This window comes from Pseudopipra pipra, chromosome Z (genome assembly GCF_036250125.1).
Source record: "Pseudopipra pipra isolate bDixPip1 chromosome Z, bDixPip1.hap1, whole genome shotgun sequence".
Taxonomy (NCBI): Eukaryota; Metazoa; Chordata; class Aves; order Passeriformes; family Pipridae; genus Pseudopipra; species Pseudopipra pipra.
Window position 1 is genome coordinate 29395344 of NC_087581.1, and position 60948 is coordinate 29456291.

General features: G+C 38.5%; 2 protein-coding genes across 7 annotated transcripts; both read right to left on the reverse strand.

Annotated features, from left to right (window-relative positions):
- Nucleotides 1-7028: 7028 nt before the first annotated feature.
- ZDHHC21 (zinc finger DHHC-type palmitoyltransferase 21) lies at nucleotides 7029-46286 on the reverse strand. Of its 6 annotated transcripts, XR_010426950.1 has the most exons (10): nucleotides 45902-46096; nucleotides 43157-43270; nucleotides 39566-39761; nucleotides 38677-38775; nucleotides 36803-36914; nucleotides 35835-35973; nucleotides 22431-22547; nucleotides 11454-11506; nucleotides 8577-8620; nucleotides 7984-8063 (listed from the first exon to the last, which is right to left on the reverse strand). XR_010426950.1 is itself a non-coding variant. In XM_064642832.1 (9 exons), the coding sequence occupies exons 2-9, from the start codon at nucleotides 43166-43168 to the stop codon at nucleotides 7931-7933; spliced, it is 852 nt and encodes a 283-aa protein (XP_064498902.1). In that variant the 5' UTR covers nucleotides 43169-43270; nucleotides 45902-46097; the 3' UTR covers nucleotides 7029-7930. The 6 variants fall into 6 exon arrangements, 5 of the variants coding, with proteins under 5 accessions (XP_064498902.1, XP_064498904.1, XP_064498905.1 ...); XM_064642832.1 differs by lacking the exon at nucleotides 11454-11506 and having other exon boundaries at nucleotides 7029-8063; nucleotides 45902-46097; XM_064642834.1 differs by lacking the exons at nucleotides 11454-11506; nucleotides 43157-43270; nucleotides 45902-46096 and adding an exon at nucleotides 46198-46286 and having other exon boundaries at nucleotides 7029-8063.
- Nucleotides 46287-53922: 7636 nt separating this feature from the next.
- On the reverse strand, nucleotides 53923-56123 carry CER1 (cerberus 1, DAN family BMP antagonist). Its single transcript, XM_064641494.1, has 2 exons — nucleotides 55229-56123; nucleotides 53923-54367 (listed from the first exon to the last, which is right to left on the reverse strand). The coding sequence occupies exons 1-2, from the start codon at nucleotides 55751-55753 to the stop codon at nucleotides 54074-54076; spliced, it is 819 nt and encodes a 272-aa protein (XP_064497564.1). The 5' UTR covers nucleotides 55754-56123; the 3' UTR covers nucleotides 53923-54073.
- Nucleotides 56124-60948: the final 4825 nt, after the last annotated feature.

Sequence of the window (60948 nt, forward strand, 5' to 3'; positions counted from 1 at the left end):
CCTGTTTTTTTTTTTATCAGTTTAGCTTAGCTGTATTTTACTCAGACTAACATGTCTGCCATCCTTCCTCAAGCCTGTTTACTCAGCTGGATGTCTACAGGGTTCAATTTTCCCTCTAACTGCCCTTCCACACTAGTATAATTGCAGCTCATATGGGTAATTGGTCTGCCTACAGGAGTGTCTGCATGCATTTGTTTATCTGTACTATCTAGCTGCCTCTTAAAATGTATTTGTAGACTCAAAGTACTGTTTCATTCAGTTTATATAATGATAAAACACATCAAGAAACACTTCCAGGAGCTTTAGGCACTAAAAATACTGGAGTGTACATATTAAAATTACTTTCATGGGCAAGTGGGAATACATCTCTGTTTCCACACATCAGAAAGATGGCATGCACTCTCACAAGTCAGTTGTGTCTAATTACTAAGTATCTAAATACTAAACTAAATAAATGTCATAGCAGAGATAACCAGATTTGAAATAGTTATATGGGAAAAAGAGGCCCATTGAAATTTCAGACATGAGAAACTGAAGTCATTGCAGAAGGTAAGAACAGCCTTTTCTGGAATACACACAGAACAAAGAATTTTAAAGGCTCATTTTATGCTATTGCGGAAGGATCAGTATGGAAGTGATTTTTATTATTGTTATTTGAAGAATCTGGTTCTTGGGTTGGAACAGAAGACACAACGTCTGTGGCCACAAACCATCATCATTTAGTTTTCGTGACCTTACTCATGAAGTGACAGAGTTCAGGTATTTTAATCATTTCCTTGCAGGCATAATCACTGTTTTTTCTTTGGTTCACTAGTCTTGCAGTGAATCTTCCTAGGCGTCTAGGATCTTCCCCTTAGTTCTTCTAAAGCTGAGATTACTGCTCACACCATACTGAGCAGCTTTTATTTCTCTCTAATACTTTTTTCTGTGGCCACTATTGCACTTCTTTTTGCATGTTTAAAGCCAGTATCCCATTTGAAATACACAAAATGTTTGAAACTTCTCTGCATGAAAATCTGACATAAATTCACATGTACACAAACAGGAGACCTGCTGGTTCAGATTCACTTAGCTCTCTCAAAAGCTGTTCCAAAAATGAATTATCTAATATATTGTATAAAAATTTTTTTAAAAAGGCAAAGATTAAAAAACCCAAACAATTCTGCTTTTGTAATTTGAAAAATGGCAATTTATAAATCTTTTAGTTTATACCTACATCAGAGGTTCCTACTCTGGTTGGAGTTACAGACAACTGTGATTAGGTAGACTGTAACAGTAACTAATACTATAACTAGTGTTGTTACACCAACACTATTTGGTATACTAATCTCAGTGGAGAAAGTTTCCAATGCTTCCACCAACATTCAGCTCTTTTCTTAAAAGCAAACAACAGAGCTCAGATAATAAGTACTTCATTAACTATTCAGTAATTTTTCCCAGTTCAGTTTTTCAAAACAATCATTTGGGATTATAGCCTATTCTCTTATAACAAAAACAAATATTCAGCAATGAGAGTAATTTATACCAGAATTAGGAAAATGTAAAAACAGACTGGAAAAATATTAGCCAACTAGTTACACAACTTTAAACCAATATAAATGAAATCCAGAGGAGAAAAAGAAACTTTTATTTTTTTTATTTAAAAATAAGATTTCCAAAAAATACGAGATGAAAGAATTCTCAATAGGAATGAAAAAATAATCTATAACTTAAATCAATTTTTAAAAGCCCACAGAAATATTACATTAATGTAAATTGTAAACAAAGATGAATAAAAAACAATACACTGCTTATCAGCTGGATATACTGTTACACTTTCAGATTTAATGAAAAGAATACCAGAGTAAGCTTCCCTGTTTTGATATTATTCAATCATTCATCTCATACATTACCCACTCAGATATAAGCAGTGTTAGACCTTGTAATTTTCAACAACTCCAGTATGAACATTATTCAGCAGTATTTGAAAACAGTCAACATCAAACTAACAACAAATTAGTAAAACTCAATCACATGCCCATGTGAGAGCTACAAAATTCAGAATACTAATTTACAAAAATCAGTATTATTTTGCTATTTGTTAAGTAGATAGAGTGATAATTTTCTATCTATAGGCTACACTGTGATCTACAGATATCAGTCTTGGGAATGTGAATAGAAATACTTACCCAGAAATGCACATAAATTGTAAGTTTCCTATTTTCTAACTTGAAAAGCACATGTTCTACTGTAAATATAAGCTCCTACATCAAAAGAAGTGTGGCCAACAAGCTGAGGGAGGTGATTTTACCCTGCTAATAATTTGAATCTAATTCTAAATTAGGCAAAGTATTAGGACCTCAAAACTGTCTGTGTGATGGATAATGACAACTCGAATTTTACACAAAATAATGCTGAAGGTTACCAAAAGCTCAAGCTGTGCTTTATTACAGAAAAAAAAAAGGCAGTACTTTTTCAAAACCAATTAAAAGGTGTGACAACTTCCTTCCGCATCTTTTAGTGTAAACAATCTATAAAAATTATCAGATCTCTTAGCAACTGATGATTTGCTCTCAACCCAAACCCAAATGGGACCAGGGATTTGGAATATCAATTTTATTTTTTTTTTATTAAATCAAACCAATACTACATATCTCAACACCTTCCTAGGCTACTTTATCTCACTGTCAATTCTGGCCAAGATGATACAAACATAACGGCAGGTAGGACTATGCTGTGCTGCTGTACGCTCAGTGAAAAGAGAGGAAAAGAGCCATCAAAATAGGAAGTGAGTAGAGAAATGAAGAGAAGTCATTTTAGGTAGTAACTTTTAGGTAGAAAATGAATAACAACAAGAGTGATTTTGTCTGGGTAAATGGGACTCAAATACAACCAAGAAAGCTCTGATGTCTTACAGAAGTTGTAACTGTAAATTGCTCAAAAGTAGAATTTCTTCCCAGGACAAAGAAATGCTTCTTGAAAACATTCTAATTTGCACTGTCTTGAACCTTCCTACCACATATACATGTTATGGAAACACTGAGTGTCAAATAGCAAATACTTTGGACAAATGGTCTGGAACTGAATGAGAAGTGACTATCACCTGATTTGTTGTGAGACACTACCAACAGGTTCGGCCTCTGAGCCACTGACAGAAGTTATTTTTAAACCTAATTCCTTCCCCGTGAAACACAAAAATGCATGATGTCATTAATGGCAAGCATCAACTACTTAGCAGGAAAATTAAGCCAAACTTGAGCCTTAAGTCATCTGGTTAAAACAAAGTGCAAAGTTTCTGGAGGTCTGGGACCTCTAATTTCAAAGGCCCTTCAAGGATTCACACTAGTTAGCACAGCAAAAAATCTAAGCACGAGATCTATGGGCCATCAAGGAATAATCTCAAGTAAGTATCTACCTCTTACCTGACGACTAACCTGATGCAGCTGGAAGGCAGTAAGCTGAGGTCTACCAGGACTTCAAGAAGCACACCAGCACACCATGTGCCCACTACTCATTCAGCCTAGGTAAGAGCTAACAGACAGCTACACAATGGCTATCAAGTATGACTAATGGTGATTTATACTGGGGGCAATAAAGAAAAATCCTTTCAGAGGGAAATGGTCTGACTGAGAAGGGACAGGCCCTGAGAAATGCGTACACCGGGCTTGCACTATGTATATACAAACTTGTTTAGGATTATTTTTATCAGCAGTAGTGGGCAGGTAAAATGCTCAGTCGGATCACTTAATTAGATTCAAACTTTCCTCTAGAGACTTTAATGCCAGATATGAGATTTTCCAGTTAAACTAAAGCTAGCTGTTTCCTGAAGTGCAAAAACCAGAACAGTACCCTTGTCTTCTGACAGTTAACTTTCAGTCAGTTACAAGACTATGAATAAAAGTGATTTTTTATACACAATGCTAAAAAAATAATTTTTGTGCTTGTACTTTAGAAGTACGAGAGAGAATGAGAAGTACTAGGTGGCACTAGTTAAGATCTGCATTGTTTTATGCAGCTCTTATTCAGAAAGGGCACTTAGATTTTATTTTAGGAATAGTTTGGAAGTGCTAATCCAGTATTATTGATGGGAATATATGTAGAATAAGCACCAATCTTTGTCCAGAAAGATCAAGACCACACCCTACAAATAAAACAAACAACAACAACAACAACAAAAGGAATGCAGTGATATTTCCAGTTGGGATATTGAGAAAATTGCCAACAGTCAATTGTATTTGTGTTGCTCCAATGAAGCTATGTTGGCCTCCTACCAGTGAACTGCAGTGAAACTGGGTGCATACTGAAGACAAAAGTGGAAATAGCCAAGTTAAGTAACCCATATAATTGATAGCATCCTCAAATGTATGACAGAAACTCCTGCTCTTTGCAATGACTTCAACTGGTAAACTTTGATATCAAATCAAAACAACACTTTTGGCCCATCTCCATTTTCTCTGTGCTTTTATGAATCTTCTGGTCATGTCTGCCCCCTCTAGATGCATAACAAGGAGTAAGCCACCTAGTTTAAACTCCATCCTAAAAACTGGTTCTTAGTTCCTTCTCCTCAAGACTGAAAATGACTGTGTATCTGAACTACTCTAGCAGCTGTGAGATGGAACCTCTACTTCAAAGCAGTACATCTGAGGACAGGTTCATAGACATTATTTAATGCATTATCTTTTATTACAGACATGGGGATTTTTCAAATGGAATCTCAAATCCCCGATATTACGAGAAGATAGGTAGGTAGCATTTTTTGGTCCTACCAGGAGCTACCCCACACAGCAAATAAAACTAGCTGCTCTCAAATGTTTCCAGAGGCTTTTTAATTCGTTCTTTAACTTCTCTTTGTGCCTCTCAGGAAATCAAACATTGCCAAATCTGAAGCCAATATCCACTGTGCTCAATGAAGCATGTGTCGTTCTGATATTATATTAGGATGAAATTCAGTAACATTGTCCGTAAGTTTTTTTAAATGCCTAACAATGACAAACACTAATCAGTACTAAAAATGCAGTTTCTACTGAAACAAAAAATCATAAAGGAGACCTGAAGGGAAAGAAGTGGGATTTCAAAGGAAAGGTTCAATGGATTCAAGAATTTCAAATTAGATCATAAAAGCCCGCCTGATCTTTTTCTGATGGAACAACTCTTTCTGAGAATCAGTTTCAGAAACATTACTCTGATAAACTAATAACATGATATGGTCATTCAGTTAAATGTAAAAAAAAAAAAAAAATTATTCATTTTACCCTCTTAGAGGCCTCTCATTCAAAGAATACAGTTCAGTACCTCCTAAAACATGGAAGATTCTCCAAACTCTCCCTTCTGTTCTCTAAATACCTAGAAAAGGGGTAGAAATGACCTAGCAGCCTTAACCATATTATATATTGATTCCTAATGTTGTGATGGATGGGAGGCTAAGAAAAAGCAGATTAAAAAAAAAAAAAAAAAAAAGAAAGAAAAAAAAGAAAACTTCCAATACAGAAACATTTGAGACGTCGCGAATCTGCGAAAACAACACTTTCGTTCGAGAATTTCGTTTGGGAAATCGGGCAAGGTTTTCATGGCCGGGGCTCGGCTCGGCTCCCGGGGAGCGGCCCCTCGCGGGCCGCGCATCGCCGCTGTCGCGACGGGCAACTGGCGACAGGGGGCGCGTGCTCGTGCCCGGCCCCTGGAACACGGGCTGCTCCCGGATCCTCCATCCCCACGGAGCCCGCGGAACCGCACTGCCCCGCGGCTCGGCTGCGCACCGGGCACGCAAACGAAGCGCTCTGTTTGCCACCGAGGCTCCCGCCGTCGGGCGCGCCCCGCGCGGCAGGTTTGGTGCTCCAGGCGCTGTTTCGGTAATACAGTAACACCAGGAAACAATTATATGCCCCCCACGGTAAATGTAAAAAAAAAAATAGTTAAATTCGTGATCCTCTTTCAGAATAAGGTTCAGAACAGTAAAATCTCCTAACTACGATAACTGATTAGCACGAAAAATCTTCTAAAAAGCTTCTGTGTTTCACTCATGGAACATTTAAATATTGGCATGGAAAATGAAACTGCTATTATTCCCTTGTATATGCCAGAGACTATAACAGTGGCATTCCTTTAAAAAAGAGAAAAAAGGGGGGGGGGGGGGGGGAGAGAGAGGGAAGAGAATACATCCATTACTTTATTATGAGTATCCACATTCTTTTTCATTTCCAGCACTGTCCCAGTCTTTTGTTTAAATATCGCGGCCAACACCACCTCAAGGAAAGTCCAGGCTTGCTAAAACTGGCATGAAAAAATTGGTTGAATATTAGGCTTGAAATTTAAAACAATAAAACAATCCTCTATTTTTAAAAAGAGAGGAAAAGTAAAGTTGGATCAAATGTTAGAAGTTTACAAAAGTTTAAAATTCAAGTGATTCCCTTTGGAACTGTCAGTGGATCATCAAAATCTGGTAATTCAATAAAGGGACCTCTAACATTGAGAGAAACTGCATTACAAACGAATCTTTTAAAATTTGTTACAAACACCACTCATGACAAGTCTTGCCCTTCATTTTTAGATGATCTGTTCCAAATAAAGTATTACTTCCTACACAACCTATATATATTAAATCCTGATTTTGCATCTTTTATTGTGTCCAGTTGCATGGCTGCCATTTAAGGTGGAACCTAGTCCTGTTAGACTACGCAAAAAACATCATAAGCAGCATAACTAAACCCACTGAATTTCTAGAAGAAATTCACAGTACTTTCCACAATCATCTCATGCTGATATTTGTACAGATACAGAGGGCTAAAATAAGTACATAATTTTTCCAGATACAGAAAGGCCAAACCAGTACTTTGGCAATTGTTGTCATTTTACCAGATATGAAGGATGCTTTCTTTGGTTAACTACTTCCATACTTAAAGGAACAACAAGTTATCTACATCAACACAATACCCTATTAAATGAGTTAATATATTTCACTGAACACGTTAGTAACAAATCTATATTTATGTATAAATATTTTAAATATTTGTATTTCCAATATACAAACACTCAGACTTCCAGCTAATCATGACTAAAGAAAATATAAAATTTATAACTTTATTGACAATATACTCTTTTTTATGGCACATTATGCTAACTAACTACATCTGCATTTTTAAAAAGTAAGCATTCCAGTATTTGCACCATGCAACTTCTTTGTTGAATTATTGCAAGGAAATCCTCGGGATACAGGGAAAACACACTTCCCATTTGGACAGTTTACCCTGGAATATTTAATCCTGCTTGTTGACATAGAGACATGAATAATTTTCACTAAGATCATATCTAGGCCGAAAGATAACTGTAAGATGTACGACTTCTCTCTATAAACATACACATTTATGTGTATTTATAAAAAACCTCTCTGAGAAAGGTTTAGGAAGTAGTCTGCCTCAGTTTTAAATGTTGCCTTTTATAGTGCGGTGCTGCAGGATTACTATTGCATATCATAAATAACTGGAAGTATCAGTTCAACACACGCAGAAAAAAAAAGACATTATCTAGACAGACCTGCTGATAAAAACACTAAAAAAAATTCAAGGCAGAATAAGACACTTGGAGAGAAATCTAACCATAAATGTAAACTTCAGTGCTTCCTACAAAAAAAAAAAAAAAGGTAAAAAAAAAAAAAAGAGCCAGTATCAAACAAATAGAGGAAGAGTGCATTTCAGTCATTTGCTTTTGGTATTAATCTCAAAACCAAAAGAAATCTCTTTGGAAAGCTAATCTGAAATTAAATATGCATAAAGTTAAACAATCAATTTGCATTAATCTCAGAGCAGAATCAACACCACAACTAAAATAATGCCTGGGGCACATTGTGATGCCTACAACTGGATTTTAATTGACTTGAAGACTGTCATAGTCCTATTATCATAAAACCTGTAACGCACTTCCAGCATGGAGGACCCATCTGTGCCCACTATCCATCTGTTTAGACATGATTGGCAAAGTGGTAGGGAACTCGCAGTGGTTGCCTCTGCCTGAAAGGAATAAACCACAGGATCTTCCAGTGAGTGCCAAAAACTTCTGAGAAGGTCTGCTGCCATGGCTTTCGGGGCCTCGATCTACAGAAGACAGCATTATTAGTGAAAGACAGCATGCCCACGGTGCACTTCAGTCAGCTAGAACAATGTAGGTTGGCTGGGGATCCATTTCTGGACTCTGATGAATTGTGTCTCAGCGTCACAAATACAGCTTTCCTTTCATTACAGCACGCAGCTGAGACTTAACTTTGGAGAACAGAAACTATCTGGGTCATCAATGAAACAAAAGCAACTTTTGAAGCAGAGGAGACCTCAGAATCAATGAATTGTATGTCAAAACACAGCAGAAAGTATATTTTGATCTGTACTTTTGAAAGAAAATATAGTTCCACTGGGTTTGGGTAGGGAGGTTACTTTGTGTACAACCAATACTAATAGATTAGTGAGCTGCTGCTAAAGATAGGAAGTACAAGGCACAGTACCATGAAAAATCACCTTATCAAAGTGCCTTCAGTTCCTTTACTCTCTCACCCAGTTTAAAAAAACAGCAACTCCTTTAGCATTTCATCAATGTAAAAATTTTACAGAACTTACATGTCTTCACAACAGTTTGACATTTTTTCTATACCTGTAGTATCCTGTTGAAGAAAAGAAAACACAATGAAAAAGTATTTATTTACATTTCTAACTGGTAAAATGTCATTATGAAAGCAAATAAATAAAGTAGGGGATCAATTATTAGTGTACACTGCTTTGACATTAGTTCAGTAGGTTGCGTATTACTTAAATGGCATATTAATTTTAAGTGAATCTGAGATTACCTACACAAATTTTATTCAGTCTGTTACATGATTTTTACACACATGACATGAAACTGTACTGTGTAGTTTGATTACAATACCAAAGAATGTCAACAAAAACTTATGAATTCAGATACTACAATTAATTCATGGGACATTTAGAAGGAATGTGTACAAGGTACAGTCTTGCCATACTTTTCACAAGCACCCATTCCAGACTTGAAGTAGTCCACTCAGATAACCAAAGGAAAATTTAGTAAAATACAACTGTTAACACAGATGTAGTATTTTGAAAAGCAGGAACTAGTAAGAGGTTTTAAAATCATTATCTTCATGAGTATTATAATGCAAACAGTACCACTGGAAATATACCATGACTTTTCATAGTTGCTACAGTTAAATAACAAATATACAAATTATTCTCATAAACTGTAGCAGAGGCTAAATAACGTGCAGAGTGAAGGCAACCCTACAGCTAAGAGCAACTTAAATTCATATTTTTCTTTACTTAACATGATTTAATAAGTCATCAAGTTTTATAATTAACAAATCAATTTTAGCTTAGATCATCCTCAAATAAAACTTTTAAAACTACCACATTTTTTTTCCTTACTTTTCACTATATATTTCACAAAAAAAATTATTTTGGAAATGAGCATTATTTAGGGTTTTGATACATATTCATAGTTCTTTATGCTCTTTAAATCACTCACAAACTCCAAAATACAATAATTGAAATACTTCTCGTGGTTTCAACTCCTGTTCATTGGTAGTTTGATATTTTCCTTTACTATTCTTTGATGGACATAATGCACCTGTCAGATTATACTAGCATTTGAATAACACCAAGAGCTAGTCTCAGTTGTCCCAATCATATAGAGACACAAGGACTGTGGTTTAATTAGGCTGCAACTTCACTGTCACCTGGAAACACGACCTAGCAATAGAAACCATACTGTGTTCCTTGACTGTTCCTGCCATCAGTGCATGCAATTCAGTGCAGGCTCTGCTGGGATTCTGCCCCTCTTTAAAGTTTTAAGGGGGAAGGATGAGTGTGAGTGGGAAATAACATACAGGAAGCTGCTTCCCTGCTCCATCAGAGTTGGGTGACTTCAACTCCCCTTGCCAGATTTTGTCCTTCTAAATTCACTTCCCAGCTCAGATGAAGTTTCGGAACATGAACCCTTACAACACGCCAAATAGCAAAAATCTTAATTTTGCCCACAGCCTACCTAGCTGAATTCCAGACACATTATGGCAAAGGAGAGAAGTCCCCACTTCTCACTCCAATCCACCAGGATGCAGAAGATCTTCTCTGTTTGCAGAGAAGGTATGCCCACAGCAAACTACATAAATCATTCTGACCCCATCGTTAGGTGGGTTTTAACTCCCACTTAACAGTGAGGGAGGAAAGACTGGTGCCAGCAGACACTAAACACTGTCTGTTGTTTTGATTTCCACAGATAAACTGCTGCTCCTTTCACCTTATGGGCCTGTCTAGCATATCTCCCCTCACCTGCCACAAGCAGCAGGAAAGCATCACAAGACACAAGCCATTCTCCTTGTTAGGGCAGGACCTGGCTGCACAGCACAGGGATATTCTGCTTCCTTGGGCTGGCTTTTTGTCCAGCTCTTGTCAGAACAAACACCACCTTTGCTGACCACAGAAATTCACACAAAGCTTTCCAAATAAAAAGGACTAAGTAAACACAGAGATTACTTCCATGGCACTTCAGCAAGGTAGTAACAGCATTTTCGTGAGATTCTATAGCTCCTTCTGTAACTGCAAAAATATCTCAGCTCCAGGAATTATTCTCTCGTCAACTCAAAGCTGTCTACCCAATAGTACAAAACAATATTGGTATGTTTGAAAGCAACAATGAAAAATAATTTTTTTAATAAAACAGTAGCATCCTAGTCAAGACTCTAAATTGATTTGTAGCTATGAAAGATTTATGCTATCATTTCACAAAAGGAGTCCTAAACCAGTTTTGTGTGCAGAAGTAACATGACCAAATACCTTAAATATGGCTTTTTGGTACATTTCTGCGTATTGCTTATTTATTAATACACTTATACTCTTCACTAAAATACTGTGTTTGAGATTTTTGGAGGAATTTCCTGGTTTGGAACTGAAGGGTATATTTTGTTTTAATTGTTGTCATGGCATGTTATCAAGACCTGAAAGATTCTCATTAGGTAACTGCAGAAAATAACTGTAAGAAAAGACTGTCAAGCTTTCACACCTTTAAAAGATACTAAGGATTTCCCTTCCCTTCCTCCCTCCCCATCTTCCTTTCTTTACTTCTCTTCCTTCCTTTCCACCTCCCTCCCTCCCTTCCTTCCCTTCCCTCATTCCCTGCCTTCTTCCTTCCCGCTCTTCCTTAAAATGCCAACACATACTTCAGTTTACTTTTGCTTTACTGGGCAGTGAGTCCTTTGCTTCTGAGATACTTTTTCAGAATTAAAAAAACTTTACAGCCACATTTTAAAAGCTGCAGACTAGGGCTGGAGGGAATGGGAAGAAACATTGCTCTGAAGCTTAGCCACTCCTCAAATGCTGGTGACTGAACTTAAGGAACAAAATGCCCCTCATAACTTCCCTCCCCCAACACTGCTGCCAAGCAGGCTCATTTGAAATGTACTTTCATTTGAGAGTGAACCAAATTACCTTTTCACATGAAAGTGAAACTTCACAGCACCCCAGGAAAGTCAGTAGCCCCTCTGGAGATAGGAGATGAAGGAAAAGGAGAGGACCATAGTTGAGTTTTGACTTGTTATTTAAGGTTTTCTTCTCATACATGAATTTTTCTTCTTTTGGCAACAGAGATCAGAATAACCACTATTCTTCTGAATGACAAGGTGTTCTGCTCATTAATACATCTCACAAATGGCCTTCAACCAGAATATCATCTCTCTTAATTATGCACTCGATGTATACCAAGGTTTTGCTACAACATCAGAATTACTGTGTCCAGCCTAAGAGGCTTTAGCTGTCTGCATCTACTATCAGCTTGGATTACTATTAATACAAATAGAACTCTGCTAAGACCTTTTTTTTCCAGACTCAGAGCTAATGCTAATGTTAAAACCTTTTGGAGAATTGGCACTCATCCAAAAGTTGAAAATAACTTAATATGAGCAAACATGGCATATCTATTGAGTCCTAGTAATCTCTAACTCTAAAAATCCCTTAAAATTTTTAGATAAAATTAAGATGAAATTGACAAACACACAACTAATTAAATTCACATGATGGATCATCAGGAGCCCCAAAGTCATCATCCAGATTGGAATCAACTATTGTTTCTACACTTGGTTCTTTAGAAATACATACTCTCTGATAAGCATCTTAAAGCATCTAGAGAAAAAATATTATACCTTAGTGAGAAAGGCAAAATAAATTAGAGGAAATAAACATAGGAATCATTAACAACATATCAGTTTAGAACATCAGAAAAAGTGCAAAGCGTTCCTTCTGAGGGGAGGAGGAATGGGGTTTTTTTCTCTTTGAGGACACACTACAAGTAAGAGCAGCTGTTTTACTCTAAGTTAAGTAAGCTACTGCCATGGCCAAGACTGCTATAAAAGGGAGGAGAGGAATGGAGAGACATATGTAAGAGCACTGAGTTCTGTAGACCAACTTCAGATTCGCTTGCAAATGAATGCACCCATGTCAGCTCCTAAGAGAAATGTATCTTTCACATCTATGTTTCTAATCAGCATAACTAACTGCCTGAAAAAAATTTAAAAGATCACATGCATTGTGTAACAAACTGTGCTACAGGATGAGTTTCATCATGAACTAATTTATCATGAAAAAAAGCACACACAAAGAATATTTTTCTCTTACTGATTCATGTTTTCCAAAGGGGAAGTTGTAATTCGTAACTTACAGGACTAACTCCAAAGCATGCAGCCACAATCCCCGGTTCAATTTTTCTTCTGTGTTTGCTTAAAGTGACATGAAATCAATACAGCTCTACTAAATACTTGCAGTAGAAGAATGTAAGCATTATACTATGCTTTTAGTATTTTCAAAGCCTCAGTATAGAGATGAATCAGCAGAAAAGTATGATGAAGAATAAAGAAAAAACAAAACCTTCAAGCCTTCCTGGACTTGCAGCCACCGCTTTTATCTGAAAGTTCAAGACTTACCCTCTATATGAACAATACATTTTTTCATTCCTTCTACCTAACATCCTTTCATTGTATGTATGCAAATGACAAGTGAGCAGTTGAAGAATATAAAATACTGAACGTAGAAAGAATATTTCATCTTTCAGAAATTTTCTTTTTTTGAATTTAATACATTTTTGGCTTGCATTTGGTCACTTAGCATTGCTTTCTTAATCTAGACTTCTCATCATATAACGTAATATGATTAATTTTATCAATTACAATTATATTCAGCCTGAAAATCGCTAGTTCTATTTTAACTTTAAATCTGTGCTAAATGAAAAATGAAGCTACACTATGCAATATCTAGGGAATGGTCCTGCTCTCTTCTATGCTCTGATTAATTCAGATAAATAGATTTCCAACGTATGTATCAGAAAATGATTCAGTGAAAAGAAAACCCCTGGTAACAAATAAGGGACATATCTACAAAGGAGGCAATACAAATAGATCTCTTAACTTCAGCCTAGTTCAAATCCATGGTGTGTTTGGTACAACATGACAACAAGATATGTGACAAAACATTATTTTTCTTGATACTTAGAAATGTAAGTACAAAACGTACTTACAAAAATAGCAGGGGAAAAACCACTTAAGAAGGCTAGTTGTTGATCTTCATGTGGAAGTAATTTTAATGGTCTGATGTCTAAATCTGACAGGCAATATTTAAACAAAATGTATTCAGCCCCCAGAACACTCAAACATAATTTTTATAGTTACTTATTTTCAACTGGTTAAAGGTACTTCCTTTACTATTAGAAAAATAATTGAGCTGTAAAAGAAACTCCTCCTTGAGTGATGAACAGGGCATACTTTTGATATTCTATGATATTTTATACTCCTTGAACAGCATAAAATCTCTTTGATAAAATTTTCTAACTTACACTTTCTCTTTATAATATTGTAAATAATTAACTTCAATAAAAGTATTCACATTTACCTAAGACCATGTAGAGACCTAAATGAAACAGATGAGATCTTTTGCCACTTAGAGCGTCTTCACTTGAATTTATTTTAACATTTTAAACAGCTCATAAAAGAGTTTTTATAAAATAAACTAATAGTTTATTTTTATGGTAAATATGTGTTTAAGACTGTCCAGATACATTCATAAAAATGTTAAACAAATTGCTTGTCTATTTGAGAAAAATAAGGTAAAGATATAAAAGAATTTATACAGTTAACAAAATTGTATTCAATTTATACAAAACAAAATTGTCAACAAAATTGTATTCAAAGACCAGGATGTTACTAATTCCTGACTATTTAATTTATAGTACCTTATGCAGTCTTCTAATAGCAGATCTACCTATAGGTGAATTAAAGGTAGAGACAGGAAAAGGGGAAGGGTTAAGAACAATGGGGAAGAGGAAGACAGACAATGTTAACATGAACTTATTTTTTGTTGCATCTCTAATTTCCAATTACCATTTGGGTTTATAGTTTATATACCCTTTGCTCTCCCCTCTACAATTGCTTTATATCTTACACTTTATTATAGACAGGTAAAGAATACACTTGCCTGGAAATCCTAATTTCCCCAACCAATCCTAATTTTTAATATGCTAAACTTAATTATGAGGATTAATAGTTCCTTGATTACACTTCTGCCATGTTTGAAAAAACAGGAAAAGCCCTTAGTAGTCACTAATCAAAACTGTATTTAATAGATTATCTGATTAAAGATATGATTACAAATATTTTAATCATGAAATACTTATTTTTAAAGACAAAAAGCATTTCAGCACAACTAGATCACTTGTGCACTCCGCATATTAAATCAGCAATGGATCAATGCTATAAAACATGCAAAGAATTAAAAAGTCTTTGATTTTATTAATAGAATAACTGCAGCTACATTTCCATTATTTTGCAATTCAAGCTTTGGAAAAGGTTGAAAAAATATGTAGTAAAATATATTTGCTACTTTAAGGTGAAAAGGAGAAACACTGCAACAATAAAAAAATAAAAAACAACATTTTTAAATGCTTCTAAGAGGAAAAAATTATGTGGTAGGCATCATATTGTGCACTAGACAGGCTGCTGAACAGCATTTTCCCTTCCATCCTCCCCAAAGCAAATAAAGAGAAATTTCTCTTTTCCACATCCACACAGTACTGATGCAACAGGATATTGGCATATCACTGTACACCATTCAAACAGTTAATTAACAGGAAACCCCGGTAGCATTAATTTAATTAATAAAGTCACTGTCCACTTAGTTTATGATAACACATCCACTACCTTGCAAAAAGACCACATGGTATCTATTGAATTTTTAAAAGCCCATCATTAAATAGTTCTGCCCCAAAGAAACAAGTTCATTACTAAATAATTTCAATGAAAAGTTTTTCTTTGCAATACTAGCAAAAACCACATTAAATCATATTTAGTGGACTATAGTGTAAAAATTAAGAAAATCTCTTTTCTTCCACAGAAATAGTTTGTCAGAACATACGGAAAAATGAAAACACTGTTTAGTGTTTGAAATAAAAACAATCAAAGGTAATCCTCTAAAATTAGGGTTCAGATTAGTCTCTGGAAAGGATGCTGTTTAACTGAAACATCTGGTAGTGTTACGTTGAGAGACAGGCCTTTTTTAACTTTGGAAATGAGATTAGTAGATCAGTTATTTGTAAGTGTCCAAGTAATTTCTAATTATTTTATCTGGGTCACAGATAATCCGCTTTTACAGGGCTCCCACAATGACATCAGAGGATCACTGTTGAACTGATTATCCTGTTACCTTCCACCATCCATGGGAAGGCCGGATTTTCCTTTTGTACAGAGAAAGAGAAAGAAGTGGCTGATTGCTTCAGACAGGTGGCAGCCAACAAAATAAAGAACACCACAGATCCTGAGAGGAAGAAAACCTCACATATGCAAAAGGTATCAGCTTTAAAAAATTAGATATGAACAATTATCAAAATAATCAGAGAGGCAATTGTTTAAAAAACATGCCATATTATTATATTTTTTATAGTAATACATTGTAGATCAAACATAAACAATATCAGAATCTTACAGTATAAATAGAAAAACCGGTTTTTATTATCATTTAACTGTTGAAGTGATGTGAAAGACATACAGAAGTACTTTCTTAAAGCAACAATGGAATATGAGTGAAAGAAATGCAAATGCTAGGGGCTAGTCTGCTAGTCTATACACATGAGCATCCTGATAGTTCCACCTTTTTTTAAAAATCCTGAAAAAAAGCTCTTTTTAAAAGAGCTCTTTACCTCCAACAATCATACATCAGAAACAATCTGAGGCTGATAAAAGAAACTTTTTTCCTAGGTGAATTTTCTATGACTTTTTGTATGAATAAATAGGTTAGTCATGCTTTTTTAAGGAAAACAGACATCAGTTTCATGTAAAAATGAGGAATTACTAAAAAACACATGTCAAGAAAATATGTCTTGAGAAAGCAAGCAAGTTTCTGGGTACTATTTGATTTAGCTTCCCGATAAATTTTATTATTTCATATACCTTCATAAAAAAATGGGAATTAAAAATTAGTAACACAGATACATCCTTCTCAATACTTTCTTGTAGCTTAATACTGTTTTCTAGATAAGCTTTGCACTTGCCATTGCAATACAATGTCATTAACTGGTGTAGGCAGTAGTTGCACAAGACAGAAAGTTTGGATTTTTTTGTGGAAAATTTTAAAATTTTCTGAAATAGACAAAATTATAATTTACCTACAAATTGTACTTTTACTACTTATGACCAACCACCAACAAAAAAGCACCTCTCCACCTTCATGGAGTTTTAAAGTGTCTATGCTAGAGCTATCTTGTTACTCTGTAGTGATTGAGGCAAAAGATGAATAATTGCTTGTGGAGTACAAGCAGCTAGAAGAGGTCTGAAGTAAAGGGTAACAATAATTTTTACAGCTGTTACTCTCAGTAAGAGACCATCTAGTTTTTCTAGGGTGCAACTGCCAAAATTCTTTCTGATATGTTTTTGGGTTTTTGTTTGTTTTACTTAAGTTTTATGCTAAGTTTGCTTCTACGTCATTTCAAACAAAATCATTACAAAATATCATGCTGCCTGAGAATGTAAAAATACAGGCTCATTTCCAGTTAAGGAATATAGAATTCAAAATTGCACTACAAGTAATGACAGGAAATAGAGGACTGGTAAAGCAACTAACAAGCACAGAAGGCAAGCAGGCCTTTAACATATATGCATGATCATTTTGGAAATTACATCAGATAGTGTTTTCTTCACAGGTAAAACAGATCCTTCTATCTGGTTCTCTAGAAACTTGAAACTTATAAGTAAGAAGACTAATTATTATGAAGAGATTTTAAGAAGAATATCATCTTAGGATCCCAGACTTCCTAAATTAGGATTTTAAATTTCTCCCTATTTCAGAGGCTTATGAATTAGAGAGAACTTAGATATTTCTATTTCCAAAGTATCCAAATAAAACTTCCCCAAGAGGAACGTCAGATAGATACTGGAAGAAGTGTTAAAATTCAGGATGATGACAAAATCAGAGGCAAACAGAGCTTGGGGAAAGCAACTGGAGAAGGCGGATGAAAAGAACAATGTGCCGCTTCTGCTAGAAGTGTGTTTCACATATGCTAGTTTCTAGGGAGAAAGCACTAATCCCGTATACAGAGGCCACCTCAGCTGCTCCCCTCTTCATCGGAACAATTCATGTCAAAAGTTCCTCTAAGGACAGTTTTTGCCAACCAGCTGTTCTTCTCTCATTGTAGGAAGTCACCTCCTTTGCTCTTTGGCTTCCTGGACCTCCAAATGAGTTATGAATAGCCTTAAGCTAATGATACCCTAACAGTGATACCACACTAAGAGAGGTGGTAAAAGTATGCTGAGAAATTACTGTCTGGTAGGTTACTTGGCCTATTCATCACCTTCTCAAGCAGCATAGCTTTAAGAACATTCTCTCTGTAAGAGTCAATTTTAGTACACAAGCTACAAAGTTTTCAGTTTTACCAGAGCGCATTTTTCCCAAGCACCCAAATATCTGCTGAACACACATGAAACAGGATAACAGCAGAATACATGTGTATTTTTCTTAAAGAAATTAATCTACTGTTATAACCAATGACAGCTATGCAATGATAGGCACAGAAGATCAGGCAACTGCATAACAACCTGAATTTTGCAAAGTGCCAGCACACACGGCTGAATAACTTCACCTGCACTTGGTAATATGCTGCTTTGCTTTTCTGTTTTAGCTACTGTCCTGTTCTAGAAAAACGTGCTGCAGGATATCAGTTATATCCTTTCCATTATGCATTCAGGTGGACATTTCTTGACTTCAGAGAAAATGTATCCAAGAGGTGAAAATGCCTATTAAAGGAACTATGAAAACCTTCTGCTAGTTCTTACAGCTTGTCAATCTACCACTTAGCACAATTCTAGTAAGGAGTAACTCTGTTTCTAAAAATGCTGTATAAAAAAGTCACACAACGCAAATTTATTCTACACATTAAACTGTATGTATCTTCCTGAAGTGACAAAAGGATAAACTGTAAATACAAAGATCAAGGATTTGGAGGTTTTTTTAATATGCATGTCCTATACTCCTGGAAAAAGTCAGCCTTAGCTTTATATTACCAAGATGAACCAAAAACTATTGGTTTGATTTCTGGAAAATTATATAACGATGGTCATGCAAGTTTATCTTACGGAGAATCAGGAATTTTCGTTACAAACGGGTTAAAGTTTGACAAATCTTAGGGTTTTTTTTCCAAAAATACAATTTTGGCAGCATTTGAAATACAGGTAAATAGTAATATTAAAACCTAACAAACCTGAACTTGCTGGACTTATTTAGCAACCATTTGTATTCACCAAACTTTGGATCACAGAGCCGCAATGTTGATTGTTGCTACTATTAAAAAATACCTTTCATCCAGGAGCTGTGGAATTAATCTTGGTTTATGCTGAACTGCAAACACAGGCATAGAGCATGAACCAGGAAAATGTGTATTACCTGTTCTCCTGTACAAGCACAAGTAAAAGTTGCTTAGCATTTTTCAAAAGGCCCATGCTCTGGTCCAGCTCTCTTGCACATGCCTTTGGGCAGCTTCAGCAACCACTGAAATTAATGCTCTCAAGAGCAGCAATGGAGTAATGAATACTTTAACAAACATTAATACTTTAACTGTGCATATACATGCCTTCAAGCATTTTGAGTCTCTTTCAAATTAACCTCAACTGCACTATTACACTTCAATGACTCTGTTCTGTTAAATTTTGATCTGTACTTTATACTAAGTTTAATTTCATAATTAATTTAGTATTTTAAATAGACCTCATTTCAGATAAAATTTAATTTATACAGGAAGGTTAGATGCCGAACAGTAACTCCAGTACAGTACACAGTAGAAACATTACTGCTTCTTAGTGACCATGGTTCACTGCTTCTACAGGACTTGAATGTCTTCCACATAGTGAGCTCAGCACTGTGGGTGGGTATACTCAGACTCTTTGCTTCCCTATTTTATGCATCACAGGCATGTCTTTTGGGAGCCTGCAAAGAAACTGCACACTCACCTGCTGCCCTCTCCTCTGCCTTTTCCACTGGCTAGCTAAAGCTGTTAGTGCTTATGGAGGAAGCAGGTCCCCATATTACAATGCTGGCAATCAAAAGCCATTTGTACAGAAAGATTTTCTGACACTACTTGCAGACTAAGCACAACCTCAACAAACAGACTTGCTTTGTTCGTTTGAAGTCTGACTAGTTCTTGCCAAGTAGATTTCCTCAAAGTAACTGTATTGTTTATTCCTGCCAATTCTAGAATCATGAGGAAAGGAATGAAAAGGGAAAAGACGACTGTGTTGCTGGTATGGAAACACTTTGAGTGGGGGATGGACTACACAACCTACATTCTTCAATGAATCAAGGCAACAGCATCCACATGGTGTGAATGAATTAGTATTTGGAGATCCCAGTACTGGATTTCTACTTCCCCAGCAATCTGAACAAGCCTAAAAACTTGTCCATACCAGGCAAGCACAATAGCCCTTCTGCTACTGAGGGCAGGTAGAGTGCAGTGAGAGGCCTTAATGCAGTTCTGTACTTTCCAGCATCTGTCTCTCATAGACCATCCATATCCACAATTACTGCAGTATGTTTGTTTCACATTGGCAAAGACAACAAAAGAGAGTATCCAGGCATACTGCAGCTCAGCAATCCTCATAATTATGATTTGAGCACAAAAAAAAAGGGGGCTGGACTTGAAAATGCTGTTAGCCCACACCTGTTCCAGCGTAGTTGCCAGCTCTGTAAGTGAATAGGATGTACCTCACAGTATATCAGACCACTGACATAGAAAGAAAGGGCTTTAGAGCAGTTTATAAGCATTCAGTGGTGGTAATAGCCTGACGGTGTTAAGGCTCACGACAGTGAAGTAACAACTGGGTTATTATTGGTATTCATGCCTGTTGCAGAGGCAGCACAGTTGGTATCCTGTGTCAGAATAGAAACATTCCAGGTTTCAGATATATGTGATAGAAACAGCTTCAGTCTAAGATGTTTTTATTTCATGTATAGTAATAGTACCTGAATGGATGCTGATGGTCACTGCGAAAACTAAGTCTAGCTTCTGGCAGCCCACAGAACAGAATGACAGACTTAGGGTTTGTTCCTTGTTTTCTTCTGTATCATGTTTGTGGTTTAGTGTAGTAGTGATCACATGGGCTTTTTGTTTCTCCTCATATATATCCATTTAACAGAAATCAAAAAGACATCCATATTTCAGTATTAGAACAATCAGGCTTCCTGAGTTTCCATCTCTCCCATTACTGGGAGTGACAGTGAGCAGAATTCAGAGGTCTGTACCACTTCAGCTGCGGGTCCCCTGGTGGTCTAGTGGTTAGGATGCGGCGCTCTCACAGCTGCAGCCCAGGTTCGATTCCCGGTCAGGGAACTCCTCCGGGCAGATGGAGCTCGTCAGCCCTGTAAGGCCATCCATCTAAGAGAAGGTCACTCTAAACAAACCTACGTCCTGAGGACCTCGCTGCCACCGTCCAAGCTCGCTTGGCCCCAGCAGATGAACCTTAGGATTAAAGGGTGGGCTCAGTTCAGCGCACACTGTGTCTCACCTAAAAAATCCACTGCGCAGGCTTGAAGGGTAAAGACCTTTCCCAAATCTTCATTCGCGAAGACTGACCATGATGATGACCAGCTAAATACCCAACAAGGCATAGTAGTAATTCAGAAAAACATCCCAACTCTAGAGGATGCAGACACAAACGTGGTATGCCTGCATTTAAACAAGGAGGATAGAACCTGTCAGCAAGACCTTGGAACAGAAATTAGGCACCCAGTAAAGGTGCAAAAATGTAAATCTGTTGACCTGGGGGTTGAGAGAAAGTGCAGAAAGCAATCTGGTAGAGCAGTTGGAGAACGGCAGAAATAATACACAGCATAGCTACAGTCACAGAAAGAGCAAAAGGCAGTAAACTTATGCAAAGGTAATCCAATAAAACAAAAAAAAGCAATATTAATGTCTTATCTAACAGAAGGAAAAACTAAACAGTAATTTTTGTCCTTTATTCTATACAAATAAATTACCCAGTACAGTCGGAAGGGTTTCCTTTTTGTACCTAAAAAGGTTAATACTGTGCAAACCTTCCCAATTTCAAAATGAAATCTCAGGCAGATCTCCATCAGTTGTAGTCAGAAAGATGCTATCATCTTGTACTTTATTGTCTTCAAAAAAAAAAGTTCAGCAGGCAAGACCATACACCCTTTCAGACAGGTACGGATCCAACTAATGTCCTCTTTCTGTTCAACACTGCTGTATTTTAAACATGTATATGGTTTCATAAGGTAACTTTAAAACATTTGCTGGAAGTTATTAACTTCTAATGTACAGAACAGGATGTTACGCTAAAAAAAGCTAATTTCTTGTACATATTTATTACATTACCAAATTCATCTATCTGGAAAATTTTTCCATGCGAAAGATTTTTTTTTTTGGTACCTTTAAATATAGAGTATGCATTTGGACTGTAAATCGCACATGGTTATATTCCCCAGTTAAACAACTAAAGAGATATGAGCATAAGCATATTTATTAAAATACTTAACAAGAATTCTGTATTCTCAGAATGTATGACTTATTAGTGGGCCTCACTGTCACATAATTCAGACCAGACACATGAGAGTTTAAAATAAAAACAAAAATCAAAACCCGCAAATACATACCTTGTACACTGTAAAATTCCATGACAATGTATGGGTTTACTTCACTAATACAAAACAGGAAATTTACTTGATAGCCAGACTTATTACACACTTGTTTGTTAGAAAGCTTCTTAAGACTTCTTGGTGTCAAGAGTCTTGACACACCACATACCAAACAGGTACCTCACAGTGCAAGTGTTTTTCTATTCTTCCCTTAGATACAATCTGTTTTTCTGTTTTTGGTAATTGTACTGAAAATAAAATTAATATATACTTCTAAAATTAGATACTTACAGTGAAAATACCCATTAGCTGAGTGTAAAAGAGTCGACTTATTCCACCTAATATTATTAGACCCATGAAGGCAGATATTCTTAGGAGAGCAAGTTCATGTCTAAATACAAAAACATCCTAGAACAAGACACAAAGAAGAGAGACTTTAGCAGTTACAAATTATTTAAAGTCTTTGAAACAAGTGGAAATACTAGACAAGAAAAGTATGTTCTCACTGAAGGTAAATACTGGATTTTGAGCTACACTGCAAATCATTGATATAATTATGTATTAAAAGTAGAAAACAATAATTTTTTGTTTATACATGTAAGCAGTTGAGTTTTATTTTGCCAGACTGTTAAAAAAAACTTCTTCAAATATTTAAGGTTTCGTGAATAGATCAAGCTCAAGTGGGTTATTCCTGAATCTTCCATTTCAAACTGTGACAGATCACTATACACAAGCTACATAACCCAGGAAAACCATTCTGTTAAACACTCTGATTTATTAAGACTCCTATGCCTCAGCTACCAGCCATAGTACATTTCATTTTTACATCACCTCTTTTGTAATTAAAAAAACAGCATTCCGAGCTTTACCCTTGAAGATGGTACCAACAAAATCCAAGTATCTGTACTGGATTGTTCTCACTGCAATGCTGCCTATTATCCAACATAAACTTATCTTCACCTTTTAAATTTTGGCCTTGAGTGCATTACTGTAACTCTGGATAGGAGTGCACAATAAAGATGCTTCAGGGTACAGGAAAAGAGGGATATATTGGATCAGCTGCTCTGGAAAGGATAAAACACCTTATTTTTATCACAGGAAAACATTTGCGCATGGCAGTTACATTAGGTGTACCGTGAGCTCATCTTACCCTTGGATAACGGGTTCACACACCCATTCTTTTATTTGTAAGTTACAATTACATTTTCAAGGCTGTCTTTTGAGTACACACATCTGTTTTTCCACTTAGAAAAGCGTGATCACAGCAGGAACTATTAAAACCTTTCAAGTAAACTTTAAATTACAAGCAGAACATAAAAGTAAACTGAATGGAAAAAAAAAAAAACAACAAAACAACCCACAACACTGCTTTTGAACTTTCCTTATTTATATTCAACCAGTAGGAATTGAGGAGGAGCAATTCTTAGACACTGGGTTTTTTAAAATGGAAAATTGTTAAGGCAAATTATGTTTAGCAAAACAAATCTGATTTTTCATTTAAATTATTTCCATGAAGGTTCAAAATATAAACCCAGGGAAAACAGTTATACTCCCTACTAAAGCTGTGAAGAAAGTAAAAATTTGATGAACACATAGAAATCACTAGTTAACCAGCTAAAACAAAAAGCAATCCCCAATAGTCTCTTCTGAACTGCTGCAACGGTGTATCCCCTCTCCCCCTCCCTTGTTAATATTGGCCTTTCTTGCTGTTGTAGAAAATATATTCTTTGCTTTTATATTTTTAGCCCTTCTTACTCAGTTAATGAGCTAATTAAAAGTTAAATCAACTTAAAATAAAAGCAGTCATACTAATCTGATTTCCCCTTCCCTTAGCCCGTAAAAGCTTTAAAGAAAAGCAAGATAATACACAGCTTCTACTAGTTGTTCATACCTTCATAGCTGTTTTATCATATCAGATATGTTTTGAAATATTCAAACTCAACTTCACAGAAAACATTGAAATGTAAGAGAAGAGTGCCAACAGCAAAGTTACATTCTGGATCTGGCTTCACACTCCCACATTAGCACCCCCTGCAACTCTGATTTAGAAGAATTCCTTCTCTTGAGCATCACCTTCAGCATGAAAAAGGTACCTCACCCAATACATGACAACAGAAAATCCTAGTGTAAAGAAGAGAGGTTACATTCTCATCTGACCCTTCTAACAAATGATAAACCTAGAGGCACAGAAAAGGAAAGACCTTTCATACTGAGGATAACAAAATCATAGATTCACAGAATGGCCTGGGTTGAAAGGGATCTTAAAGATCAGCTAGTCCCAACACCCCTGCTGTGAGCAGAACACTTTTCACTAGAGCAGGTTGCTCAGAGCTCCATCAAACCTGCTTTAAACAGTGCCAGGGATGGGCATCCACAAATTCCCTTGGCAAGCTGCTCCAGTGCATCCTTATCTTCTGAGTAAAGAATTTCTTCCTAATACCCAATCTCAACCTACTCTCTTTCAGTTTGAACCCATTCCCTCTTGTCGTGCCACTCCACCTCTTGTAAATAGTCCCTCTCCATCTTTCTTGTAGGTTCCATTCAGGTAATGGAAGGCTCCAAGTAGATCACCCCAAAGCCTTTTCTTTTCCAGGCTGAACAAACCCAGTTCACAGAATCACAGAATTGCTATGATTGGAAGGGACCTCTGGAGTTGCACAGGAACATATCTAGAGACAGGTTTTGAACATTCCGGAGAGGGAAACTCCACAACCATCCTCTTGACACCTGCCTGTGAGATATTTACCCCTTTCAGTCTTCTCTAAACAGGCCCAGCTCCCGCAGTCTCTTCTCATAAGAGAGAGGATGCCATGGGAGATAGTGTCAAAAGGTAGATAAGTCAAGGTAGACAATATCCACTGCTCTTGCCTTGTCATCCATCCTGCCATGCCACCACAGAAATCAAGCATGATTTCTCCTTGGTGTATCCCTGTTGACCACTCCTGATAACTTTCTTTTCTTTTACATACTTGGTGATGACCTCTGGAATGATCTGTTCCATCACCTTTCCAGGGTCCGAGGTTAGCCTGACTGGCTGCTAGTTTCCCAAATCCTTCTTCTTGCCTTTTTGAAGATGGGAGTAACACCAGCTTTTCTTCTGTCATCACGCACCTCTCCTTTCTCCATGACTTTTCAAAGATGATGCAGTGACTGAACAACATCTGCCAGCTCCCTCAGCACCCATGGGTGCATCCGATCAGGGCCCATAGATTTATGGGTGTTAGGTGTCCCTAGTTGATCTCTAACCCAACCTTTTACAAACAAAGGGGAGTATTCCTTTTTCTAGCCTTTCTCTCTTACAACCAAGGTCTGGGATTCCTAAGGGATGGCCTCAGCAGTAAAGACTGAAGCAAAGAAGGCACTCAGTAATTCTACCTTCTCTGTGTCTTCCAACCAGGACACCCATTTGATTCAGCAGCAGCCCCACACTTTCCTTAATCTTCCTTTTGCTGTTGACATACTTGCACAAGGCCTTCTTTTTGTCCTTGATATCCCCTGACAGACTCAATTCCAAGGGGCCTTGGCTTTCCTCATCACATCCCTGCATACCCTGCCGATATTCCATATAGTCCTCCCATATGGTCTCTTTTTCCACATCCCATAAATTTCTTTCTTCTGTTTTGAGATTTGCTAGAAGCCCTCTGCTCATCGATGCAGGTCTCCTGCCAGCTTGCTTTATTTCTTGCTCATAGGTATACGTTCGTCTTGAGTTTGGAGGAAGGGCTGCTGAATACTGACCAGCTTTTTTTAACCCCTTTTTTTCTAGAGCTCTATCCTGTGGGATTCCTCTAAGCAGGTCTTTGAAGAGGTTGAAGATAGCTCTCTGGAAGCTCAGTGTTCTAGTCCTGCTTACTGCTTTGCTTCCTTCACACAGGATCCTGAGTTCCACCATCTCAGGTGGAAGGCTGAAAGCAAGGCTGCCCCCAACCTTCACATCTTCAACCAGTCCCTCCTGGTTTGTTAGTGCAACGTTCAGCAACACACCTCTTCTCATTGGCTCTTCCACCACTTTCATCAAAAAGTTATCTTCAATGATCTGTGGGAACTTCCTGGACTGTGTGTGCCGAGCCGTGCTGTCTCTCCAACAATACCGGGGTGGTTGAAGTCCCCCAGGAGACCAAAGGCTTGTGACCAAGAAGCTATCTCCAGCTGCCCATAGAAAGTCTCATCAACTTCCTCCTCCTGATCAGGTGGCCTGTAGTAAACACCAACAACAGCGTCACCAATATTAGCCTGTCCCTTAATTCTTATCCATAAGCTCTCAACTCATTTGTCTCTCCCTGGGTAGAGCTCAATACATTCCAGTTGCTCTCTCACATGAAGAGCAACTCTACCACTTCACCTCACTGACCTGCCCTTTTCTTTTGATGCAGCCCAGCACACAGCTGACTTTCTGGGCTACAAGTGCACATTACCAGCTCATGTACAGCCTCTCATCCAACAGCAAGACCTTCTCAATAAAGATGCTCTCAGTCTATTCATCCCCCAGCCTGGCACCCCAACGCAGCTGCAGCACCTTGCACTTGGTCTTTTTAAACCTCGTGAGATTCCTATAGGCCCACTTCTCAAGCTTGCCCACGTCCCTCTGGATGGTACCCCATCCTTCAGGTGTGTTAACAGCACCACTCAGCTTGGTGTCATCTGAAAATCAGCCAAGAGTGCACTCAACCCTTTCATCTATGTCATCAGTGACGATATTAACACTGGTCCACTACAGTCCCCTGAGGGACACCACTTGTTACTGATGCCCATCAGGACTCTGAGTCACTGAACCATTACCCTCTGGATGCGACTGTCCAACCACTTTCTTACCCGTCTAACAGTCCACTCATGAAATCCATCTCTCTCCAATTCAGAGCAAAGGATATTGTGGGGGACTGTAGGGGGCATGTTTAAGGTACAGGGGATGTACCAAGGCAAGAGCCCGAGGGAGCATGTGCCAACATAGACAACCTTATTGGTCAAAGAAGTCACATGGTTTTAAGGGATAAAACCAGCACCAAATTTGAAATAAACCTCTTTGTTCACCACCTCACGAGGAGCGTGTTTTTCCTTATTGTATAAGGACATGTGCACCCTACAGGGGACTGTGGCAGAGGCTTTACAGAAGCTCAAATAAATGACATCTGTAGCCCTTCTCTTGTCCACTGATGTAGTCGCTCCATCACAGAAGGCCACTAGGGTCAGGCAGGGCTTGCCTTTAGTGAAGCCATGCTGGCTGTCCCAAATCATTCCCTGTCCTCCATGTGCCTTAGATGAAAGATCCCTAATTCCCTTCTTTCCCTTCTCCCTTTCTTCCCTCTTTTCTCCTCGATGAAAGCATCTACTGCAAAAGACTGGAGGTTGCTGAATTCCTAGTGAGAAGAGGTGACAGGACCAATGTTTTTTCCAACCATTATAAAACCCTAGTAAATCAAAGTCCCTGAGGCAATGATGACCTGAAAGTCAATGTCTGGCCCTCACTTAGTTCCTTCTTAGAACTGACAAAAACATTTTTTCATCTAAGAAAACCAATCAAATTATAACTGATCAATCTGCAAGACTAGTCAATAATTTACTAATCCCTCTTTCAATGTATTTTGAACAAATCCTCCTGTTCAAACACCATTTAGGATTCATCAGTCTCAGTGCAGTGTGAGTACTGAGTGTGATTTTGAAGTCTGGGGTGCAGGCTATCTGCGCTAACAGGAAGAACTACTCAGACTGAGCCACAAAGCATATGCACAGATTAGCTGACATCACCAATGCACGAACTATCAGCTCTCGTGGCAAAACAGGGTTTTGTCCCACAGTAGCTTTTTTGGGCCAGGCTGACATATGTGGCCTTGGCACAGATATTAAATGCACAGTTCTAACATGAGAGCTAACCTTCAGGTACCCCTTTCTCCTCTCCTTTATGCCAATTCCGCAGCCTAACTGCTCTGTCAAAACTTCAGTTCCCACGGGTTGCTGCCACTGCCTTTCTACTTCGCATTTGTTACGCCACTCAGACGTCCACTCCTCCTAGGCTGCTGCCTGTTCTCCAGGTTTTTAAGTTCCGTTGAACTGCTACTTCTATCCATCCAGTCAAACTGCAAGGATTCTTAGCTACCCATAAAAATGGATCGAAATGTGTATGATAAAAACTTGTCACAAAATACATGTAAGTCTATAGGATTATGTTGAGGAATGGACTACAAACCATGAGGTCTAGCATCTTTATCTTAACAAGCAATACCAAAACACTCTACAGACACCAAGTCTCTGTGACAGACTAACACAAGCCTTCCTCAACCCCATAGCAGAACACATGCCAAGTCTTCATCTGTGAGCATCAACCACTATGGATGATCCCTATGACAATCGCTACCACTGACTAGAACAACAGCTATTACTGCCTTATGCTATCATACAGGACAGAGGTCAAAAACAATGATGGGTCCAGCTCAAGAGCATACTCAGTAATCATATGATTACTGCTTCCAAATTCAGCTTTCTTCTTTATCCTGCTAACAATTACAGCAACAACAAAAAAGCACAAAAGTATGTAACAGGTGCCTGCCATTTGCAGTACTGCATTGTTATTTTCAAGCATTTATAGTATTCCTTTAGAAACAGCACACTGTACTGAGGACAGTTCCTTTCAGCAGGAAACACAAGACTATTGTATCTGTTCCAAAAGGGACAAAGTGAAAAAAACACCTTCGTAATTTTTCAGTTACAATGGAAGATTCATTTATTCAATCTCTCTTCTTTAATGAAAAATGTATCACATAAAAATTAATATACCAACAAAATATATTAAGATACCTCTTGAGAAACAATACTTCATGTAATACTTCATGCTTGTCTATTCTCAGCTACAAATGCCCAGGATGTCTGTCCCAGTCTGGTGATGAAGTCAGTCTATCAACTCAGCTATCATAAAAAGAGCACAGAATATAGAACAAAGCCAGGTTGTCAGATTCCAGAAAGCAAACTAAAAAATACAGACTGCAGGTTTCGTACGAAGAAAGAGGAAGGAGAGGTCCAAGGGGGAAAATTCATTCATGTCAATTAAAAAGAAAAGAAAATTAATTCACAGAACATGAGCTGCATTCTAATAAGCCCTTTTTTATTATTAATAATGACCAATGTTTATGTAAAGCCCTTTTTACTCTGGACTATTTCAGGTCTACTAGATGAGTAATTTTCCAGTCTGATTCATGACAGATTTGGTTTAAAGTAAAAATGGGAATAGTGCTCTGATTCCAAAAATTATTGTCTACATAGAGTTCAATATCACTGAATTATTACAGTTATTCTGAAATAGTTTCAGACTAGAACAGATTTTTAGAGACGGCCATACAATCTTTACACAAAAATTATGGTACTAATATATTAAGTTTTAACAAAATGTTATCCTCTCAGTCTTTCCTATCTTTTCTCTACAGATCATGTATTTACTTTCTAGACTTAATTCAATTTTCTTATACTGTCCTTACATTCATATACTGTAGGAGAGCATGGTTGGGTTGGTTGTGCAGAACAATGAGAAAGAAAATATTGTTTTCTTTTTTTTAAAAAACTCTCAAATCCTGTACGCTCTTTCATGATTCTAAGACAAAAAGGTTTCTGTTAGATTCTCTTGACAATGTATATGGACTTTGGATGATACATATTTCCACATTTCAATTAACATTAGTTAATGCATAATATTGAAATAAATATTACTGCAAGAAATCTTTCCACAAAGTCTAATGACTAATTCCTAGAACTTATTATTTCTGAGTCCCAGACACAGTAGGCTGATATGAATATCTATCAGCCATATATATATTCATATATATATATATGCCAGAATACATCCTCCATGTTCTTTTCTCTGCCCTCTACCAATAATGCTCAGAACACGTTAAAGATTAGGTGACAATATTTTCAGAATATACAGTGGATAACTGAAGAAATGGGGAAAAAATAAAAGAGCAAAAGGGTTTAGTTTTTTGTATGTCAGGGGATTTTACTATGACAATCATTCTAGCAACATTTCTAGCAAATAGAATGCATCAGCAGAATTTCTTTCACTTAAAAGACTAAAAGCCTTCTATAAACCAGGTAAAATATACTGCCAAAGCATTTAATTTTGCTTCTATTTGACCAGCTGTGTCTAGAATCTGTGCCAGCACAGCCATTGAGAAAGCAACTATTTAGTTATGAGAAGACTAGTATTTATTTTTATCTGGCTATTCATTGAGTACTTCCTGAAAGATAAGGTCAGGCTTCCTGACTTCGATATTTTATAATGAAGATGCAAAATTAAAAATGTTCCAGTGTCAGCCTCTGAAAACCACTAAGGCCTGCAGAGGAACTAATATGCTATTTTATTTGAATTATATATTTTCCTTCTGCTATGATCCCACATAGACAATTTAATTACCACCTCCTTCATTTCTAGCAGTAATTGCACTCCTCCTGCTGGACAAACAGAGGCAACAACCACAATCCATCTTTCTGGCAGTGTATCAATTACAAAAGCAAAGAATACTATGAAACAATTTTCTGCAGTAAGAGGTGAAGCTAAAAGATTGAATCTCTATAGAAACAGCTTCCTCCATTACTTTTAATCCTATCACCCTTTCCTCAGTATACTTAAATTAAAAATGTTTTTCTTTCTTGACCCTTTAAAAATAAAACACGAGATTTAATTCAGAGGAAGTACTAACATGGTGATCACATTTTCATAATGCATTAATCGGTACTGTAATAAAATTACTATTTCACAACAGCAATTCTCCAGCTTCTGCGTTATGTACTATTTTATATCCAAAGAATAAAAAATAAGATGAGGGCACACTGCCAAAAAACTCTCAAGTATTTTTAATGAGCAAGAATAAGCTTATTCCAGATGGCTGTTTAGAAAAAAAATTATTCAGTTCTTTGAATCTGTGCTAAACACTAGCCCCTGTCAATTCAGAAAATGTAAGCTCTTCGTTACAGCCAAAATTCAACAAAGAACAGCACTTCTGTGAAACAGTCTCTGGAATGCTGTGCTACTTCAGCTTTAATTGATACATACAGATGAATCTTACAGGATGCTTGCCTAAAAACTTAACTAATAGTATGCCAATTTTATCACTGGTCCCATTCATTTGATGTCAAAATGACACAGTTCTGACAAATTATTCTGTAGCATGAAGTTATATGGCACCACATCCTCAGCAATACTTTAAAAAATCAGCTCCTTAGGGCTCTGATGTCATCTTCCAGGCAGATATATTGACTAGGCACAACAACAAACTATTCTTAATTTTCTGTACTTCAGTGTATACCCCCCCTAATCCTGCAGTTGAAAAATTGAGAAAGCTAAATACTATTCAGTGTAACACTGTACTTCACAAAGGTCTGAACAGATCAGACCTGGTTTGTCTACTGTTCTTCTATATTGTGCAAATATATTTATCTCTCTGGGGCACAGAATAGTGTATACTATAACACAGATCAAGTTTTTAAAAGGAAGAGTGTAATTTGAAGTGTCATGTGCAAATTGATAAAGCCAAAAACCCCACAGCTAAAACTAAGCAAAAATAAACAGAACAGAGTGAGTACTCAATTTCTTTCATGACTCTGTAAACCTAGGCAGCCAAACACAGGAATCCGATCCACTCTTCAGGCAAGCATATTAAAATGGACTAAAATAATTGCTGTATATGTACTCTACCTCCTAACCTGTCACCTGTCAAAGGGTACATATTAAAAGTAGGCTTCTCTCCAAAAGAGAGAACAAGTATCAGTGAGAAAAAGTTTTATACATACTCATTTTTTGAACTGTCATCATTAAGAACTACTTATTTTTACCTCCTTAGGGGTTGTAAAATGTCTGAAGTAAACTTGATTTCCCCTTCCTTCTCTTGCACAGACCACCTCCAAGCAAAAGGTTACCTTTCATACCACTTTCAAAAAGCACAGCTAACAGACAGACCTTGGATTCATTATCTAAACACAGTTGTGGTGGTTTGAAAAACCTTTTTTTGAGGTGGTAATGGTTTGCCCCACTGATAATACTCTTACTGGACCAATCAATAGTCCACGTGCGCCCTGCAGAAATTACATACCCACAGAAACGGAAGAGAAGGTGGTGAAGGTAGTGTAGTAGGTAGGTAGCCATGATCTGAGCCACGAGGAGGCAGGGGGCCAGTGAGCCCCTCTGGGGGCCAAGGGCCCCCAGCCCCAACTGAAGCCATGGGAGACCTGGTATAGTGTCACAGCTGGACCGGGTCCTGTAATCAAGAGCTGGAAAAGTTTCCTTACTTTCAGCAGCAGCAGAAGACACTGAAAGCGGCAGCGGAGCAGTCCTGAACAGAGACAGTGATGGCTAAAAGCCAAAAGACAGCCAGTAGCAACGAGATAACATGAAGCCAGCTGAAAGACACAGAGATGTTCCTGCAGGAGGGAGAGCTGGCAACAAAACAGAGGTAAACTCAACAGAGCTGGTTTGGGGTAAGACTGTATTATTTTCCCAAAACCAGAGACTCTCTGAAGAGGAGGGGTGGACTTCCAAACCCTTAGGGAGTCTCGAAATGCAGCAGCAACTAGAGAGAGAGAGAAGGGAGCTGAAAACCCGGAGTTTGTCCTGAGAGCTGAGCCAGGATGGAATGCGGAGGAGGTGGCCGTGCCCTCTGCTGCTGCTGCTTCTACCATGCTACTGAGCTGAGACAGAGCAAAAGAGCTTTGGTAAGACTGAACTGAAAGCTGCCTTCAGTGTTCTAACCCAAGAGGAGTGAAGATCTACAAGGAAATCGCCGGAAGGCTCGGGCTCGGGGTTGAAATTTCCACAAAGTCAGAACAAAAGGCCTGACTGCCCTACTTAATCTGCTGCCTCAGGAAAATGAAGGACACTAACCAGTGCCACAAAAAACTGAAATGAAGGAACTGTGGCCTGAGAGGTGATAGAAAGACTTTTCTCTTTTCTTCTTGAACTTTTATTGAAGAAGAGGAGAAACTTAATTTAATGTAAATATATATGTGGGTGTAAATAAACCTTTGTAAATATTTTCCCCTTCCCCCCAATAACGAATGGTTGTGTTTTGTCTGAAAACTCTCCATTATGGGGTGAAAAAGATATCAAGTCCATACCATCACTAAACCCTCTCACAGGAGCAAACTGGGGGGGGGGGGGGGGTGTTGAACTTAAAAATTAGATTCTTGGGAGTTTCAAACCACCACAACAGTGTAATTGCAAAATTAAGTTAGAGCATTCAGGGAACTCTCACAATAAAAAGGAAATACTCTATCATGATATTACACTATTAGAAGCTTACAGGTCTGTCTCAGCATCTATGGAAAGATGCTCCAAGCAGACAGCGAGTTTTTCTCTGTTCCATATTTCTAGCATCACTTAAATAATTCAAATGGAAATGCTGATATAGATGAAAAAAAAAAAAAACTTCTAAAGGAAGTTAATTAAAGAAATATTTACAAAATCCCTCAACTTTGGAACATTCCATATAAAAAAATGTTGGTATCTATGAAATTGATTATAGCACTTTTCTCAGTTTTGGATTATCCAAGAAGTACAGTCTTCCTACATTTTTACTTCTCCTTTGAAACATCATCTTCACACACACTTTCATGGGAACATCACATCCACTTCAGACTGATACAGGGGCAAATAAGAAGCTTGGAAGGCTACACCCCATTCTTTTTCAGGAGCAGAATTTTTCATGAAGTTTAATATTCTTATTTTATATCATTTAGGATACAAAATCATATAATAAACTTTAGTTGTTCAACAAAATGGAAAATGGGACTTGCCTTACCCACAAGGAAAGGCCAGTCTCCAGCAGCCTTGAAAGATGAATGTGACATCACCAGCAGAGAGTATGCTGGGCTGTCACATCCACATGGAGTTAAAAAATCTGCTGCACCTCAGTACTTGGAAAAAAAATCTCAACAAAATTTAGAGCACACTACCAATATCTGAGATTATCTTAGTCTCTTCACTTACAACATCTGGAATGTTATCTAATTTTGAACATGTTTTAAACTTGTTTTCTAGGTCTTTTTCTTTAGTGCATGTGAGACATTGGATTATTATATTGGGTTAGAATAATTCATGTCAGGGTGGGGGAGGAGGGACAAGTCGAATCTCATGGAGGTGAGGTCATGCCCTGTCCCACATGCCAGCCCCGCGAGACTCACCGGGCAACTCCGGAGCAGCGGTCAGTCAAAGGCAGCCTGGGAGCACGGCCTATACCACACCCTGGAGCCCCTGTCCCAGCCTCAGACCAGATGACACAGTGGGAGCAATGCCTGTTACCCCGCCCCAGAGCCCCAGTGGGCCAGAAATCCCACCTAGGAGGGGCGACCACAGGGGGCCAGAGCACAAAAAACCAAAGACGTGCTCTCCACATGCTCAAATTCACCATTTTTAGCCTCCCGTAGCTGGACCTACGCTGGATCTAGGAATGGGCTATATCTCTCCTTTCATCTCTCTTTCTTTTCCTTGTCTTCTAATTTCCTTTCTTAATATTTGGGATAGCTGGATACTGGATGGGTTGGCTTTCACTATGTTGTATGTGTTAGCATGTGCTAAGTCAATGCTTCATGGAATGCTTGCTTTGGTTGTATGCTACCCTTTAAACTTTTGCCGAGTACTCTTATTTTTTCTTAAGTCTACCAGTAAAAGTATCCCCTGAGAAAATGTGTGCAGCTTTTCTCTTTTGTGCTCTCTTAAGGTGTTGAAAGAACTGAGGGCTCTTCTAATAATCCAAAGATATTGTTGGAGCCTTGTTTATTTTTAAAGTAAAACTCCCTTGGTGAGCTCGTAGCTCTGATGCTGGGGTCTTACAGTGTACTTATATTTGTTACAGTTCCATACAAATAAAAAGTCCATTTCAGATTGTAGGTAGAATTTTTTATGCTTCTTTATAAGGAAGATCTTGTAACATTTTCTTCAAAGGAAAGAGTACTAGCTTTGCTGTTCTGGCACTTTCAAGCACTGAGCAGCTTTCAAGCAAACCTCTTAAATATTCTGAAAATTACAGGTAATAAACATAAATGAGCACCAGAGACAGAGACTTTACAACTTTAGTTTCAAAATGGAAGAAATTCCATTATTTTTTACTCTATTCCAATCTTAAGTCCATTTTCTCTGTTTGTGTGTTCAACTGCCTTTTACTGATGACAAGATATGAAAATATGATATCTGTTTATATATAGTTCAAGTAAAACAAATCAAACTTAATTCTCCCTTAACCCACATAACTTTTTCAAAGCAACACAAAATATTGCTTACCCAATGTATATTTTTCTCCTTGCAAAATGGTCATATGCTTTTCTCACTTTTTTCTGGCAATATCAGCATTTTTAAATAGGGTATTAGGATAGATATATACTACGCATAAATTTACTTTGGAGAAAATAAAAGAAAATTTGAATACCTTGTTTCCTCTCAGTACTCCTTATCACTTCTAAAGAAACCTAACTTGTTTTGTCCTCCTTTCGTAGATTTCTGAGAAAACTAACATTGTGTTTTTAACACACAGAAATCATATACATTTCAGAAAAAAGTTTTATTACTTACCATAAATCAGTCTGCTTACTTGATAACATACATCTAGTTGAACTCTCTTCACTGTCAACAATTGAGCCAGCAGAAATGTGTAGTTACCAGATACCAAAACAAATGCACCGCAATACTAGCTATTTATTCGCTTTGTAGAGAAAGCGGACTCTTACCCAGTTTTCTTTTTTCAGAGGCAAAAAGTAGTAGTAATGGCAGAAATCAAGTATCAGCGTATAGGAACTAAGGATCTGAGTGTAGAAACACAGCTGTAAAAACAGCCAATGATTGTCTTCACCAACACAGTTATTAATCCTGCAGAGAAAGAAAGTGTGTATATATAAAGAAGAAATACAAATACTTTCACACTGAAGTTATGATACTGTGAATAAGAGACTTTATGATTACTTTTGGAGCAAATGTTATGAACTGCTGGATCCATTGCACTGTCACTTAAAGTGTAAGTTGCACTCCTGAGATCAATGCTTAGAACTGGAGACACATTTATCTTTATTTTCATATAGCAGAGATACTCCTGCAATTTTAAGGAATACTGAACTCATAGAACTGGTTTTTTAAAGTCTACAAAATTTCACAGTAATACATATTATCTTCTGCTACTCAGCACATTTCACTGGTTGTGAACTACGTAGAGTCCCAAATCTGGAAATGCAAACAAGTGGTTTGAAATAAATGCGAACACAGGTTACCCTAATGAGAAATAAATATGACCTAGGAATGAGCCAAAGGAACAAAAGACAAAACAGGCATCCCTATTCAAAACCTCCTTCTGCATATTCCAACATGAAGAAGAAAAGGAATCACAAGAATTCTAGCTATATTAAGATTAAAAACCTTTGACACCTAGATATAGTCTGCATCACAGAAGTTACATGGATGCAATTTTATACAAGAATTAGCATGGATATCATTACCAAGCTAAGCCAGAATGACAGAAGCACTATACTGGCACTATTTTCTGAAGTAGTGATTGACAAAAAAGATAGTTTGAAACATGGTTAAACTAACACAGGGGGATCCTGATGTCAATGCTGTCCTCTGCAGTTTGTCATTGCTGCCTTCAAATTTAATCACTAAAACAACAGTAGATTATTAGAACAAATAATCTACTTAATAATTTTACCATGGACAGTGGTGATCCATCCTCCTCACACAATGTCCACAACGACTGCAATGGTGTGAACGCTTTGGTCTCATCATGTTGCATTTGTTACATAACTCCCAATATTCTCGTTCTAGGTGAAAATGTAAGACATATTAGAGGGGTTTAGACTCAGTACTGTGTGCTCATAATAAGTCGGTATGCTTGTGATTCTCATTTAAAAAAAATTCTTACTATTATCTGAGAAGGATAAGCACCACACAAAAAACTTTTTCCCACTGTGACCTTAATTAAACTGGAAGATATTACTGCAACTCTGTGTCAGTCTCCCTCTCCAAAGTCCTCTCTTTTCCTGTATATTTCTACGGAGCAATTATTACAGCACAAAAGCTGTGACTCACACAAGGAGGACTGGAACACAATTATTTTCTTACACTTCTACTGTGAAAAAAACCTATCTGTTAGACAGAATCATGATACAATCGCCCTTCAAAACCTCCTGAGGAAATACTGCTACTGCCTGCTAGCTAAAATACAGTACACAACAAATGCTTCAGGAGCATCTTCAATCCCAAAGCATTTTAATACGTGCCTCTCACCACATGCAGTTTTACACATAAGGCAATCAAAAAACAGGTAGAGGATAGGCTTGTATTTACAAATATACACTACTATTAAAGACCTAATGTGAAATTCTTTAAAAGCTAATCTCCGGAGATACTGAGTAGCTGAAAGTACTAGGAGCTACTATTGCTCAGCTTATATTTATCTCAAATTGCACCATCCAAATTAGAGGAATTCTTTGAAAATTAAAATTCAAATCGTACGTTCAGAAATTTCATCTTCACATGGGAAACAAGTCACATCATCGCTGTAATAATTCCAGTCACAAAAATATATATTTTCTGTCTTTAAGGAAAATAGGTGGATGACTGAGAAATTTAAATACTTTGATTGGTTATTTCTGCCTAAATAAACTTTTTTTTGATGCACAGAAATTCCTTAAACCCAGGGATAAAAGAAAAAAAAGAAAAAAAGCTTATTTTTACTGTGGAGCATTCTGAAATTCTATACTATAAAACACTATTCCTATGTAAACAAAATAAAGTTAAATATAGCACTTCTGTGCCACCTGCAAGCAGCACTAATCTGGTCTTTCTTGCTGCAAAATAACATTTGAATACTGGAAGTAAAGAAGCCCAATATCTGAGATCATTAAACTAGTAATAATGACAGATGGAAACTGATTTGCAATCTGTTCCCATAAATACAGTGTCACAAAGGTGTCACTCACTAATAGGGTAGCTACCAGTAGAGTTCAGAAACACCCCAACTCATTTTTTAATACAATTCATACTGTGCAAAAATGTATCCTCCTGTCAACAGAGAATACCAGAGAACCAAAGTGCTACTTTCAAAAGCACAAAATCCCTGGTATAACACCCACCAAATCAAAGTATCAAAGTCACACTCTAGCCTCAATGTTCCATCTTCAGAAGTATCTATAAAGTAGCACTGCTGCATGGAATGAATGGAGCATGCAAAGGTTGGAGAGCTATTCAAACGGATACCTTACAATAGAAAAAAACATTTTTGCACAAAATATACAATATATTTGAAAGAACACAAAAAGAATTCTTCCCGTGGAAAAATTGCCTAGCAGAAAGTCCTACATAACTGAACTTCTGGTGGAATACAAGTTTTGAAAAAAAAGCTTTGAGTCTACATCAGGGAAAGTGCTAGAAATTTACAAGTTTAAAATAATGACTTACTACTTTAATCAGTAGAGATAGCTCATGGTTTCCATCAAATCTCACAAAGTCAAATTGATTCCTAATTATTTTGAGGAGATTAAAATAACTTTTATTCAATTATATAGAAATAACTTAATGTACCTGTAATTGGTATCTTTGGATTTTCAGGTAGCTTTCCGGGATCTGCTACTGAAGCTCTAAGTAATGAACCTATACAAAACAATGAGCAGAAGTAATAACCTAAAAAAAAAAAAAAATAAGCATTTGTTAGTCTTTTTCAGGTGTACAAAGTATCTACTATACACTACATCAAAAATATAGATGCTCCAGCACTGAGTTGGAAATTACTCAGCCTTCTCATTCAATTCCAGACATATTTTTGGTACTGTACAGTCTACAACATTAAGTACTCCCCAGTCTTAAAAAGGGAGAGGAAAAGGTAGCAGTGAACAGATCTGATGGCACCAGCAGGATGCCACTATGACCATACTACTGTTTTTAAAAAGTTCCTCCACTGTCTATCAAATAAGCACCAATCACTCTACACTGCAAAGCCTCCACGTGGAAGGATATTCCCAATAGTGCATCTTCACTTTAAAGTTAGTTCCAGACATAATACAAGCCTTTTCCCCAGCAAGACCTAATAGCATAACTCATATGAGCTGACCTATCCAGGGATGTATGACAACACTAAAAAAACCTCAGTTTTTAACAGTCATCATCAGCACTAAGAGACGTGGACCTGAAATCCTGTCAACAAGTTCTAGGTACAGGATGTGAAAGCTGTATATTATTAATGCTTTTCACCACACAAGGATGTTCTACTATAACACCTCCGAAATGAAATGTCTCAGCTTCTCAGAACACAAAAAAGAACCCCTTCCAGCCATCCCAGTACTCTTATCCTTTATCTTACTGTCTTTATCTTTCACTTTATTTTTTATTTTCTGACATTTCTCATATCTGTTAAATAGTGCCCAGAGATACTATTTTTACTAGTAGAAAAAACAGCTAAGTTAAAATTACTTACACAAAACTGCCACAACTGAAATATTTCCCTCTTCATAGTGAGGAAAAAGGATGACCTTTGGAATGAAGACTGTATTGTACAGCCAGGCAAGGATAATTAGGCCCATGCAGCACCAACCCTGAGGGTCAACCACAAAGTGAATTCGTTGCCCCATTGAACACAAACAGGTGTCACGACCCAGAAAGAAAAGATACTCCTAAAGAAATAAAGAAAAAATTTTTACTTTTTTTTTAAGGAGTAAATTAAGTAGTATAATGCAACCTACAGGATTCCATATACATTCAAATAAGGAAGAATAAAACGTGTCAGGTATTGATTTAAGGAATTAAAGAAAAACTTACAGACATTTCACAAACACGTTTCAAGTAGCAGGTAGCAAAACATTTTATGATTTCATTAATTAGTTATATCTCATTAAAAAGTAACATTTATTATCAAGATGCAAGTAAAACAACTACCTGGGAAAACTACTAAGTAATAGGTAAAGCAAGCAATTGTCAGCCAGGTGGCAGCAGCATAGGATATAAATATTAAAGAAAAGTCTTCCATCAAAATTAAATGGTTGCAAAGCAAACAAGAAATACAGGCAATGGTTTATGTCATACAAAGATTCATCCCACCTACTTATTATAGCCTCACCCCTAAATTTCAGGCTTGTTTTTTAAAAACTTTTATGGTAAAATAGTCAAAAACTTCACTAGGAATTTGTTTTTTCCTTGCTTAAAAAAATCTCTCTCATGACATTTATAGCAAACCCACAGAGAAAGGAATCACTACCCTAACGTCTTTCACAGAGAGCCTTCGAAGGAAGGATTACCAGTGTTACTTTTTTGTCAGGCTACCTTCATAGTCCTATCTTAATATTGCAACAGACACATAAATCCTAATCTACTCTCCTAGCCATTAGTTACCCCGATTTCTGGGCTTCAGGAACTTGTCCATTTCAGATGGATTTCTTTCCATTCCTTTCAGCTTCTGCTTGTTGCACTGAAATTTTATCAGTCAGGTATTTCTGTTTCCAGGGGTTTTGCTTACTTGTTTCATGTTTGACTGCCCTCAATTCTATTCACAATTTCCCTGTTTAATATTATTCATAAGTTTCATTAATGTCTTTTCTTCTTTTTCTAGATCTCTGATCAAAATCAGACCCAAACAAGCTGTCATTTTTCCACACTCCTCCTTTGTACTATATATTATAATCCTTTGTTTGTATCCTCTAGTGCAACAGTGTTCCCATTCAGGTATAGCAGAGTGATGTGTTTCTCCTAAAAATCCACCAAATTTCCTAAAACTTGCTTTTAAAATCATGTTGTATACTAAATACAGCTATTGTAGTATTAAAATTGTTTCTAAGCTCATGACAATCATAAAACCTATTTAGGCCTATATTTACTGTTCTCTGTTAATATGTAGCATGCACGCACCACAGGCTGTTACAAGGTATTAATACACTACACACATATGTACAGTCTCTAGACATAAAATGATGGAGTGCTATATTCCTGAATCTGCCAGTTCTTAAAGTGTCTCTGTTGTAAGCTGGCTTTGGTAACCAACAGGTTTAGAACAAAAAACCATTTTATATTCTTCTAAGCATGTACTGATGGAGGATCTGTCTCCACAAGCAGATAAGCTGTGAGAGAAGGTGAGCAGACTGTACAACATCAGGGATGCTGAAAAGGAGATGGACCACATCCCCTCCAAGTTCCTGCAGCTACAGGAACCCCCACCGCATCAAGGAGAAGCACACAGAGCCTCCGCTTGTCAGGCTGAACATGGAGACACAGAGCACAGTGAAGTCTGGGAGCCTGTGAGCTCGAGCGCCAGCAGGAGGGTTCCTGCTCCACCTGATCCACAGAGCAGGTTCTGAGCCCTGGCAGCAGACATAGACAGGAAGCTCTGTCCAAGGAAGCCTCTGAGCCTCTGTGTCTGAGTCCTGTGGCAGTATGGGAAGAATGGGGTAAGGAAAAGTGGTGGAAAACTCCTGTTTCAGGGACAAAGACACCTCTGCCAGCCCAACCTGTCACCTGGCAAGGTCTGCTGCTTGCCAGGGGCCTGAGGCCTGGATACCATGGAGAGGCTATTACGGAGGCTGGTAGTAGTCTGGCCCTCAGGCTGTTACCCCCAGCTGCTCTTCATAGGGGCACCATAGATACAGCTACGGCAGACCAGAAGTATACTAGGCATGGAGTAAAAGGCTCACAGGGTGTTGGCCAATGCCTGGTAGCCAAGTGGTGTCTCATTCATCCTGCTGGTGAAAGGGGAGAACTTGAGGACAAGCACACAGATCCTGCAGATGAATGAGTGGTTGTGCAGGGTGTGCAAAAGCTAGTCAGTTTTTATATCCATAGGATCTTCTATGAGGACCAAGAACTGAGGGGGAAGAGGTGCAGGATCCACCTGAAATTATGTGGAGTAAAAGCATCTTTGCCAAGAAGCTGGTCAATCTGCTAAAGGAAGGCTTAAACTAGGAATGATGAGAGAGAAAGGTGGTGATCTCTGAATGAGCAAGGAAGTGGTGGTCAGGGTTTGCAAGCAAAGGATGAAGGATATTGTGTACAATAGAGATCTTACAATCAACCAAACAGAGGTGAAGCGGAGCTACATCAAGTGTGTGTACACACCTGATACAGGAACACCACTTGGGTGCACTAGGATGGGATTAGGAAAGCCAAAGTCCACCTGGAGTTGAATCTGGTGAGGGACAGGAAGGTCACAGAGAAAGTCATGTACAGGTACATGAGCAGCATCAGGCAGGCTAGGGGAAACACAGGCCTGCTGAAAGTGGCAAACTAATACAAAAAGATCAAAGCGCCTTCTTCGCACCTTGCTCTTAACGGGTAAGACCTGCTTTCCAGAATCCCAGGTGCCTCAGACCAGTGGGAAAGACTTATTCTTGGGTAAGGGAGGATCAGATAAAGAAATCCTTAGGAAAATGGACTGAACACTTTCATGGGACCTGATGAGATGCCATCCTGAATGCTGAGAGAGCTGGCCCTGTCATTGTGAGGTCACTCTCAATTATGTTTGAAAGTTTTAAGCTGACAGGTGAGGTTCCAGAGGACTGAAGAACAAGTGTCAACCCTGTTTTCAAGGACAAGAAGGAGGATCCAGGCAACTGTAGGCCTGTTAGTCTCACCCTGTTCCCTGGGAAGTGAAGGAAACGATCCTGGAAACTACTTTCAAATACATGAAGGACAAGAAGGTGATTGGGAGTAGTCACTGTGGATTTACAAAGGGAAAATCATGCAGATTGACAGATACACTAGAAACACTGTTGACCACTAGAGGAACCCATCTGTTTTCCATCTTACGAGAGCAGCAGAGATTCCATGACTTCACAGCGCTTCCTCAGAATGGGAAATAACAGCTCAACAAACAAAACAGAGAGATATAATTACAGAAATACTTGCTTCCAAGTGACCTACTAAGTATAACGTGTGAGCAATAGCAGTGAGAGAAATTCCGAAGAAAACAGTAAGAGTGCCTGTAATAGAAATATACCCCAACTTTTTATCACTCGGTGACTAACTTTTGCCTGCATGACATTATTCTTTTATAATTAAAAAAACCTCAACAAACACCACCCACCCTCAAACCCATACTACTTTTGATGTGAAGTTCCACAATTAAGTTGGAATTATGCAAATAAAGGCCCCACTCTCAAGAAAGAGCAATTTTTCATCATCACCTTCTGTATCTTTTCTGAAAGAGAAAGAAAACAGTGTGATACTCAAACAACCATCAACACTTGCTTGAGAAGCAGCATATAATAGGCTACCTTTTATTCTGTTTTGCACATTTCACCTGACTGAGTAGAGCTTCCTCTGAACTGACATGCTGCTTCTAACTAGCGTGCCTCAAATCTAGGTTCTAGGCCATTTCACAATTTTAATATAGATTTAAAAGGATATGTGTGTTCAGACAAAGGTCCATATAAAACTGCACTACTGTCAATGTATTTCAGTTACGTACAGTAACATACATTTACTTCCCGTGTGCCTATTTTAATGTTAAATTAAGTTTTATGTTTGTCATTATACTTTTGTCAGCAATATTGAATAAACAATGTTAATATATTGACTTAGTCCAGCAAAGTGAACTTCTTCTCTTCTCTCTCAGTTTACATACCATGTATAAATATATAAGGTGGGGGGAATGAAAAAAACCTAATGAGCACAATCTGAAGGCTGAGTAGGAAGTACTAGATTAAAATTTAACTCACAAAGTGAATTTATATTCTTTTCTTTTTTAAAACATATTTCAAATGAATTATATTTATTTTTTCAAATATAATGTCAAGAGTAACGATTACTGATCTCAACTAATTTTGATCTTCAGGATGCATAATTTCTGATCAGAAAAACTACAACATGTAGCGGAAAAAGTCTATGAGCAGGTTTAGAACAAATCAATTGAAAGAAACAATTATATCCATATACAGTCGGTATTCATACAAGTAATGCCTAAAGTTTTTCCAATTAAATAATTTATGAGAAAATACACAACACCAGTGTTAGAGGTTTTGTGGTTTTCTTGCCTCATACCTAATTTATAGCCATTTTTTCTAAATATCTCAAACAAACATCTCAAACACAAAGTATTAGAAGGCAAACAGAAGTTGTACCTCTGGAAAGTTTCAGATTTACCAAACCATGACTGAATCTTTCCTGCATGATCAAGAATTGTTCTTGCCTTTCCAAAAAAATACTTTTATTACAGGATGCCTGGACAACATTTTTTCCTAACCCTTTTCTTTCCACCCAGTTCAATTAACTCTACCATAAACTCCATTTTTTGTTCACTACAATCACCTGCCATACGACTGCTCATGTGACATCCACTGAACAATGAGACCGCAGAATGCAGGCAGAAACTCAATTCCAAGAAATAAGAAAGCTTTGCTCTAACCAGAAATGTTATCATGATATATAAATAGCTTTAACAGATTCATTTAAATGCAAACTTAAAAAAAAAGGTATACAATTTTGCGTCAAGATGCAAAACACACTTAGAAAACTGTGTTTCATAAATAAACCTAACAGGAGCAGTACTCAATTTCTCACACTAAGAAGCATGACAGCCAGCTCCTAGCACATTCATGGGTGTTGCACTGATCCATAACTAGAAACCATGTCTCACTTTAGCTTTCTCAGTAAGAAAAGTAAGACTTCTGAAATCTGACTTGCAGAACTTTTTTCACAAATCCTTAAATAAGTCCAGAATGACACAATCAGTAATTTATTGTATGCTCACCATGAAACAGTTTTAAGACCTCATGCAAACTGAACAATACTATGCCCTATAAAACACACTTCTACAGTGGAAAAAAACACCACTTTCTAAAAAGGCTGTACCCTAAGCAAGTCAGACAGAAAAAGGAACAGACAATAGAAACACAACAGACACACCTGTCATAATACTTGTGTTAGCCAAGGCAAGGCCGTATCAATCAAGAGCCTCCCCTAATTTGTGGATCCAGCTGCAGTTTTAGACATCTTTCCCGAAATCTTAAGAATTACTGCCAAAAATTACTGATATAAAACTAAAAATACACTTCAACAGGGGGAAAAAAAACCAAAGTGGACTTGAACTAATCAACAAAATTACTTTCAACTAGATTTTAAAGAAGTCATGTTATTATCAAGCGTCAGAATGGAATTACTATTGTCTTTTGCAGCTCTTGCATTTAAAAAAACTGGTATCTGCATAACCAGCTAACACAAGCCAGAGAATATTTTTGGCCTGACAAAACCCCACGCACCTGCCTTGCCCATGTTTATGCAATGGATGGTTGTCAGTACAGATCTCGGCACTACACAGTTAGGTGGCTGTTGACAGGTTGGTTAAGGTAGGCAAGATATTCCCAACCAATTATTTTTCATTGATAGGATCTACCAAAGTGTACCTGTAAACATCCACTGCATTCACAAAAGGTGTTACACGGGCTTGGACACCCACGTGGCTTGCTATTCATGTATACCCACTGTATTCTCATGATCACAAGTCCCATGAAAACTACGCTTGCCTACCGCTGACCAAACAGCCACTTCTAGACAAGTAATGCGTGTTACTTGAGCACATCGCTGTTTGGATCACCAGTGTGACGGGAACGAAGACCCGACTAACTACTGGAGCTGGGAAATGAAAGTGTGAAACCAAGGCAGGCGGGGGCCGCTGCCCTTCCTTGTGCCGTGCTGCTGGAGCACACGCCAGCCGCTCCACGCGCCTCGCCCATGGCACCTCGGCGGCAGCAAATGCCCTCCTCGCCACTCGCAGTACAGCCAGCACTCCGGAGCTGCCTGAAAGCGGCAGCAGCACTTCCCTATTTCATACCTGGGGAGAGACTCAAGCCTGCCATGGGTTTCTCTCCCCAGCTCTCTGCACACCCAGCAGCACTCCTGGAACTGAGGTCCAAAGGATGGCGACACGGGACGCTCCAAGGTGCCCAGGAAGCAACCAGCATCAGGCGCCCGCGCCCCGAGGGGCAGCCGCCGCTCTCCATCCCCCTCGGACCTCACCCTCCCGCCCCCCCGGCCCGGGGCTGCCCCTCCCGGCCGGGCCGGGGCCGACGCCAGCCGCCCCCCGCCGCCCCCCGCCCGCCCCGCTGCGGGGCACGAGGCGGAACCAACCGTAGGCTTCCGCCGCTCCAGCCGCGCGTGCGCGCCCGGACACACCCGGCGGGGCGGGACCCGGCACGGACTGGGCGGTGGAACCTTCGGCCGCCCCTCACGGCTCCGGAGCAGCGGGGTTCTACCGGGTCCCGCCACGCACTGCGAGAAGCTCCAAGGGTGAGGTGCCTTACCTCGCCCCGTGCGCGGGCGGGACAGTGTCCCCTGCCCGCTGGAAAAGCCCTGTGCCCGGTCCGCCTGGGGCCGACCAGCCGCTTTTCCCCAGGGTTGGAGCTCGCTGTTACAGGCCCCTTCCCGAGCACAGACTTTAGTCAAAATGAGCCCTTCTCTCTCCTCCACCTCTGCAGTGTCCCTTTGCAGTCCCTGACAAAACACCAGCACTGCAGACAAGGCCTGTACCTTGGGCTCCGGGCTGCTGCCAGGAGAATCTCATTCCCTGAGAGCTGCACTAGCGAAGCTTCATAGTATGAAGCTGTATGAACTTAATTGTATAAATTAATACTAACTTTCTTAAGAGATACTTATTCTACCTTGTATACTGCATAATCATGGTTAAGACTGTAACTGGAGAGCCCCAGCTCACCGAAAGGAGAACAGCCCCCACCTTGAAGATAAGGACCTTTTGTTTCTCAGAATTTTAAAGACATCCATGAAAAAGAAAGGTGCCCCTGGACTACTAAGATAACAGGGTCCTGTGAAAAAATCCCTCCTGTTATCTATGACATCATAGTAACTCTACCAAGACCAACTCCAGGGACACCTGAATCAAGAAAGAGTCAGAGGGACAATGGCACCATCGATTTATAGTTGTTTTTCAACATAGTAGCATTAGTGTGTTATGTAATGAGTGGTCAAATCATGTAGTTTCTGAGTGCATGAAAGGTATAAGGACCATTTCAGGTCCTTATAAACACATTCAGTGTGCCCTGATTGGAATAGGACACTTCATGCCTATGAATTATATATATTAATATATATATTGATTCATATATTTTGCTTCCTAACCTTTCTTCTCCATCAGCACAAACCAGTTTAACATTTTCATGATATTTAAGTCCCCTGTTGTGCCATGCCCCTTGCTCACACAAGATCCTTACATGGCCATAGAAGGCAATCTTTGTTTTAAAACGATAATTCAGACCCATGAGGGATTAGCTGTGGCTAAGAGCAACAGACAGCTTGTGATGGACAGAATTTTCAGCGTTCCCAGCTGGGAATCATGCCTTGAGCACCCATTGCTGATGCACATATATGATCTTTTGGCTACCTAAAGGTATCCCCATCTGCCTAAGTGGCATAGTTCCCACTGTAAATTGATGGGCTCTTGCCCTGGAGCATTCTTCCTTCACGATGGTAGATGAAATGATGCAGAGTAATATAGTGAACACCACCAATGCAGAAAATTCTTCTTTTTTTACTGATCATATTCTTTCTAAAACTTAACCACAATATGATTATTCTGAAAAGGCAGAACCCAAAAACTCAGGTAGGCGTTTAGGTAGTTTTCAGGCTTTTGCCAAGACTTTTGGACCTTGTCCTGGTTTCGGTGTCCACAGTCTTTTGTTATACAGTGCAATTTTTAACACTTCAACCTAAGATTGCTCTGACCTGAAAATAGATATTTGTAGCAGAAACTGGACATTGTCTGGAAGAAGAAGGAAGTGTGTTCCATCTAAACCAAAGGAGAGCACTTTCTCCATAACAACCTATATATATATATATATATATATATATATATGTCCCTAGGAGCAGGTAACACTGATAATAATAGACGTATTAATTGGACTATTTAAAAACAAGGCAAAAAGAATAACTGGAAAAGTTGTTGTAATGAAAAACAGGCTCTGGCTCTGTTCCCTGACAAATTTCATGTATCAATTTATGTCTATATGTAAAAAGCATAATAAGCTATGAAAACTTTTCTCTTATTTGAAGAATAAATGTTGACGGCAAAAAACAAAACGAAACAATCAAGCAGTTTAAAGGAGACAATGGACTTGGGAAATAAAATGGAAATATAAGCAAAGAAGAATAGTACAATCAGTGAAGGTTTCATGTAGAATAAAAAGAAACAGTCAGTAATGTCAACTTTTATTTGAATACCAGATGTTTGCATTTTTGTAGTGGTTTGCTGATAATGGCCAGTCATTAGACCTGTAGTCCTGTCAGACTGATTGTATTTTTCTCTTTTCTACTCATGGTTGTGCAGAGGAAACACAGGTTCTGGAACAAGGGCAGTGGTCTATTCTGGCTCAGTCGTCAGCACACCAGTCCCCATTTATTAATGCTTCTTTTGAGGAAGCACAATATAGGAAGAAAAGCAAGCAGTTGTGTGCTGAACTTCCCAATGGAAAAATATCAGACTATAAATATACCTGATACTTTTGCCAGAATATCAAATCCGGACAGATAGATAATGAGTCTTTGTGGTGAATTCCTATCTGAGTGGGGAAATACTAACTTTGCATAATATGAACTTTACATAAAATCCAATATAGATGTATTACCCAATATTATTAAAAGTCTGAAAAATTATTCACATTCTTTAGTCCTGAATATTGCACAATAGTATAGAATTCCTCTTGGAGTTTCTGATGTCTGTGTTGTGTTGTTGCTGCTGTTTATAAATTACCACAGGAGCCACCAGCTGTCATCATACAATTTTTATTGGCACTCTGTAAATATTAAATCAGCATGCTAAAATCAAGCCATGTGCAGTAACAGCTGATGCTCTGTTATAGAGAACACATGCAGGAGAGAGGTGTGCACTCCCATGATTCTTACGGCTTACAAGCCCCTTGCTTCTTGATACTGTTTGTCAGGATTCATTTTGAGCCCAGTTGGGCCCCTTGTTGCATATGCATTGTCTGTACACAAATATCTCCTGAGCTGAGGGATCAGTCTTCTCAGCAGTACTCAGCTGCTTGGGTCCTTCTAAATTGTGCAGTTTTTTACTACCACTTCTTTTCTGCAGCACCGTGGTGTTGGTCACTTCCTTGCAAACCTTGATAAAATACATAGGAGACACTTGTTAACTCTTGAATGGGAGCAAAATCCTTCACGTCGTGAAGGCAGAACTCTGTGTCAATGACAAAGGATGCTGAAACAAAACCTGTCCTGGCCCAGAAGTTTTATTAGTTGCGGCGTGACATATTGAGAATGAGGTGGTAGATGTTAAACGAAAATGAGTCTCAGGCTCCATTTTGTCTCTAGCTTATTGTCCAGAAAAATCAAAGGCAAGGTATGTTTTCCAATCTGTCTGCCTCAGTAGTAGACATGGGGAGATCTACTGATCTCGCAGCCCAGATAGATTATATGGGACAAGGTAGACCAGGCAGTAGGCTAACTTAGGCAGTTAACAGTGGTTTGAGGAGCTCTGTTCAGATGAAGATGTTCTAATATTAGCTCTTCTAATGCCTCGCTATCTCCAGGAGTTGCTGTCTGAAGGGCAGGGCAACAAACTGCTTGAATGCTTCCATATCTATTGTAGTGCGACTTTGAACAAGCTTCAGCAGGTATCCCTTGTTCAGAAGGAAGCTTAGGTACATGTCTGCTCTGTTTGAACCCCCTGACTGCTGGCTGCAGCCACCAGCAGAACATCAGACTAAATGACTGGTAACAGCAATACGTTAAACCAGGAAAATGAAAATGCATCAGAACGGCCCTGACTTTATTATTGTTATTTGGTTTTTTGATAATAATTTTAGCTCCTACATTTTCTTGCTTTTCAACTTGAAGTGCATTTTGGTGGTTCCATGGAGGCCAAGGTGCTGTAAATGGATGATTTTGTTCTCGGTGTGGACAATTAACATTTTATCAATATTCTTTCAACAGGGCCAACTACAGACTCTTTTAATCTGCATTCTTTCTCACGTGAGCTGAGGAAGTGTGCACAGCTATCAGGGAATGATTTCAGGGGAGCTGAAGTTGGTGGCTACATGCTAGATATTCAAGGAGTTAGGTTTAGCACAACATCAAATAATATTTAGAGTTCACTATCAGTGTTTCCTGTTTCTACTGGCAAACTGTCTAATGGAGGATCCGACCTAACCCCAGCTCCACACCTCTTCACATGCACCATCTTGCACAGCACGCACTCCCTGGTGCATCCCAGACGTGATGTGATTATGTAGCTGTGTAGGCTGGCAGAGAGCTTCCATCTAAGTAGGGAATTTTGTTGTTTTGCTATTGCAGCAAGGAGCTGGGACGTTTAGGACAAAGCACTGCAAGAGATTTTACTACCTGTCAATAAAAGCTAGTCAGCTGAGAGCCATGACCTTAGCTGTGAATATTTCAGAGGCGGTGAACAAAGTACCAACCACAGCATGAAGTACCAAGGGCAGTTTCAGAGACTTTTCCCTGGAATATATGGTTGTGCAGAATTCAATAAGAGTTTGAAGTAACTCTGGTGTTTGATGTATTTGTGGGCATTAAAGCTGCTCGCATTACATCCACATTTAAGAGAATAGCCTGTACTGAAGATTTATTTTGCTTAGGCAGTAGGAAAAAAACAGCTCTTCTTTTCAATTATTTTCTAGATAAAGCATGCGCCTTTGGAAAAGAGACAATAGGTCAAATAAAAGGTCAGAAGTGTAGAAAGTTTACTTGGAATTGATTTGAATTTTCAGAGAGCTCTGCAACTATGGCTTAGTCTTGTTCTGTAAGATAGGCTTGCACAAGTAGTCCTCTGAAATAAATCACAAAAACAGCAGTTGCATTGTAAGCATAGTTACATTGGAAAAGTGTTTCCACTTTCATTACAGAAAGCATGCAACCTCCAAGCAGACACAACTAAAGTAATGCAGGTTTGTTGCTATAATGGTGTTACTACTGGAAGCGTCCATATAGGGATATGGATCACACCCTGCACCTTTCTGATCCACAGTATCCTACTCAGAGAGGCCATTGCTGTGCTGAGAGAGCAAAATCCTCTTACCCCCTGGGTACAACATATTCCTAATATGGAATTTTTGAAGGCTGAGAAATCTGATCTAATTAACACATTGATTGATTTTGCAGAACACTGTGCTAATTACATGCAACCAGTCATTGCTGGGTTAATTAAACATGCATCTAAAAAACCTACAGCACTAATCTAATTAGCAATTACTACAGCTGTCATTACCTCTTTTCACCTACTTTTAAGCTGTGCAAATTCACACTAAGAATCTGGTCCTGCAAACACCTTGCATGAATAGCTTTCTTTGACTGCAGTAAGGCTTCAGCACACAGAAGGAGCTTAAAAAATAAGGGTGAATACTTTACAGTCCACAATATAGTTTCAGTTCTGCCATCCTCGCGTGCAAAGCTCTCAGTTTATCAGTTAGTTGTGTCAAAACTACAAGACTGGAAGATTTTTCTTTATAATTGTCCTGTGATCTTTTTGGGAGTGAATGTAGTTCCTACCTTCAGGCAGTTCTCTGCAAGTATCAAGCCTTGCAAAAAAACATACAAATCAAAAACATACTTGCATTTCAGGAAAAAAAAATGCAGATAAACATTCTTCAAATATTCTTATATATTCACACAGCTTTAAAACATGGGTCAAACATTCTGAGTAAAACATCTCGGAATATTTAGCTTTTTCAGATTAAAAAAAGGGTTGGTAAAAAAGAGGAAAAAGTTAAGAAGTTTAACGCTTTGTATGCTTTTCTTACTTTGTCTTGATTAAAAATGAACACTAATAATCACACAAAATACAGGGATCATAGAATCACAGAGTATGATGAGTTGAAAGGAATCCACAAAGCTCATTGAGTCCAACCATTAGGCCTGCACAGGACCATCCCCAAGACTCACACTATGTGCCTCAGAGAGTTGTCCAAACGCTTCTTGAACTCTGTCAGGTTTGGTGTTGTGACCACTTGTCTGGGGAGCCTGTTCCAGTGCCCAACCACCCTCTGGGGGAAGAACCTTTTCCTAATATCCAACTTAAACCTTCCTTGACACCACTTCAGGCCATTCCATTGGGTTCTGTCACTGGTCACAGAGATCAGTGCCTTCCCTTCCTCTTCCCCTCACAAGGAAGTTGTGACTGCAGTGAGGTCTGCCTTCAGTCTCCTCTCCTCCAGGCTGAACAGAACAAGTGACCTCATCCAGCTTCCCCTCAAGGCCTTTCACCATCTTCATTGCCCTCCTTTGGATGCTGTCTAATAGCTTAATATCTTTCTTGTATTGTGGTGACCAAAACTGCAGATCTTGACAGCTAGTCACTTGGAATGACATCCTATATCATGACATAACATATATATATATATATATATAGCTATATATAGGTTGCACATCAGTCCTTTGTATAAAAGGATAGAGAGAAGACTTTCTTCAGTTTTAGTATGCAATTTTTATTATTTAAAAACAGGTTTATGTGTAATGAAAGGTGACTACATACAGTTCATTCCCTGCAAGTGACCTGCAGAAGCAAACAGCTTCAGATCCAGTATCAGAATATCATTCAGATGCAATTTTTAATAAATATTCAACATAGGACTCACGCTCCAAAGCAATGCTGCACATGTTTTTTGACAGAATATTAAGGCACTTCTGATCCCATGGCAGTTCAAATACAAGGAATCATTTACCCAACCCTTGAATTGACCAGCTAAATCAATAGTGATTTCCAATACCCAAAAAAAAGAGTTGTGACACTTTAACAACAACAGTGGCCCAGTTCGGAGAGTTTGGCAATAGCAATGGAACAGATTCTCAGAGGACTGAAAGAACTGGCTTAGAAATAGACTGAACTCTAATTGCTGGAAGCTGATCTCTGCCTGGTGTGCCAGATCTGCAAGAGAAATCCAGGGAGAAGCAGCTGGAGTGAGCAGGAAAGCCAGCAGTTCAGCTAGCAGCCGCTGGTGCTGTGTTGCTTAGCGGAAGATTCAGACACTTCCTAGCTGAGTTCTCTCAGTTGTCCCTGTAAAGCTATTCAGGTATTGCCATGATGATAAAGTCCTTGTGCAGATCCTCTGTCACACAAGTGCCTTTTTTGCTTTAGTTTAGGTGTTGAGAACTTGAACTATATCTTGGATTCACTGACAATGTTAAAACTTATTAGATTGGAAAATATGCATTTCCAAAATATGTCTTTCCACAAATTTAAATAATGATAATGACATTTAAATTTAAATGTGAATATAAATAATAATAACAACAAAAATCCATGTATGATGTTTTCTTTGAGATTATAGCATTTTTTATATTGTACCATGTAACACTTTCAGTAAAAAAAAAAAGTACAGAGAAAATGCAGGCATATAGGAAGAGAACAAATGCTTTCTATGGCAAAACGTCCTTTGCAACTACTATCAATTGGTGTAAATTTTGAGGACTATTAGTTTTCAATGGGAACTGAACTCCAGGTGGGAGCAATCAGAATGACATTAACTAGTCACAGTTTTCTATGTGCCTTGTGTCCATTTATATTTCATGCTTTCCAGCCATTATCTTCATGTAAAAGTAAACCTGTTTTTACAAGGAGGAGACTACTTCCCTGCAAAATATACTGGCAGTCTCTGCAAGCAAAGGAGATGTAAACCAGTCAGTACATTTAGTTTTTGCACAGTTAAACAATGTTAATTCTTCAGCCATTGTTTACTAGCATCCCAGAAACAGTGATAGGAAGGGTGGAAAAATATTTAAGGTTTTTCCTTGTTAAAGTAAGACCTTTACACATAAGCCTAGTAATCTCATCTCCACTTCTTTAACAGCTGCAAGGAAACATCTGTTACATTTTAGGTATTATTGTTGGAACAGAGAAGAAGTTCATGTAGAAAATCTATATTTTTAATATTTTTATGTACTAGAGTGATGACAGCTTTACTTGTTTGGGTTTTTTCACTGGTGAATTCTTATGGTTGTGTTAAGAGGTACTTTGCACTGGTTAATTGTGCTCATGTACATTTGCATGTAAGTTTGACAGTTCAGATCCAGTTGCAGCATCTTTAATCTTCCGAGTCTTACATTTACACTCTTCTACAATCATGATTTCTTTAACCACTGGGACAGAACCAGTGCAGTTGAGATTCAGGCGCTTCATGGAGAACTTACTGGGCAAGCAATGAGAACAAAAGGTATAAAGATGATCTTCTGGACCAGGAACATGAAAGGAACTACATTTTCCAAAACACAGATTATTCTGTACTGTCACCTTCTCACAGCTGTTATGAGTAACACCCTGAAACAGAAAGCAATTTCAGGTTTCTGGTAAGAAATGGCCCACAGACTTTGCTAGAAGATATGAACAAAAAAAAACAACAACAACAAAACAACCCTCAAGAAAACAACACCGCATTTTTTTCTTCTCAGAACAAATGGTACAGGTTTCTGGGCCACATCTATATTTAAATATGTCTGTGTGAAATAAATTCAGTTCTGGATATGAAAAAACATAGTCCTTGACAGACTGTGACTACAGAAACACTGAGAATAGATGTTGACTTACAAGGAATGCGACACTTCTATCTGTACTATTTACTTGTCTTGATATTACTGTATGACAGAAGGGCTTCATCCTTGCATGGGAAAATTTACCAATTCTCCAGCATTTTTAGCACAGCATCAGGTTTAAGCATCAGTCTTCTAATTAATACAGCGGAAAAGAATCCTTGCTTACCTTTAAGAAAACAACCAGCTTATCCATTTAACAATTATCCCGGGACTCTGTAAATATGCACGTGTGACTGTGTATATACACATACATACATATAAATATATATATATATATATATCTCATAATTCTGATATACAAATTGTTGAGGTGTATATTAATTGAATGGATAATTACTCCCCAATGCCCTACTTGCTTAGGCTGTCAGAACATCTTTGCATAAAAAGAATAAATAGCTCTCTGAAAATCAAGTGTGTGGCTTTCCAGTGCTGCAATTTAGCAGTTTGCCTTGTCAGACTAAAGTTTTTTCATCAGTGTTTTTCAGCTGCTCATCATGAAGCTGTGTGACTTAGCCACTGAAATAACCCATGTATCTTTAGTTGCTGATTACAAAAGGGATGTTTGTTGATCTCAGACACCTGTTCTTACCTGGGCAAAAGGCAGGGTTCTGCAGTTTTCTTGATGCATTTCATTGGTCTTGATTGGCAGGACAACCTCTTCAGATGCTGAATTTTTCTTTAAGATGAAGTGGTCCCAAAATTTCTTGGCATCTTTTCTGTAGGGAGACTCAGACTCCCTCTTGCTGGAATAATGGGGTGGAGAGAAGTTCTCCACAGGAGAGATCTCTCTGGGTGCTGCCCAGGTTCTCAGGCCTTGGTCTGCGTAAAGTTCTGCATTGGGAAGGATGAATCTTGACATTTTTTTCTCCTCTTTCTTCTCACTTTCAGATGCTGTCTGTGGAATTGCTACAAAAAAGCTTGGTACTTCCAGCTTGTCCTCAACAGCTACTGGGTTCTCACTTACCAGCTCACGAAAACTCTGACTTTTAAGATTTTTGTCTGGATACAAAAAGTGCTGAAATGGCTTTCTGCTTTTCCTTTGTTGTGAATTTCCCTGTGGCTCTGTGGATCCAAGACATGAGAGCACTAACAGCTGAAGGAGAAGCACTGACATGATCCTGGAAAGTGCAACCCTGTTGACCTGCTGCTATTGCAGTGAATGTAGTGTGCTAGCTTTATACAAGAGCCTGGTGTCAGCTTATGGCTGCTGTCTGTGTGCAGAGGAGGGGAGGGCTCAGGGGAGACCCTGTTGTGTCTAATTGCATTCATTTACTGTAGATTACAATTATGATAGGGGAGTTTGTGCTAATGAAACTCTGCTCTCAATGTGGATTATGTGTATTAGAAGTTCCTATCTAAAATCTAGTAACCCAGGATGTTGTGGGGGACAGAAGGAGTCAGCAGGAGGAAATGTTTGGATAAGCTGTCTAGTTTAGGCCTAGGAATTAAGGAAACATTTGAGGTTGTGTATTAGAATGTTCAATGTCTTCATTGTTTATTTTGCCTTTCATTCCATAGAGCCAGAGACTGTCAAAATAGGGAGTGTTATTTCATTACAGTAGGAAAAGGCAAGCGATTAAAGTTTTCTAAAAAAGGAAGGTGGATTTTGAGATTTCAAATCAGACCACATTTTCAAAAATTAACTCTGACTTTGGTCTTTCAGGTTTGGGATATGCCCACTGCCAGCTGACCAAACTGGTGCTCAGACACTCAGAAGAATCTGGCAGGGAGCACTAGCCCTTTCTTCACCTTCCTCACAGTAGGTTTGCAGCTGCTGGAATGCAGACATGTCACTAGCACAAAGTAAAAGGTCTCAGGGTGAAGAAACTCTGCTTCCTAGATTCTCAAAGATTAACTGACAGTACCATATCCTGGTCATGCACCAAAGGCATTACAGGTATCCTATGAAGCTGGTAAACAAAATAAGCATTTAAACAAAGCGTGTTAGAACAGACATATTTTATGATTCTAGCCATCAATGTCTTAATAGAAATACCTAAAGACTACTAGATCTTAAAATGGAGGCATCTTTTGAAAAATTACCGTGCTATGCACCATGCAAAAAAAAATAAAAATCTGCTAGAACATCATATAGAGAAAAGTTTTGGGAGAAGGAAAACTTATTTTCAGTAAACATTGCAAACATTGATCCTAATATGAAAATACTAAAAAGGAATTCTGCATCAGATAATTTGCCATTCACGTACTTTAATCTCTCTACACATGCCTGTTTCTACCAGAGTGTAACAATAGACTCTTAAGTTTGTATTATTCTTGAATATGTAGGTAGTGTGTACTAGATGTATGAAGTTATTTGACTTTTAATTTCCAGGGACTTAGTTTATTGCCTGATAATTGAAGTAAAGTGATTGCCTACTAATGCCCTTGTGAGGCACTGACTTAAAACTTTAGCACAAAGTTAGTGGAGGTCTAGAGCTTTTCCATACTGCAAAATTCATTTGAGTTAAAATTTGTTCTCATCTCGTGATCCATCCTGAGAGAGAAGTGCATGTAGCTCCAGCAAGAATGGGTTTCACATACCAGCATTAGAATGTATTTGTGCCTTCACCTCAGTGGGTTGATTTCATTAAGGAAAGCACAGCCATCAAACACAAGCTTTATTACTCTGTACTTTCTGCCAAAAGCAATTTAAACTGCCACTGGTTTGGTGCCTTCCTTAAGTTTCAAGTTTGCCCTGCGAGGGCAGATTCTCCCACAATTATCAGGAGTGAAATAATAGAAATTACTGGCATCTGCAATAAGATCAGCTGTGAGGCGTGCACACAAGAAGCCCTTGCATCATATTTACACAAGTGTGTGCAGCATTAGGGTGGAGCAACAATGAGTCAAGAGGATTAATTTGATGGTAGATAAGTAAGTAGAATTCTCACGTCATATCTGTATTGGTCAACAATTTGAACTAAAGCAGTTGTCCCTTGTAAATAAAATACTCTTTTTCTAATGCATGTTGGTAACAGTCATTCAAAATTATTCAGAAAAGATAGGAACATTAAATTTTGAGTTTTTCTCTTTTTTTCCTCTTTATTTTAGTTGCTGAAGAGACACAAGACTGGGCTGATACTCAGACCTATGTATTATGTTGTGTTATATTGACACAGAGTATCTGAGACATTTGTCAGTGCCTTTCAAAATGAGGCAACATATATTTGAAGCAACTTATATATTTGCAGACATCTAAGGATGTCTCTGTCAATGTAGATAAAAATTAAGTAACTGGAATAATTTGACTACCCAGACTAAGTAAACTAAACTGGACTGGGTTATTGATGCAGTGCAAATAATAACAAGGAATATATAAAAATCTTAGTATTGACATATATGTATAGATGTTGATGTTATATTTGCAGTATATATATATATATATTTGCAGCACTGAAAAAAAACTGTCCAAGATAAGAATCCATTTCCATTATATACTCTTTTGTCATGTAACATACAGCAAGAAGAAAGGCCTGCCTTTGAGGGCTTCAGATGTAAAGGCACAAAATATTATTTACAGAAGTGTAGGGAAGAAGACTGAAGCAAATCAGTGTCAGCAAGTAACTTCACAAGCTGGTCCGCGACCCAAAGGCTGATAAAGGAGCCCTCTTCACTTCTAGGTCAAGCCAGTTCTAGTTCATGGGTTTTCTTGGATGATTTTACCTAAGATCTGCTGAGACCCAAAAGCAGCATGCCAGCTCTGGTTCTACCAGGCAAGTCTAACAATGTTCCTTCATGCCTACAATAGTATGCTATGGCTGATTTCCAGGAGACAAAGTTGGTAAGAAATGGGACCTGGCACATCTGGGCACACTTTGTTCTATATTTAAATACTGCCTAAATGTGTTTCAGAGTCAGCTGCCTGTGTTACTGTACACAGGTAGTAGATCTCTTCTTAGCTTCTCAGCTCTGGCAGGAACCTGCCTGCTTTATGGGAAGGCATCCCAGCTCAGACAGTGATCTCAGAGAGTAATTCTGAAATTAAAAATAGTAAGCATTTGCAAATCTCTTTGTGGTGACATCAACTACATAGACCAATAATTGACTACAGGGATTGGACTGGGCACATAATCATTATGTTCTAAATACAGCTAATCTCAGATTTCTACAAAAAACAATGCCATCTCTTTTCTAAAAACTTGTTTTCCTGCCTAATTACCCTTTCATATAAGCATAGCATATGTTTTCACTGTATTTTGGTTGTTAAATCTTGTGGCTAAATGCAGCAGTGTCTTTCAAGCAGGCTTTGATTTGCCTTCATAGTAGCAATTTATGCAGGACACTGTTTTCACTAGAAATAGTCACTGTGAATGTTTGCCCATCCTTTTAAAACTGTCAGGTCTATAGATGACAAGTGCTATGCAAATGCAAAGTGGTATTATTCGTTTGTTTCAGAGCCAGAGTTTATTCAGTCATTATGGACATAAACTGAGTAATTAGCTATGCTGCCAGTTGATGCCTAAAAATAATTCTTGAGTAGTGCTTGAATTACTTGCCTTCTGTTGAGCTAAATAGTCTCATCATACCATGGTTGATGATTAAATCCTTAAAATGGATTTTATAGATTACAGTCCAATTCAATATCTTATCATTTGACAAAACACATCCTATGTAGACAAACTGGTATCCAGATATATCTTTTACAGTTTCCATATGAAGACCTCAGAACTAAAGAATTAGCACTATGCAGTCTATTCTCCAATTATTGTACTTATCAAAGAAGGCCATCTGTGGTCTTTGTTTTACAGAGTTTCAGGGAAACAGATCACATACAGGCCTCGTGGGAAATTTGTAATTACAAAACTGAAAGGCTTTTTACAAGGTATGAAATGAAAGAACAGACAATAGGTCTGTTAATTTTGTACCTTCAACCTTAGATACTCTACATCGTGAATTCCCCCTTTGCTATTCTGTTTCAAGTCCTCTGTTTCTTCACTCATTTAAATCTTCCCGTTCGCATTTCTCTGTTCTTTTCTGTATGCTGTGGCAACAGAACTGAGAACAGTATTGTTTCATACTGCAGGCAAAATGCAGGTGCTCACACTTGAAAATGTTCATTCATGTCTTGAGCAGGGCTAGGATGAGTGTCCTTTCATGTGTATTGGCCCATGCTCTTGTGTCTGTAGGTACACACAGATGATGCAATGGAAGGTTCTCTCTCTATTATAATTGTCAGACTCGTAAGTTTTGAACAGGTGTCCACCTTCTGAAGCATCTCCTGAATGGTACTAGCACATATATACTGCCTGAATCATAGAATCATAGAGTCATGGAATCGACTGGGTTGGAAAAGACCTCCAAGATCATCAAGTCCAACCCTTGATCTAACACCACTGTGGTTACTAGACCATGGCACTAAGTGCCACATCCAATCTCATCTTAAAAATCTCCAGGGACGGTGAATCCACCACTTCCCTGGGCAGCCCATTCCAATGTCTGATTACTCTCTCTGCAAAAAATTTTTTCCTAATATCCAACCTAAACCTCCCCTGGCACAGCTTAAGACCATGCCCTCTTGTCCTACTGCTGGTTGTCTGGGAGAAGAGACCAACCCCCACCTGGCTACAACCTCCTTTCAGGGAGTTGTAGAGAGTGATGAGGTCTCCCCTGAACCTCCTCTTCTCCAGACTAAACAACCCCAGCTCCCTCAGCCTCTCCTCACAGGACTTGTGCTCGAGTCCCTTCATCAGCCTTGTTGCTTTTCTCTGGACCTACTCCATCACCTCAATGTCCTTCCTGAACTGAGGGGCCCAGAACCGGACACAGATTCAAGGTATGGCCTCACCAGCACTGAGTACAGGGGAAGAATCACTTCCCTGGACCTGTTGGCCACACTGTTCCTGATGCAGGCCAGGATGCCATTGGCCTTTTTGGCCCCCTGGGCACACTGCTGGCTCATGTTCAGCTTTCTGTCAATCCAAACTCCCAGGTCCCTTTCTGCCTGGCTGCTCTCCAGCCACTCTGTGCCCAGCCCGTAGCGCTCCAGGGGGTTGTTGTGGCCAAAGTGCAGGACCCAGCACTTGGCCTTGTTGAACCTCATCCTGTTGGAATCAGCCCAACTCTCCAGCCTTTCCAGATCCCTCTTCAGAGCCCTCCTGCCTTCCAGCAGATCAACACTCCCCCCCAGCTTGGTGTCATCTGCAAATTTGCTGATGGTGGACTCAATCCCCTCATCCAGATTGTCAATAAAGATATTAAACAAGAGTGGGTCCAACACTGATCCCTGGGGGATACCACTAGGGACCGGCTGCCAACTGGATGCAGCACCGTTCACCAGCACTCTCTGGGCCCGGCCCTCCAGCCAATTCC

Excerpts from the sequence above, each read along its gene's own strand:
- CER1 (XM_064641494.1), bottom strand. The coding sequence starts at position 55,753 with ATGTCAGTGCTTCTCCTTCAGCTGTTAGTGCTCTCATGTCTTGGATCC. Across the intron at positions 54,368-55,228 it reads GAACCCTGCCTTTTGCCCAG|GGTGTTACTCATAACAGCTG; the intron begins GTAAGAACAGGT and ends TTTCTGTTTCAG.
- ZDHHC21 (XM_064642832.1), bottom strand. Across the intron at positions 35,974-36,802 it reads ATGGATCACCACTGTCCATG|GATTAATAACTGTGTTGGTG; the intron begins GTAAAATTATTA and ends CTTTCTCTGCAG. Across the intron at positions 8,064-8,576 it reads TCAAACTGTTGTGAAGACAT|ATCGAGGCCCCGAAAGCCAT; the intron begins GTAAGTTCTGTA and ends TGTCTTCTGTAG.